This window comes from Crassostrea angulata, chromosome 2, assembly GCF_025612915.1.
Source record: "Crassostrea angulata isolate pt1a10 chromosome 2, ASM2561291v2, whole genome shotgun sequence".
Taxonomy (NCBI): Eukaryota; Metazoa; Mollusca; class Bivalvia; order Ostreida; family Ostreidae; genus Magallana; species Magallana angulata.
The window spans coordinates 39,188,712-39,248,326 of record NC_069112.1 but is presented as its reverse complement, the minus strand read 5'-3'; the positions used below and the strand labels follow the sequence as shown (position 1 = coordinate 39,248,326).

Sequence of the window (59,615 nt, the reverse complement as noted above, 5' to 3'; positions counted from 1 at the left end):
CAAATTCATCATAGTCAGATCGACCCTTTTTCGTTTAATGTCATGGCTGCTTTAAACAAAGAACCTCGTTTTAGAAGTATGGAATACGAGTCTTGGTAAAATGGGTATGCAAACCCGGGCCGTGGCAAAATAAATGCCGGAGCAGATCGGCAATCGTCAATTCCAAATACGCATTATTTTGCAGCAATATCTACAGCGAATACAAATATACTAGTCCATCAAATATCCTGAAATTTTAATGAGATTGGCGGATTAATAACTGCCAATCTTTTGTTTTGCCCAGGCCAAGTCTTGCCTACCCATTTTACCGGATGCCGAGCCCGATTGAAACACGCCTTTCCTTTATTATTATTTTCGTAATAACTTCGATTTGAAACAAAATTATCCCTTAATTTTTGCAATTTATATTTTCCTTCCCATAAGGATAATTTATGCTAAACTACGTTGAATTTGCCTCGGTAGTTCTTGAGAAGAAGATTTTTAAAAATGCACACCCTTTTTTTACAGTTTCAAGGTTTTCTCCGCTTTGAATACAGATCGGACTTTAATTTTTGCAATTTATATTTGCCTTCCCATAAGGATGCTTTGTGCCAAATTTGGTTGAAATTGGATAAGCAGTTTTAGAGAAGAAGTTCAAAATGTAAAAAGTTTACAGACGGACAGACGGACAGACGGACGGACGGACGGACGGACAGACGGACGGACGGACAAAATGTGATCAGAATAGCTCACTTGAGCTTTCAGCTCAGGTGAGCTAAAAATTGCTGCAAAATATAGTTTTCACTTATTTACTTAATATTTTTGCACTCACGAAACAAAAACTGCTTGAAACCAAGCTGTTTAATACTAAAGATGGCGGGATAAGGTTGTCTTTACGATGTCATATTTCTAATTTGTGGGCAGTTGAATCAAAATGAACATGACTTAAAAAAATCACATATATATATCTGTACAAAGAAAACAAAGAAGTACAGTAAAATGATGATCTGTATCTTAGGGGGGGGGGGGGGGACATTTTAAGCCCATTTCATATATAGTCCATTTAAGAAGAGAATGGAATATCACTAAGTATTTTAGTTTTTTTTATATATATAGTTGTTCATGAAAAATGATTGAATATAGTTCATACTTATTATAAACAAGATAACTTTAGTTTTCTTGCGATTATTTTCATTTCAAAGTATAAGAAAGTTAAACAACGACACACATGTCTAATTATATACATAATTTTAAATGTAATCTAAAGTCTTATTAAATTTGAAAACTTATATATAAATTTAACAATTTTATTTTTTTTAAAGAGTAGCAATTTTGTTATGATGCTGATGAAAATCTTGCGTGAGTGTTCTTACGGTTAGGGAAAATACATGTAGTTACAAAAGGGGGAAGGGGTCCTTTACTTAAGCATGAATTTGTATCCCAAAATTAAATATATCGGTCTCACATGTATGTATCTTGAAATAAAAAAAAAATCTCTATTGAAGCAAGTACAAATGTCAAACATATTTTGAACAGCAAGAAAGTGTAGAAAGCGGCAAGATACAAACCCATTATAAATATTTCGAACACAGAATCAAAAAGCCAAAATCGTGTTCTGAGGTTCTCAAATACTTTAACAGCTAAGCTATGATGATATTTAATGAATTTAATTGATACAACCAATATTAACGAATTATTTTTATTGCCATATCGTCACCTGGTATCTAAACAATATAAGCCTTGATTTAGGGAGCTCCCTTAATAATTTATCTATCTACATTAAAGTAATACAGCTAGAAATAAAACACATCGTAACATACATACAAAAATTTAGTCATTCAGAAATGACCAAACATAAAACATAAAACTAGCAACCACTTTTCCTTATTTGAGTAATATTTTACGATGAAGTCATATACTATAACGAACGTATAATGGGTTTTGATTATCCTAGTTATTACTCCAAATCCGCTGACTACGAATTATGTGAGATGGAAGTTTATGGTGAGTTTAGAATGATCACGAGGATTAGTAACAATATGTTATTTTAACTACTGAAATAAATGTAGAACGAGTTCAAAGTTGGAAATAATGTTGTTATTCCCTTAAAAATGATATTTTTCTTCAAATTATTGGTAAATTTTATGTTTACCCGTAGGTTGTAGCAGGGAAGGTGTCTATGGTGTACATTGTGACCAACAGTGTCCCATCAACTGTCAGGATAAGCGTTGTGACATCAACACAGGTCACTGTCTTGGGTGTCTCCCAGGATACAAGGGATCAACTTGTGATCAAGGTGAACTATTATAACACAATTTACAAAGATTAAAAACTCTGTAGTCTTGTCTTAAATCGGAATTTTGTATAACAGTTGCTTAATTATCTAATAAGATCCTTGGTTAAGACGCTATGCAACACTATTCTTATCCGGCATTTGTTGATCGTAGTTGAATAATCACATTTGTTTGTAATGATTATTTTTCAAAACTCAGCTATAGTATAATTGGAGTGAAACAAACAGGAGGCCAATATGCCTTAACGGTCACCTAGGTAGCATATAACCCATACACAAACTTGTCGAGGAGTCTCATATATTCATTTAATTGGGTTTCATTCTAGAGTAGAAAGATTCTAAATTTGTAATGACCACCTCCCTGCCTATAATCTTTCAAAAAGAAATATAAAATCTATGATTTTGGCGAAAACTTAAAGTTCTCGTCAACAAAATCATGAACTCAGTTTTCCTTTAAGGTGTGTGGGAGTAATGAAGATAATTTTTAAATTATATGCATTAACACCTATACATCCATTCTGAACCTGCCATCGAGTCAAAACCCATACTCCAGGGGATATGGAATTTAAAATCTTAGGAGAGGATTTCCTGGTAAACATAATTATGAAGTCAGTTTTTCATGCAGATATGTGAGAATAGGGAAGACGATTTTAAAACATTATATTGACATATTGCCCCCCCCCCTCTTCCCCCATGTCCTGAACCCCTGACCCAGGGGCCATAAATTTCACAATTTAGGTAGAGGAGTTAGTTGACATCATAACCATATATTCATGTGTTTTCCCCTGTGTGAGAGTAAAGAAGAATATTTTTTTTTAAAATTTAATACATTTTTACTATATGGCTTTATTTGCCCCACCCTAAAGCCAGATTCCCTAACCCAGGGGCGATGCATTTCACAATTTTGGTAGAATTCTTCAGGGACATCATAATCATGCATTTAGTTTTTAACAGATTTACATGAGGGTAGAAAAGAAGATGTTCTAAGATTTAATACATGTTTACTAAATGGCCATATTGGCCTAACCCTAAAGCCTAAACCCCTGACGTATGCATGGCATTTAGAGATGCACTTGATTTAGCGGAATCCGCATTCCGCCAAATCGCCAAATAGAATACACAGCCAAACATTGTACGTTTACAGTATTTGAATTGTAAATGCATTGTTCTCGATTTACACTTTTTATACAGGCACATTTATAATGTTGATTTATTGATAAAAAAAATATCAAACGATCAAAACATGTTTAGAGCAACCTTTTTTAAAACAATTAGATGTTGAAAAAATTGAGTTAAAATAAGACGCTATGTGCCTAAACTAGGACTTGCGCTGATTAATGAGACCAATTTGATGTGCAGACTGGTGTTGCACCGAAATTTTGGTGCTCAAAAAGGCAAAAGTGTGCGGAGTAGATCAAATAAACCCGTATAAGAATAATTAGATATTTAAAGATATAGCTGAAAATAGTCCGCCTGGTGCCTTAAGTAAGACTTAAACTGATAACGTTAGACCATTTTTTCTGTGATCGGGTGTTTCACTCAACAAAAGTAAATAATGACACCGATTTCTGTCCAAAATGCGCAAATTATATCCCCCAAAACAATTCATTAGGGAAGAAGTCTTTTCTGGTTTTCGACTTGTCAAACATATATTTGATTAATCAAAATTTCTTAAAAATTTAAGAACATTGGAGGAAATGCGGGCTAAGCAATATCAATTTTAGTATAAATACTTATTCCAATTTAGTAGTATAAGTTTAAGATCTTCAAATCTTAAACAAATGTCTACAGAACTACAAAGAGCTACACTTATTTTTATCATACTTTACGTTGATGAAAAAGGTAATGGCCTTGACCTGACCTTTATGCGAAAACAAAAAGGTCAAATTTGATTCAACTGATATAATCATTTGGTAATATAATCCGTTTGACTGTGTCAAAATTTCGTGAATTTCTTATTATGAGAAGTATGCTTGATAAGATTCCTTCCTTAAGGACAGATACAGTTATTACATGTAATAAGCACTTTTGACAAAAACTATGCTATTTTAGCGCCAGATGTTCATAAGGAACTCTGGTTTGCACAGATGAACGGTCTTATCTAATCATTTAAAGTTTTAGTTTAGGCCAAATCGCCATATTAATACTCTTATATTTACATACTAAATTAATATTGTTCTGTATTGTTCTGTAATAAGGGTGTATTATTAGAATTTATGAATTTGACCTATTTTATCGTGTTAGTAAATAGTTACAGTACAGCTCACGAGTATCCCGACAAAAACACCGACCACCGTGTTTGAAAGTCCACGCTGAGCGTGGAAGTGTCGGTACCTTTGATCTATTGTTCTCTGTTACGGCCACAGAACGAGAAAAAGCACGGTGCTACACGGTGCAACGCGATGCAACACGGACAGTAACACGGTGTAACACGCGGTATTTACCTGTGAAAAAAGGAGGATTTAGGAATAAAACTTATAAAGAATAAAATATTTATTGATGTACGTTAGAGAAGAAAAGAAAAAGACAAAGAAATAGAAATAAATAAAATTTTTAGGCACGCAATTTTCAGACGTATGTGATTGTTACGGTGGATTTTTGTTGATATCAAAAATCGATATCGCCCACATAAAAGTTTGATCAATTAAAACACTAACACTTTCTTTTCCTTATTAACATTCAAATAAACGGTTCCATAAGTTTTTGTTTCAGTCCGTTTTTAAACGTAGTAGTAATCGTAGTTACTGTAATTTGGCAGTTTCAGTAGTGCATAGAACCATAACTGTGATCTTTTCTCACTTATACTCTATTCAACGATAACAAATCTAACGGGTTGTCGAAAACAAATGTACTTTCTCTAAGTAATATAATTATACAGCTTTATATCTAATATATTTTCAAATTTTCTTACTTTTATACATATGTGTGATGTACTTGTCCATGTAGACTAAGTACCGCACAGTATTCATAGCGCTAAGAATCCGTGGATCGGTACTTGATATTTTTTTATTTCATCTTTATAGCAACTTGAGTTTAGAAATTATTTGTGTTCCAAGAAACTACAGTTTACTCAGTATTGCAATAATTACTGTTTGATTGTTTAATGATCGTCATATAAGAGAGAGAGAGAGAGAGAGAGAGAGAGAGAGAGAGAGAGAGAGAGAGAGAGAGCCAGTATGAGTTTGATTTAAGTACATTTTACTTGTAATTCAGTGTAATAAGTTAGATTTATAGGTTCCATTATATTTAACCCTTTTCCTAAAATTGCGATAGAATATATGCAGTTAGGATCCACGTGCTATCCCTGTCAATCAAATCAGCCCGCGAGATAGACCACGTGCTCCTTCCATGATAGGAAAAATGCCGTTCTATTGTGTTTTTTAAGTCCGCAAAATAGAAAAATGAAGTATTCAGTGTTTGAAATGTTTAGTTTCTTTATTCTTATACTGCATGTATGAGGGTTGGAATATTACGTTGTAAAATCTCTCTCTCTCTCTCTCTCTCTCTCTCTCTCTCTCTCTCTCTCTCTCTCTCTCTCTCTGTACTTTTGTGCAATCATTTTAGAATAATCAGAGTTCTATTTGTATGAATTTAATTCATTTATTTTAGATCCATGGTTTTAATAACGATTTCAACACAATGACTAAAAGTTTGTAAAGTTCACGATGTAATAAGATTTTTCGTTAAAATTTCGACGCTATTTCACATCAATAAAGTTGTGTGTTCTAAATGCTTGCAAAAAGTGACCGGTATTATCTCATTCATCTTTTTAATCAATCAGGTGTTTTTCGTACATACATGTATGTGTACCCGGTAAATAATTTTTTATCGTTAGTTAATACTTTGAAATTCCCGCATTTATAGAGTTGCTGTATTGTTCCCCGAAACCACGCGCCGATAGTCTTACGTGTAGTTGTTTGTGTACATATCTACAGACAATTTTTTTTGTTTGTTAGAGATTAGGAAAAATCATTGAACTAACACAGTAGAAGTAAGATGTATTCAGACCATACACACGACGGGTTGTGATGAGTTACCAAACAGGTGTTCGCGGAAAGGTGTGAATAACGGCATCTCGAGTACACCTGTTCAGACGTCCAAATATACACAAAGTTAGTTGTAAATTCCAATGACACCTAACAAGACAGACAAAAAACACCTGTTGTGTATAGAACCCAAGATGAAAGACAATGCTGTGTATCTGATCAGCTTCCGTATATCGCACGAGTGATTTTTTTCATGTGGAATAACGAGGCCATTACCAGCTATATGGAAATAAAGTTGAAAAATATTTTATGAAATGCGGGTATATTCTTAATACATGTACAATGCTTGAATATAATTTAACAAGAGTTTGTTCATGTATTTATCTATAATCTATAATATAAAAGTGATTTTTTGTTTATTTATTGCTACATAAATAGCTGAAGTCCAAATTATTCGAGTCACCGGTAATATGGGGTTGTTATTTACAACAGCACATGTTTTTAGAAAAACATGATCTGAAATGTTTTCATTTCTCATTTTTAATTGGTTTAAAGTAAGACTGTAAATTAATTGATAAATCAGAAAGTGTTTACAGATAATAGAAATAAGACGTTTAAGCTCCCGACATTTTAATAGGATCGTCAGTTACATCACGTGTGTTTAGGAAAAAAAAACAAGATGAATTAAATTGATTTGAATTTTGATTATATATAAATTGATTATTAAATATTTTTGGTGAATTTATTTCAATTTATTTAAGTACAAATGAATTAAAAGGTACCCATTCACGTCGAGTTTTCAGATCACAAAAAATTAACTTCACGTTGACAGCCTCGACAATTTTCTGGGTCCGTGCAACTTAAGTCAACATTCTCTTTTTTTTTAAATGTGAAAAGGATATATATGTTTCAACCCTTGTTTAGCCATAATTTCTTTATTTCTAAACATACGCTATTTCTATCAGCGTCTCAGGTAACGATATCCACGGAGTAACACAGTGGCCACGGAGTTACACAGGCGGCCACGGTGCGACACGGTGCCTTTTCTTGAATTTTCCAATACACATACACGGTGTCACACCGTGTGCACGGTGCGACACAGACCGTTTTCCACCGTGTTTTTTACACGGTGGGTGTCGGGATACTCGTGAGCTGTACTGTACTTAATGCTATTTATTTTGATATTCTTTGCGGTAAAAATCATAGCAAGAAAGAATATTCGTTAATCGGATGTCAATGCTAAAAACAATTGTTGCAGTGTGTCAGCTGGGTTATTATGGTAACGGTTGCACAGGCATTTGCAGCGAAAACTGTTTCCCGTCCAGAAATTGTGACAGGTTTACAGGCGATTGTAGCGTAGGATGTACACAAGGATGGATGGGAAGGAAATGTGATCAACGTAAAACTATGTTTTTTTTTAAAGTTCTTTATATTCCTTATATTGTGAAAGTCATACAATAAATATAGCAATGAACTTCTCATCAAAACCATTTAAGAGAGATAATTTTTTTCAAAAGAATATAATTGTTCAAATCTGAAAACATGCATAATCTATTTGTGTTGATGTTGTCACAAAAACATTAACATTTTTTTATCGTTATGATGTGTATTTATGTTTCAATGAACATTGCAGAGTGTGAGCTCGGATTCTATTGGAAAGATTGTACGTACGTATGCAGCCGTAACTGTCTACATGATGACATATATGACAGGTTTACAGGACAATGTGAATCTGGGTGTAAACCTGGATGGACAGGAGGCAGATGTAATCAACGTAAGACTTAAGTTTTATATTTCTTTACTCAAGAGTTTAATAAGGATATCTAAGATATCCCTACAAATCAATGCAAACATGCATAATTTGAACAGGTCCCAATTTTCAGTACATTTCCTCCAAACGTTTTTTTAAACCTTTTAGAAAAATATTGATTGACTGTACATGTATTGTAATGCTATTTTAAAATGTCAGCCGGGCTATAATGGGATACATTGTAATAACTTTTTTATGGTGTCCAGGTAGCGTAGTGGATAATGCACTCGCTTTTCACCGCTGCGACCCGAGTTCGATCCCCGTGATCGACAGAGGTCGTATGTGATAGGGTATGGCGGTCGCCCGCTTGGACACGTGGGTTCTCTCCGGGTACTCCGGCTTCTTCCCACACCAATGACCCCCTCGCGCTAACATCCGTGCCAACGAGAGATATTAATATAAGTTGTAGAACTTGTTTATCAATCGTTGTAAAATAAATAAAGTTCAGTTCAGTAATAACCAGTGTAGCGTAAACTGCTACTATAGCAGACAATGTAACCCGTCAACGGGACATTGTTACAGCGGGTGTACACTGGGATGGACAGGAAGCAAATGTCATCAACGTAACTTTTCTCACATATTTTTTTTTTGAAATCTAGAAGTAGTGTTTCAATTAAGCGAAGAAAGTGCGACAAGAACAGCCCATTTTAATGATTTTGATTTTTGAGTACCATTATATTATTTTTTATTAGTTTTTAGGTATTTTGTCAATTAAATTTAGAACAGACAAACTCTTTAAAAAATTGAAAAAATGGTTTATGAATGTCAGTGGAACCAAAAGATTCAAAACATTAGGTTTTAAGTACATTGTAACAATTAAAAAAACCACTCAATCCTAATTTCCTCTATATCTTTTCGAATTCCTACCCATTTTTTTTATTCAATTTCACAAAACAATGACTAATAACAATACAGAAACACTTATAGCAATTAACTGCTTGTATTAACCTTATTCTGCTGGCAAAAATTATAAGAGGTTGATGATCGAGTTGTTGGGATATTGTATTTTCATCGTTTTAGGCATTTTATATTTTTACATTGCGTGTCATTAAATTATCTTAATGAGTGTATAAATCTAACAGAAAATATGCAAATTATTATCGATTAACATATAAATGCTTGACTTTTAATATTACAGTACTGCCAAAATATTTTAGCGGAAAACAAAATATGCAAAATGTTGTCAGAATTTCCTCTGTTTTGCGTCAAATCAATTTATTGCTTGAGCCTAATTCCGTAATTTAATAAAAAAAAAAAATCGTAAGTTTGTCAAAACCAAAAATCATTTTATAAATTCTTTTTGTGATTAGAACAAATACAAAATGTGATATTGAAGAATATAACAATCCAAATTTGACAACTCAAACCAAATTCAAATTTTAATCTATCAAGTGAAATTCATCATGTAGTGTTCTGCTTTTTTTTTTTGTTTAAAGAAATAAAACTTGATTTCGTGTAATTAAGTTTTAGAGGATTATTTTAGAATGTCACAGCGGCTTCTACGGTAGAAACTGCACAGAGATATGCAGCATTAACTGTCTCTTTGCCAGTGTATGCGACAGGTTTACAGGTAAATGCACCAGAGGATGTATACCAGGATGGACAGGAAGCGAATGTAACCAACGTTAGAATTTGAATGATTTATAAGTCATTTCAATATAACATTATACATGTAATAGAAGTATCATCTGCAAAAACTAGTTTCTATTTGTATAAAACATTTTGTACGGATTGTAGTAAGTGTGTTTAAATGAATTAGGTTGAATTAGTCTTGAAGAGTTGTCGCCAATCTCTTGTTTTCAGATGTGATTCTGATTCAAATGGTCAAACAAACTCTAAACATATCATTATTTCGTACCATCCATGTAATAAACTAGTATCGTTTGTTTATATATCATTTTCCTTTGTATATATTACGCTCAAAATATCTACTTTTTTGATGATGAATTTAAAACAAATTACAGAATGTCATCAAGGTCATTACGGTAGAGATTGTAGTCAGAAATGCAGCATGAACTGTTATTTAGAGGATCAGTGTAACAGGACTAATGGGCGATGTGACAATGGGTGTAAACCAGGCTGGACAGGAAACACATGTGATCAAAGTAAAACGTTTATTTCACATCAGAAGTTATTGTATATATTGCGATGAAGTAATTTAAATCGTAGAAGAAGTTGTATCAAATCATAAGGCCAATTATGGTGGTATGGAACACTTCCACGTTGTGACGTATTGTTTATAGAAAAAAAAAACAATACAATGAAGTGTGATTAATTAAGTAGTTTCTTTCCCAATAATGTCACTTAACAGCGTAGCGCAATGGATTAGAGTGTTTACAAGGAATCCTTAATTCATAAGTTGAAATCCCGCTCGGCGGGGTTTTACAATTTTTACCTCTCCAAATATTATTGTTGATTGACAGATTGAACATAAAAAACAACATTGACAGATTTCATGCTATTAATCTATTTATGTTACATGTTTTTGGAACGACCGTATTCTACCTCACTGTGGACCACGCATATTTATATTATTAATGAATTACAAAAAACAACTTGTAGAATGTCAGCAAGGTCATTACGGTAGAGACTGTAGTCAGACATGCAGCATGAACTGTTACATAGAGGATCAGTGTGACAGGACTTATGGACAGTGTGACGAAGGGTGTAAACCAGGCTGGACAGGAATCACATGTGATCAAAGTAAAACGTCTGTTTCACATCAGAAGTTATTGTATATATTGCAATGAAGTAATTTACAATAACTAACTGTAGTTAACGTTTTATCAAATCATAAGGCAAATTAAGGTAAACTTTCACGCCAAGAAATTTTTAATATTTTTCTTATAAATTGCAGAATTTCAATTTCGATATTAGAACAGTTATTGGCGATTTGTTTATCTAAAAAGAAAATAAGATGATTATTGCGTGTACACTGTCAATACACATAAACAAAACAACATTGACACATTTTATGCTATTAATTTTTTTATGTTACATATTTTTTTGAACGACCGTATTCTACCTCACTGTGGACCACGCATATTTATATTATTGATGAATTAAACATAAAAAAATATTATTGCAGATTGTGATCCCGGACGCTTTGGTAAAAACTGTATGCAAAGATGTAATGTAAACTGCAAAGTCACCAGTATATGTGACAGGTATACTGGGAGATGCGATGGAGGCTGTAAATTAGGATGGAATGGAGACACGTGTGATCAAAGTAAACGTTACAGATTTTTAAGCATTTAAATTCTGCTATAATTAGATGACTGAACATGCGTTATTACAATAAATATCAGCTGTGTAAGACGTAAAAGAAAAAAAAAACATATTTTAATCATTTTTGAAATATTCATCTCAGGTCGTATCTTGAATAAAAAGAAATGTTGATTTAAATAAGATGAATATCATATATTAAATTAATTGATGCACGTGTCATCAATTATTCTTACTAAGAAATGATAAGCATATATACATTGAAAGTAATATTTCATTGTTGTATTTTCTTTTTAATCTGTAATGCTACTCTGCCAATAAAAACCCCATGTAAACGTAGAACGTAGTTTTAATGTAGTGGCTTCAAACCATAACTAATTTGCACGTGCATGTTGTTAAAATGTGGCAAGTAATCAATGATATTCATATACATACCAGGCAAAAATCAAAGGGTGGGTCTTTGATTTTAATTGCTTTCAAATTATTACTACAACGATGAAAAAGAAACATTTTTATTGTTTTCAATGAAAATTAAAAAAAAAATATATTAAAAGTTTAAATACTGTGACCCTCGATCTGTTGGATCAAAACAAAAAAAATTTAAACGAAAAACAACTTGTAGAATATCAGCAAGGTCATTACGGTAGAGACTGTAGTCAGACATGCAGCACCAACTGTCACATAGAGAATCAGTGTAACAGATTTGGTCCGTCGTCCGTCTGACCGTCTGTGTGTTAAGCTTACTACTTCAGAACTACTGAGTCAAATTAAACGTTATTTAGCATAAGTAGTCCTTTGGAAAGCAAATAATAAATTGCAAAAAATATGGGCTAATTCTGATTCAAATCTGAGTTATTACGAAAATAATGATAAAGAAAAGGAAAGGCGTGTTCAATCAGTTTAAAACTTCGGGTTCGGTATTTCATACTTCTAAAACGAGGTTCTTTGTTCATATTAGCCATATTGGACGTATGTTAAACGGGTCGATCTGAATCTGAATTTGTTTGTTGTGCAACAGTTCGCAAGCGAAGGGAATCTTTGAAACATGCAAGATACATTGTTGCGGATTATGTGAAGTAAACTGAGGTCAAATATTTCAATACGTTGACAGCTTTTACATATGACGATGGTGTTAGCTTGTTTTGATTTGTGTTTCATTTTTCATTATTTATGATTGTAATATTGGGAACTATCGCCTGTATTTTGTGAATTTTAAGTATCAAATCGAACAGAGACTTCGGTAAATTAGACAGTAGACTGTTTACCACGAAAAATAAGCAAAATCTGATGTATGAACTAATTTCTAAAAAATACAATTAATTCTATCGGTAATTAGGCATTATCTTATGCGTACTGGATGATTATGCAATACGGCTTGTTGAGACCCTCAGCATTTTTTCGAATTTATTCAATTTGAAAAGAGATTGATATCGCTGACGGAAAAATGTAGGTATATATACATGTATGATTCATTTTGAAACATGAATTGTACTCTTGATATGTTTCGGCGCATGTTTCTTCTGTTTACAAACCCTATTTGAATCTTAAGCTTCGAATTATAAGCAAGATAAAAAACCTTGCTCACGATTTTGTGTTTCTCCACAGATATGAGGCCATTCTGTACAATAGGAAATACCAAGTTAAAATTTTAAGATGAACGTAAGAAACTCATTAGAACAAAATATGACTGAAACTTAGCAAAATTGTGAGCGCCGTATCTTGATTTAAATTCTACCATTGACGCTGAAATTTTGGTTGATTATTAGAAATGTCTGGCTAAACGTAAAATACATGTACTTGTAGAAAAAAAATAAAGGATGATATACGGTAATTAATTTCTGAGGCCCCTTTTTAATATGAATTATATGAATTTTTCATCAATTTTGATAGTTTTTCAGACAAAAGCAAATAATAAAGGTCCGTGTAAATCAGTTTCAATACTTCTGACACATTTTGTTACGGGGAAAAAGGCATTTTTGCTTTTCCTAAGAAAATATTAAACAGTGGAAAATCATTCTTTTGTAGCAATTTGTTGTTTTTGAATAAAGAAAAAAACAACATAAAGGGTCCACTTTAGTAAAATAAAGTGATTTGCTTTTCAATACATTGATTATAATGACTCTTTAACACGTCACTTTTCACTCGAGTGTATTCACTATTCTACTACAGTTATCGCCGAGATCAAAGAGATGCCGCAGACATTATTCTCCAATATACCACGAACGTCATCAGTAAATTATCAGATCAGAAATACCTATTTGTCTCGCACTGATCATGGAAGTACAACTTCAAACCGTAAAAAGTTTTAAAACCATGTCAATTTCACGTGTTAGTTCCAGTCAAAACAATGTGTATTGCCTCAAATCTTTATTTTTTAGAGATCAATGCGGCTGTTCCTAGAACCTCCCTAGCACATTTTCACTGCATGTTTTTACATAAAATATATAACGTGTAGTAGTAATAATCGTATTAAATTGCCCTTAGAATATTAGGAATGTGATTCAAAGATATTTTATAAATAAGTGAAGAGTATTACCGTTTAATCCTAAGAAAAAGTCAGTCGTCTGCATATGATTCCTTTGATCGATACACATGTTAACATTACTAACAAAACCGTTGGGGTTACACGGAACGGCCGTCAAAATGACCTAGATCGTCTCTCTATAGGAGAAACGATCTGTAGAAATACTTGGCTGTTAGTACAATAGAAATAAAGTTCTTGTTTTTGTGAATGTTGCAGGATAACCTCCTCGGTCTCGAAATGTTGTTTGAAATATAAAAGCCTCGGCTCACGCCTCGGCTTTTATATTTCAAAACAACATTTCTCGACCTCGGAGGTTATTCTGCAACATTCACGAAAACTCGTACTTTATTTCTTAAATCAAGTGAGTACGGTTATAAAAGTCGCAGAAGTTTACGCCAGGTAAACAACAGTCTTTTATAATTGGGAAGGCGAATTAAATTGTTGAATGTCTTTAACTTGAGGAATAAAGCGCATTGCGGTACATTTTTTTTTGTTTTACATTTTTAGGATTTTTTTCAATAAAATACAATAACTATTGAAATATATATTTTTTGTTTGAAATAAACTAGCTAGTGAGTAGTTAAAAAATGTATCTTGATGCTAGAAGTAAACAGTGTACCCCTACCAGATGTTTAGTTTTATATATTGCATAGGATTTTCTTATTTTAATTAAAATGGTATCCAATAAAGGCACAATGTCAAACTTTAAGTGTATGCAAAAATAAATGTAAAATTTGAATACTTTACAATAATTATTCTTTGTTATTCTATCGAGAGGCGTATGGCACCATATCATCTGAGTGCCCATTTAAAGTCATTGTTGGTAAGCGATGTGGCCCATCGGGCCTCTTGTTTAAATAATTTACGGAGAGACTGCTTGTAAAAAGATTGTGTGTAGTGTAAACCAAAGTCAGATGTGAATGCCAAAGCAGAACTTTTCAAATTCTATGTATAAACCTCAATTTCTTTTCTTTTGGCTAAATTGTGATCTGTTACCTGTGTAATATTCTTGTCTAATTTAAGTTTTACCTAAGTTTATTTACGATCTGCACATTAGGTTTCAATTAAGATCATTAAATCATAATAAATCAGAAATAAATGTTATTTATTATGTAACTTTCCTATGTAGATACTTTCGACGTCCTTGAGAAAAGCACGTGTTTCACTTAAATATTCATATTTTTTTTACTGATGGTTTTCAATTGTGCGATAACGGATACTTTGGAGCTGAATGCAACAGAAAATGTGGGCACTGTTTACAAACCGATCACTGCAATCACGTCAACGGAAGTTGCTTGAACGGATGTTTACACGGATATAAAGGGGACTATTGTAACGAAAGTTTGTACTTTTCATAGCTCTGCTGATTATAAATACATAAACCATATTAATTAGACAATTTGTAACCTGAAATTCGTTGACTTCACTTATTTCAATTCTTAACTCATATAAGCATAAATATGAAATAGAAATCCCGAAAATAAAAGTTTTAACCCCTATGTCATGATCTCCACAGCATGTCCGCCTGGGTTCTTTGGATTAGACTGCATCAACCGGTGAGACAGCTACTGTTCTGGAAACGAGTCTTGTGATCCAGTTCTGGGAATATGCACCGAAGGCTGTAAACGGGGATTGAGTGGCCTAATTTGTGGTTTAGGTATATTGACAAAAACCTGCTTTTAATAATCTAAAAGCAATATGAGCTGCAATTTTCATGTTGAATTTTTTTTCACGTTTTTTATGTTATTTTCTAGTTTAAAGACAAAAAATATCATGGCTTTTAATTTTCTGTTATCCACTTTTTTGTGGGAAAAGGCGTTAAGAAGCCTCAATTGGAACAAATTTGAATTATTGTCCTCCTGTACAAAAATTGGTTTGCTATGTATTCCTTAGAAGAGAATTATTTCTTTTTACAAAAATTCATCATTTGTTCTAATCTTATTTATCATGAAAGTTCAAGTTACATGCAGACTTATTATACAAGCATGTTCTTGCACCGAAAAGAAAAATATAGAAAATGCAGCTAATATTGCCTTAATCAATTAATGCAATAATTAATTCACACGTTAACTTTTTTAAGTTAAGTACCGATATTCATAAATTCATGTTCACCAGTGTATATTAAATAAATATAATAACGAACGTTGTCAGTTAATATGTACTCTTTGATTCAGACAGGTTAAATTGTCAGTCGTATGGTGACACCATCCCTATTGTTGTTGGTGTTGCTGTTTCAGTTGTAATTATTCTCGGTGGAAGTATAATACATGTTATATTGTGGAGAAGGAAAACAGGTACAACTCTTCAAGTTCCTTCAGGTAAAGTTCCATTAGTAAATGCTTCCAACCCGTATTTCCCTCATCCTTCTGAAAAGATGAGTTATGTTAAATGGGACGATATATATTAACTCTTTTTCTTGACGGACTGTTTACATAATTATACAAAATGTGTTTTGATAGACTGATACGTTTGTCATACATGTACATGTACCAACCATTTGTAAACTATATCTGTCATTTGAAGTTGCTTCCAAATATATATTAATGAAAAATACATTCAAAGATATGTAGATCATAAAAATAAGAAAAAAATGAGATATCTTTAATAGACGGATAAGAAAAGGCATTGGTTTTACCTAGTTCCGAAAAATAAAGCAGAAAGTTCATATACTTGAGTTGTTTCCAAGTTTTTTTGTTTATTTTGAATTATATGAACCACCATTTATTTTGAATAAATATTTTTCATTAGGAATAATGTGATATAAATTGTTAAAGAAATATATTTTCCTAATGTAATCAATTTTGTCTCGATAAATTGCTATACAATTTTTGTCTTATGAACGCAGAAAAAAACCAACACAAACAAAATTAAAATAATACTGCAATAAACAGGGAAAAAAAAAAAGAAAAAAAAGCACTGAATCTTTTTAACTCGATCTAAATGAAAATTCGAAAACCTTTAAAATGCATATTATAATCATTTTAACAGAACTTAAATTATAATGTGTGTAATTATTTTCAAGTAGAATTTATATTTAGCCAAATTAATGAGATAACAAACATATGAATAACTACATGTAATAACAAATGGTTTATAATTATGACATAATACTTGTTATTATTTTACATAAAAAGCATTATAGATGGTGACTGAATTAAAATAATTTTGAAAATATCAAAAAATATTGTTTTGATTACAGGTGGACCTATTGAAACATCGCAACAATACACAGAACTTGCTATTATCAACAACCCCAGCAACTACGATGAAATTCACAGCTAATCAAATCATTCAAATCTGTGAACATATGTATCATCTGTTCTTTCATATTTGGGTGTATGTGCGGTAGATGAAACACAATGTATTTGAATGGTATCAAGATCAAAAATATAATAATACATACATATGCTTGAATGATTATTACCCGTTATCAATTTGTTCTAACAATATACCAGTAATGCATATAATGCAATTAATAGTTACAAATAGATTAAAGTGATGTATTTTCACAAGTGCATTTTTGGCTTTGTGTTTTTAAACAAAGCTATTTTCTTTTTTTAACTTCTTTTTTTATTTGTTCAAAATGCATTTTTTTGTCTTGCTAATATTGATAATTCTGTCATTATTGATTTTTATTCATAATCAAATCCATACATAAACTTTTATTGTGAACAATGTAAAGCTGAAAACATTATTTGCATTGATAAGAGTGTTAACAATAGTTATTTAGATGGCCCTGCAAATGGCAGAGTTATAAAAGGATTTGTCTCAGGTCATCAATATTTAATGATTTTTTTTCTTCTGTTTGTTTTATATCTATTCTAATGCCATGCCTCAATATTTCATACTGTACGCGTAGCTCTTAGAAGTATGTACGGGTAGGTCTGGTTTGCAGACGAACATCTGAATTCATAACTTCAAACATTACAATGAGCTATAATATTTTTGTTGACTGAAATTACGTTTTGTAAGACTCGTTTTTTTAAATGCTAATAAAAACAATTAAGAAAAAAAAATCGGACAAAAATGTATTTAAAAAAAACCCAAAGCCCATTAATTTGTAAAATGTAATTCCCTGCGCTTGCGCGGGATGTCATCCACTTATCTGTACTACTATATTAAAATAATAGATTCGAGTGATAAGGCTTTAATTCCGAGAAATCGGAAGAGAACTGTCTTTTGTTTTATATATTTTAAATATCATTTGTACTTGAAGATTACCAATTTGTTTTTTATCTTCCCAATCAAGCTTCGCTAATTAATAATAAACGAAAACTCGTTTTAAGGTAGTACAAAACAGGTAAGCTAAATTTTTCCTATAATTCAATTTTTCTGAAATTTTTATATCTTTTTCTTTGGAATGAAATCTTTTAATACGTAAAATTTGACCTCTCAATTTTTGCCCGCATCGCCCCAAACCTAACATTGGAATATCCACTCAGTGGAGTGTAAAATGAAATAGTCATTGTTATAATTTTCTATGCCATTAAGTTATTTTTCAAGATATTACAAATATTTGTGCTGCTATTTAAACAAGAGACATTCTTGTTACTTAAAACTACTAAAATAAATTATAACTGGTAACTTAAGATAATTTCTCATGCAATATAATGTAAAACTAGTGCTTGTGAATACTCTTTTAAGACGAAAATATGCAGCACTTAACGGTATCTAAAAAGAAAATGTATGATTCAAATTTGAATAGAATTTAACAGTATGATTGGCATGACCCTGTAATTAAAATATATCAAAATAAAGAAAATTTAACCATTGGTTTTAGATTAATTAAGGTTTAAGTATGTTTGACGGAGGTATAAATTGATTAAAATCTTAGATGACGTCATCATATTTGACCTTTGACCTGAAGATATGACCTTGAAATTTGTTTGACATAAAGCTAACATACTGGTGGTGGCTGTGTCTAAATTTCAGGTCTTTACTATGACAAGAACACAAATTACGCATTTTTAAATGATATAAGGCTAAATTGCATAAGAATCATATGAACACCATCCAAATGTATGTTTCAAAATTATCGAAATACGTTGTATCCTAACTTAATTTGGCCTTGAGTAATTGATGGGTATGATTTATATTTTTTTCGTAAGATAATGGACTAAAATTAATTTTTACATCATATTAAGTCATTATTTTGTGTATTTCTGAAAATATTTCAAATAAATAATTTCAGGGGTGTTTCGTACTACCTTAAAACCCGAAAACCATCTGGATTTTTTGGATTTTACAATCATGCGCATTACATTCACGCTAAATCATGGGAAGCTCTTTACTTTATGTTTCCACAATATCACATTTACATGGAAAAACTCAAACGATATTACAAATACGTGTACATTTTCATTGAAAATTTGTCATATATTCTGTTCATCAAAGGAAAGACGGGAGATAACTCTCAGTGCATTTAATATGGAAAATCCCGAGAGTTCCGAATGTCAACATGGTGTTTAGATTCGAAGCAAGTAAAAAAGTTGGTGAAAAAGTGTTGAATTTCTCATTAATATAAGTAAAGTTTTAGATGAACGGTATTTGCAGCCTCAAAATGGTTTGTTATGAATAATTTGACTGTTATTTTCAATGCAGCTTCATTAATTTTCTCAAAAATCGTTTTGGAGCGATTCTGCAATTTTTTACTACATTACAGGTATATAGGAGGCGTTTTAACTGTGGTAAAGGCCTGTACCGAGACACATTTAGATCATTCTTACTAAGCAGAGTGTAGTGAAATTAATAGTATTATTGTAGGCTTAAGTGGCATGGTCACGATTTTGGTTAAATTCTATTTTTTTATTTTAATTATTTACAATGCATAAGAAATGCATTTCTAATGATTAAATGAAATTTTAGAATCGTTCATTAAGTTATAAGCAAGATACAGAGCTCACAATTCTTTGTTATGTAAAGAAGGCTCATGCCCTGTTTTTGTTTTCATAGGTTCAATATACCAATAAACAAACTTTTTTTTAAAAATGATTTGTCTATCTTCTTAATCATTTAAAGCATAAATAAACAGTTCCTAATGTTTAATGCATTCATTTAAAGTCTAAACATGGCTTTTCACGTCAATATTCAAAACGTAAACAAAAGCTTTGTTTATATAGTAAATAATTGTAATCTCTATAATTTGATTATAACTCAAAGAATGACACTTAAATTTAGGTTGCATATAAAAATGCCTTACTAAAGAATTGAAAACATTAAAATCGGAAAAAAAATAATTATTGACCAAAATCGTGACCATACCTCTTTTAAGCTTAGTTATGTAAATGCCAACAATACGTTAATGTCTTATATCATATGCAATGTCAACATGGTCCCGTTCATGCACGGGTCAAAGTCTAGTTTTTATATTAAAAGTTTTGATATCAATTGCGTATACTGTAAGTATATTATAGATAAAGTTTCTAGTTTCACTTGTCAATATAAATAATTGAATCCAAATACTTGTACTAGAACTCTGCTTTTAAATCTCATTAATCCAAAACGTATAGAGTTGTTTTCAAAATAACACTCGTGTGCATATGGCAGCTATGTAAAAGGATGTGCAATGTCGATTAAAAAACTATTAATTACAAAAAACTGCAGCAAAAAAATAGTTGTTTTCATCATTGAAATTTTTTGAAGTGATGAGTTCATTCATACAATGGTCATTCTATTGAGTTAACTTACCATTACAAACCAATGCTTAATTATAGAACTACGCGTACAGTAAAATTCTAAAGATATGCTTAAAATTGCGTTACGCGTACAGTATGAAATGACAACTCATGATATTCAGAGGATTTTTTCTACTTTCATTTGCATTGATATTAAATTATCAGATTATTTTTTAAAAATATATATCTACCTCCACGTGTCCCCTATTCAGTCGTAATTGATATTAATGATTGTATTTCGTAGAAAATAATCATTTCAATTTTGGAATGTGACATTGGATATTGATTGTCAAAAAGTTCATAGAAAATTATGTTGCCAAAGGAATACAACTGTTTATACTTGTGCCAGTTTATTACCATAACGTATTGAATTGTTAAGGAAGTTTTTTTTTTTTTTTTTTTTTTTTTTACATCCATTCATCAATTCGTTTGATTAAAATCTTCGACTGTACGCAGAGCTACCTCTTCTATTTGTTTATTAGCTTCGACAAACAGCGCTGACCATAACTGTACACTTCCGTTCCTACACTGTGCATGTTGTATATTCGTTTTTATAGAAGGAATCGAAGAATCACTGGATCGGTATATAAAGTTCCTTCCGTGATTTTGTCTTAAAATTTTTGCCTTAATCTTTATAAGACACTTTAAACGTTTAGATAAAGTTCCTTCCACAATCTTGTCTTAAGGTTTTTCACTTCATCTTTATCAGACATTTTAAACACTTAGATAGAGTTCCTTCCGTGATCTTGTCTTAAAATTTTCGACTTCATCTTTATCAGACAATTTCAACATTTAAATAAACTTTCTTCCGTGATCTTGTCTTAAAATTTTGACACTTCGTCTCTATCGGACACTTTAAATATTTCGTTCAGACATCATTTATTTGAAGAAACTGAGAGAGAGAGAGAGAGAGAGAGAGAGAGAGAGAGAGAGAGAGAGAGAGAGATAGAGAGAGAGAGAGATTTCATTTGTTATTCAATAATATGTTATCGTTTAAAGTAGTGCACATTGTAATAGAATCCAATAAAGCAGTTTCAGTCCACGTACTACACCTGCCAATCAAATCAGCCGGCGAGCTGCACTACGTGCTCTTTCCGTGATGAAGTTTTTCACGTCCGAAGAAAATAGAAATTGATATGTTTGAAAATAAAGTATTTTATAGTGTTTTTAATGTATAATATTATTCATACACACTCTATGTGTGAATGTTGATTTTTAACATACTATGTTGTTCAAGCAAAAAAACTACACGTGTAAAGCGCATCTCTCTCTCTCTCTCTCTCTCTCTGTCTCTCTCTCTCTCTCTCTCTGAGTGTAGATTTGGGTGCGAACCATATTGTGAAACATGAACCGATCCAATTTGTTTTTAACATCTTTCAAGTCCAGTCCAATCATTCCCATTTCCATTTCTTTTTCATCCAATGATATTTTTTAATTGAGATTGCTTATCAAATTTTCAGAGAGTCGAAGACCCCCCCTCCCCCTTTCCCCTACCTTCTTCGAGTTCATTGTTCATGTATTTAAAATTAAGACCTGTTATCAGAAAGATTATGAAAGCTTTTACTTCCTGTACTTTAGTGAATAACAAATGGAAGCCGTAAGGTACTTGTATTTACATGTGACTGACTCACTACACCTACGAATAGTGTCTCAAATCAACAGAAATTTTCTTGATTAGAAAAAATGCAATGAGGCATAATGCATCAGAAGTATATACATGTAAGTCATATAGGCGAAAATATATACAATTTTGTATTTAAATACCTATGATTTCAAAAGTTCAATGAAATTAAAATGAAATGCATGCAAATTTAAACTTATTATCTCCAGTTCACAAGCCCGAAACTCATGCACATATACCGGTATGCTTTACTACACAGGTAGACTTTAAATTTCGACGTCTTGCTAAAAATGGAACAATTTTCAGCATACATTTCATGATATATATGTTTAAGTCACAAATATAAGTTATATACCATTGAATTTGATAAATTCAAGGCTTTTTAAAATGTTTGATGCTGTGCATATTTGAAACACGGGAAATTTCGGCCAATAACGTCCCTTGTTCTTTGCCTTTTGTCATACCTGTGTGCTATATATAATGTGGTTCACAAATTTAGTTTGAATAAATCACATTTGGTGCCCGTAGTAGAACTTTCAGTTTTGCTTTTGCAGTGAACCTATTCACTTGTGTTACGATCTTGTTCTGAATTATTCAAAAATGATTCTGTATTTTATCACTTTGTGTTGTTTACAAATTCGAAAATTTGTTTTGACAAATTACTTGGTTAACTTAGGACTCACGAAAAGCAAAATATTGGCTAGATGTTTCAATGTTTGTACACATTAAGCGCATAGAAACTTGATATTTTTAAGGAAGAAAAGCACTTAGTGACAAAAGTATTTCGAGTTAAAAAATCTAAGATATGAAATCATTATATTTAGACACATCTATATAGTATCACTAAAGAAATTCATTGATTAAAGTACATAAAACAAAGCTTTATAAAGAGCTGTGTGCAAAGTTTAACAAATATATTAAGATAGTTTTGCTCAACATAAAAAATGATAAATCTAAACATATTAAAACGGGAAAAAGTTGGTTATTGTACCGCATAACGATGTCTTTCAGAAACAATGCCTTTAGGTTGGTAATGTGAATGAGATCAAAATATTGTTTTAGACAATTTAAATGAATGCGAATTAATCGTTACAGGGCGAACAAACCATCTTTGAGCAAGTCCGTAAAGGTGGCGTAAAGCTGAGTTTAAGGATGTACGATCTTTAAGCCACCTTAAAATAACCTTCAAGCCAGAGCTTATAGGTCCTTTATGTCCAAACTTCTTTAAGTCACCTTTAAACCATCTGTAAGCCACAGTTGAGCATCTTTAAGTGGCATTTACGCCATTTTAAGTTGTCTTAACACCATATTTAAGTTCCATTTAAGTCAATTTTGATGAAGCTGAACAGATTCATCTTAAATACAAAAATGCATTAATTGTCCCACTCCCGAGGGTACGATGGAGCTACATTGGGGGGGGGGGGTGAATTATTACATAGACTAAATCTTTAAAAATCTTCTTCTCAGGAACCATTTGGCCAGGAAAACTGAAACTTTTGTGTACAAATAAGTGAAATATATGGAATTGTGTTAATCTTATTTTATTCAAATGTAACATTTTTTGTATGAAGCAAAGACTGCTTTACCTGTAAAAAAAAAATCATGTATAAACGGCAAAACCTTACAAAACAGAAGAGTCTCTTACAAATCTTGATTTTTCGCGAGTTTTGCAAATTAATTTAACAAATATAAATGATTGTAGCAATTACAGTAAAGATATGGATTTTTTAAAATACTACTACCTCATGACTCGAATTAAACTTTAAAAAATCATTTAACAAGGAAACCAGAGAGATGCATTACATGTATTACATCAACTAGGAAATTAATTTTTTAAGACTTCCTAAATAAGGAAATCCCAGTCATTAGATTATATCGACAAAGAAGTCAAATGAAGAACAATGATGATACATTGAAGAATTTGTAAGAGCAAGCAGACTATAACACGGCAAGAATATATGTTATCTAGTCTAACTAAACTAAGGTTTTAGTTTAGAAAACTAACTGTCAAATCAAAGTACTGAAAAACTGACGGGAGTTGATTTGCTCGATTATCATTTATTTTAAAATCAACTTATCTTGCATGGCAATTAGTTTCTAGTCTGTATTTGAATTACGCACTTTTTTATAATATGAATTTTTAGAATTTTCCGGCAAGAATTTCAAGAAACTGCATATGACTCATGTTGTGTAATATTTAAAGATAGATTTCAAACTATGTATTAGTAATTGAAAGAATTCTAAAAATTGTATAGATCCAAACACTATTGATTTCGAACTTTAGTTTCGTTCAAACAGACGCTCGGCTGTCTCCGTTAATCTCCGACAAGAAAGAGAGCCTCTCTGCTTGTCGGAGATTTACGGAGACAGTCGAGCGTTTGGTTAAACGAAACTTTATTAAATTCTGGCGTAGGAATACATGAGACAATAAAAATATCTAAAGTGTTCGTATTATATAAAATCTGACTATTTTCAAAGTGTTTCTAGATAAGTTTCCTTGAAAAACAATGCTTCAGCATACTTAACATCGAGTTTTTCTATCATTTTGAAGAACTAAGTATTGTCAGCGGTAATGATTTGTTCTTAGGTCCACACAATGTTTCACTTTCGGTTTGCCAGAGTAACTGCATAGGAGAGTTGATTAAAATCAACCCCAAAAATGTATATCAACATATAAAAAAGTCACGCCTGACTGATTGTTAATATATCTGACCAGTGATTTGCTAGCAATTGAGTGATTTTTTGTTCTATATCAGATAAAAAAAATACAAATAGTAAAATTATTATAAAAACGCTGAATTTTCCGACCGGGTTAAAAGGGCCTGGCACATTAAGAATATTGCATAACGTTTTAGACACGTAATGTTTGCATTCCGCATAACTTTATCGAAAGTGGAAATAAAGAACTGATGTCCCTTCTACCCATAAAAATGGAAACATTAGTTCTTTGTATATACTAAGTCACAACGTATTCAGCTACGATAAATATAATAAAATCGAAATTGATATAAACATTGTTTCTCTTATCAATAAAAATGGAAACATAGGCGCCACCGAGACCCAGATTTCAGACTTTTTTATTTGGAATCAGATTTTGTTTCTGCTATTTTGTCACAATTTACCTTCCGGGCTTGGGCAGTCTGTTTTCTTTTTTTTAACATTGTAAATTTTGCTTCCTTTAAATGGACAACAAAATCTATGATACTTTACTTACTACAATGTGACGATGCTTTTCAGTTGAGTTTCACACCTCTCTCACATTCTAGACCATGAAAGCTCGATTAAACACTCTGACTTCCCGAATCACTTCCAAATATTTCAGCCATTATTGACAGAGGGACAAAGTAAGTGCGTTATGGGATACTAACTACTGTTTTAACTTAGTAACCAGTGCTTAGATACCTATCCGCTTTGACCACTGGTTATTAAACTGACACTGGTTTTCAACCATTGTATACTGACTTTGACCAAAAGTTAAATTAAACAGTGATTAAGGCTAACAAGAGTTTTGAGCAACCAAGTCCTGAATGCTAACTTAAAGGTTTTAAGAGGGGACTGTAATGCAAGGCTCTGTCACATGTCCACCTTCTAGTACATGTAACCCTTCAGTCAAATCCCAGTTGACTGATTGGAGAATATTTGTCTAGTGTTTGTTGTTATGAGGCTGTAGATTCCGGGCGACTTTCAGAGGTAAATCAATTTTTTGGAAAGCTCACACCAATGAGATACCGATTTTTTGGGGTACCCTTTAGATCAAATAGAATATAGTCTCCAAAAAAGCAACAACCCCCCCCCCCCAAAAAAAAAAAAAACAAAAAAAAACAACAAAAAAAACAAAGAAAACAACATACCGAGTACATGTAATATCAGTAAATTTAAATAGGATGTTCAATATATCAACATGTTTGTTTTTCTCTAATGAGAGCAAACTAAATAATAGAAAGTTAAATCTTTTATTCTAGTGAATTAAACATATTTCAAATCTTGTCCAGATTTATTTACTACCTGAACAAATTATCTTAAAAAGAAAGTCTTACAATTTGAAAGCATGATTTTGACGTCAATTAATTCCGTTCACAAAATCAGAAGAAAAGGGGCAATAATCGATGAATATACCCATAATATTGTATTCATACCTTAAAAGTTCATAATAATTATACCTATAAACAATATATCAATAAATTTAAAAGAAAACCTCAAAAGTGTCTAATTTGATTAGTTTTGACAAGATTCCTTAATCAAAAACAAAGGAAGGAAAAACAAAAATTTCTAGAAAACAAAAGCTAAATAACAGTCCTTATCAATTTTTATTTAGTCTGCCGTTGAATATTGTACAATCAATAGTGAAATTCAAAATGGCTATTTATAATAAGTTCTTCACAAAATCCAATTGAATGTAAAGGTTTGTCTCTGTTTAGACACAAGATTGACGTATAAACTACAAATTATTTCGAGTTCCTGATCCGTCGATCTGTTTTTACCACAAAAAAATTGTGTAACTGTCAATTACACAATTGAGTTACACAACTTAGTTTTACATTTTTCACTATCTAGCCTCCATGAGTAGCTTGTATAAACACCCTGACTTCCAGAAGCACTTTTAAAACTTACCGACTTACACTGCGCACCTGTCAAGTGCAACCACTTTTTAAAACAACCCTTTATTTAAAAGGAAAAAAATGTGTTTCATAAACTTGGAAAGTGTTTTATAGAATTGTGGTATATATATTCGAAATAAAAGTAGTTTAAACGAAGTGTCTCAGGAAGACCTTCTTAGATTAAGTGAAAATCGGACGTATAGGAAGAAACCAATAAGGAACGTATTTCAACTGATCGAAAGTGCATCGATGTAAAATTGACTTGTCTATATATAGTTTTTAGGCACATTTATTTCACACTAGAACACAATCAATTTAGCTCCATTTTTCTATTATTATAGAATGGGTATTTTTTGGACTGAATAACAATATAAACCATAATTCGTTGATCACAAACAGTTGTATTTCAAATTACAGCACTAATATATTGCTATTTAATATGAAAGGGAAAAAAGTGTATTAACACCCAGTATAAACATATAATCTATCATTTTTAATAACACGACTTATTTAAGTTATCCAGACCCCTTACGTATCCGAACGATTTGACTTGGGGCCGAAAGAGTTCTGGTGACAAATGATCGACTTTACATGTAAATGCACGGAGTTTGTGAAACCTAAGTAATAAAAAGAAAGTAATATATTTTTTAAAAAAATGATAAAATTTCAAAACGAACATCATGGTGATGCATCACATCAATAAGGAAGTTATTTTTTAAGAATTCTTAAGTTAGAAAACCCAACCCATTGGATAACATGGAGACGGAAGTTATATTAAAATGAGCGTCAGCTGTCTCGTTAAGTTAATTTTTGATGCACTAAACATTTTATACATACATGCAGACGTTAACAAGGTAAGGATATACATATATGTTTTATACATCTTTTATGTAGTAATGGGCCTTTAAAAAGATCTATAAAAAATAACAATTGTTGACGTTTGGGCGGTTTCATACTACATACATTGTATTTTAGAATTTACAAATTATAGGTGGGAGGAAAAGTAAAGTAAAACACTGCCATAACTCATATATAGGTTAAAACGGCCTGACATATTAGAGTATTATCATAAGGAATTTACATGTAACCTTTTTTAAGGATTTCTTTTAAATTCATTTTAAAAAGAATAAACCTATGTCGCCTATATCATTAAACATGAACATGTCGGCGGTATTCGTGTTCTTAAGGTATAATGTATTCAGCTACGGCGGATATAAAGTACATTTGAATTCAACAAGTAACAGTTAATGACTAATGCCTGTTAATAATAGTTTAATGCCAATGTAGCAAATCTAATAATTTAAATCCAATTGATAGTTACAACTCTTAGTATGCCTACAGATGTGTAATGCATAAAAAGTGAACAACGAGGAAGCAGCAAGTCTGATTAAAAAATACAGATTACGTAGATTTGAAGAAAAAAAATTCATAATGACCTTTATTTTTTATTCTATTTATTTATTTATTTATTTGTGTGTTTGTTTTTTTGTTTGTTCCATCTATTTGAATATGATGAAAAAAAAACCAGATTGATATACCTTGGTACAACTTTCAAAATTATCTCCAAATGTGTATAATCTTAATGAAATATACAAACTATATCGAACAATCAAAACAAACACAGTTACTATCTGATTCTCATTATATTTGACGAGATTCAAATAAAAAAAAAAAAATAAAGGAAACAAAAGCTATGATTATACTTTCATGTTAAATTCTGAAAGCTGATTGGTTTAGACGCAGTTGGTAATCCTTTCTATTACCCTCAGCGTAAGCAACACACTTGGCAACGGGGACCATAACGAATTGTTACATGCGCGTAAATTATGCGCGTACGGTTCGCCGTAGAATTCACTTCCTTTCTATATTAAAGCAGTAACATTTTCTTTAAAATCAGGACATTCAGTGTTGTAAAATAGTTAGTGCCTGTTTGGGAGGGTAACTGTTGAAATTGAAACCCCTTGAAAACCATTGTCAACCTCCGTTTCGCATCGGTTGACAATGGCTTTCTCGAGGTGTCAAATTCAAAGCCATTGTCAACCGATGCGAAACGGAGGTTGACAATGGTTTTCGAGGGGTTTGAATTTCAACAGTTACCCTCCCAAACAGGCATTATTTATATATTGATAATAGTTTTTATTAATGTTAATTGAACTTGTTGGTATAACATTGGAAGATATGCAGTCAATAGTGAAGTATAAAGTATGTATGCGTAGTTTATATTTTATTTCTTATTATTGTAATATAAAGGAACATACCTGTCAATGCACAGCCATGGGTCAGCAACAGAAAATATTCAAATTTTAACAAGCCCAATGATTTTTCACCTGTTTCATGTATTTTATGTTTTCGTTGCGTGTTTTATCATTCCATCTCTTTGTTGATTTTTACATACATTTTGACAGTTCAAAAAAATCAATGTTTACATTCAGAGCTATATCTAAACTCTCTCTATCCAATTATTATTTGATCTGTGTCATTAGTGATAAATCATACATTTTGAAGGATTACTATGCACTTCAAATGAATCAATTTTTTTAATATAACACTTTCCTTGAATTAGTTAAGAGTTACAGAGCCTTGAAAACGTTATGGTAGAAAATATTCCTTGTAGACGACCAACTTCTAAATAAGCGTTTGAAATTTGGAAAACTACACTATCTTGTTACTAACCATTAATGTTAGTTTGCCTGTAAGGCGTCGTGGTTTTTTTCTTTGAGATATCATTTCAAAAATATATAAAGTCATACAAATTTACCCCCATATCATAAGGTGATACAATCAGAAAAAAGCATGTTGATTTTTTTTTAAATAATGGAAGGTATAAAATATCACAAAAGGTATATGTATTAAAATAAGTTCATTGAAATTGATATGTAGTACAATATAAATGAAAGGTAACTATAATTGTAAGTACGCATTTTGTATTTGTTTCAGATATATCGATATGCTGGTCATGCTGTATTTACCCATCTTACTCTACCTGAAAAGTGATGTCTTTGCTTTTGGTAGGTTGTCATTGCAAGCACAACTCGCTTGATTTCTTTTATTTAGTAAAGCTGTATGTATAAGCATAAAAGTATAATGTTATTTTAAGTCCCAAATATAACACTACATGTATAACTAACCAAAGGATTTTGCAAATATTTTAGCTACACTGTTAAAGTGTGTTTTGATTTTTTTTATATTTACATATTGTATATAACTTTTTTAAGTAAGATGAATTAGGTTCTCATTTTTTGAAAAACGCCTATCAATATCTTTTGGGATACGGTGAATTGTAACTTTAAATAACATTGCTTACATGTAAATTTGGCCTCCATGATTCGCCATTCTTTCAAGTGTTTCGGGTACAACATAATGTAATGTTATTTTTTAGAAGATTTCATGTAAAATATATTTTTACCTATTTATTTGAAATATTTGAACTCACTGGAAGTATATGACGTCAAAAGTGACGATATTTCTATAATTCAATCAATATTTTAATGAATGGGAAAATATAAAGCACATGCTTGAACTAGGAAAAAAAATTATCACTTACTAGTCTTGGCTACATACATCTCTGATTAATATATTTTGTTTGTTCAAGTCTGCGCTCTATGTTTTCTAAAACAAAAAATGCTCGAAAACAAACCGTTTTATGCTAAAAATGGAGGGAAAAGGTTGTCTTTACGATGTCATAATTTTAAATTGTAGGCAGTTGAATCCAAATAAACAATATTTAAAAACATCACACATATATCTGTACAAAGAAAACAAATAATCATCGTAGACTGATGATGTTCATTTTCGGGGTCGTAATAGGCTCATATACATGTATATAGTCCATTCAAGAGGATAATATAATATCAATAAGTATTTTAGGTGTTTTTTATAGTTGTTAATGACAACTGATTGAAAATAGTTTATACATTCTTTAAGACAAGAGAACTTCAGTTAAGCTGCAATTATATTGGTTTTAAAATATAACAAAGTGAAAATAACGATACACATGTCAATCACATACATAATTGTAAATTAGATTTTCTTCAGTGTTAGTAAATAACGTAGATTTATCAACAATTGTATTTCTAATAGCTCTACAGACAATTACTCAACAGGAATTATCAATCATTCAACTAGCAACAACTTAACATTTTTTTTTTCATTTATATTTTATTTTTTGAGTAATATTTTTTGATTTATTCACAATCCCATCTTTATATAAAATATTCTACATGTATTCTACATGTATAATACTTTTAAGCACCAGGTTTTTTTTTTTGAATTGTAATGAGGCAAAGGTTAAGATTTAAAAAAAAAACCGAAATATTAATTTTTGTTGTTGCGGGTACCTGTTAATGAGCTTTCTTATCAGATATATTACTTTTAAAGAAAACATGGCACTTCATAAGAATGTGTTTGAATCTAATCCTTGGAGAGGCAGAGAGAACTGGAGAGGTGAGAATGCAGTGGACGGACGGTACACCGACCGCAGTGCAGCTGGTGGCCAATGTGTAATATCAGAAAACAACAAGGAAACAGCTGAGTGGAGAGTCGACCTGGGGAGTGTGGTCAGCATCAGTCATATAGATATCTACTACAGGACGGATAATCTACCAAGTATTAGACATTTTATGACATATCGTTTTAGTGATCATTTTTTGAATCACATGTTCAAAAAAATAGTATTAATACATAATATAGTTGTGAAATATATATGAAACGTGTCGTACACATGTAATATAGTGAATGTATTTCATTAATCATATATAATAGAAAACAAAACAACCTTTTTTAATCGTTTTGTACATGTATAAAAAATATACTCTTGAAAAAAAAAAACCCAGGAACAAAAAACCTCTTCATTCTCATAAAAAATGTGTTTTATTTATTGCGATATCTATTTTGTCCACTCTTAAAAATTATGCTAGAATTAACGATTCTAAGATCAATTGAATGTAATGATCGTTATCCGCTTTGTCACTAATGTTCTTCATATTTCATAATCAATATACTTTGTTAAAAAATGCAAGAGGAAAAAAATCAATTGGTCATTTTAAGCTATTAAGAAGACTAATTGTTATTGATTGCGGCAGTTTCAGATTTGCAAACAAATCGTATAAGGAAAAATTATTTCCGTAAATTAATAGTAAAACTATTTTGTTATAGTAACTGAACAGTGCATGTACTTCTGAAAATATTTTTTTTCAGAAAATAATTTGTTTATTGAAAAAAAGTATATATTGATAAAAATGTATTTACAATATATATCAAATTTGAAACTTGTTCCTACATTTAAAAAGCTAAAGATAGCGAAAATCTGTATATTTTGAGATATTTCTGAAACTTAATTATTCATATATGTCAATTAATTGATTGGAATGACTAAAAAACGTCCCCAACTTTCATATGGAAGCTGCATACTGAATGGCCGTTGTGATGACGTTTGAAAAAAATATGAATTTCTGAATTATTCTTTTCAAAATATACATATTTCCTTAATAACGACAGTTATATGTTTCTAAATAAAAGCAAAGGATGCCAACTCTTCCAAGGCACCTGTTCCTAAGTCTATTTTTAGAGGTCCGTGTTGCTCTGCTTTGGATTTTTATTATGTTTAGTGATTTTTGAGATGGTTGACAGTGTGTTATTGTTTTGACAAACAAATCCGTCAGAAATCTGTCTGTTGAAAAAAACGCTTAAGAGTGTTCATTGGTGTCCTCGGTAACAATTTTAGGGTTTGATTTGTCCATCAATGCGTTTCTTCAACATCGCTACTTTTTTAAAGTAATCTATGCAATTAAAAACAACTTTGAATACTATGCCTGTCGGAGCCCTTTATGCAATTTTGATTGTTACATAGAAATTGGTCCTAATATTTGAGCTACGTGTATTCGGAAATGGTTTATATTCAAAAATATTATACAAACTTGGTCAGTGAATGACAAAAATAAAATGATTGTTGTAGCGTGCGATTCAGTGACAAAAATATGATAAGCACGTTTTATGGGGAAGAATACAGATTTATTTTTACTGCATCGATTATGGATTCTTTTGCAGAACCAACGGAGTATACAGCCCGTATGGCAGGATTCTCTCTGTACGTGTCTAATACAACTATAAAAGAACAAGGATATATCTGTTTCCATAATATACAGAGAGTAAACGGACCACCATTAGTGGACCAACAAATCAACTGCCCTGTTCACGGACGTTATGTCATATACTATAACGAACGTAGAATGGGTTTTGATTATCCTAGTTATTACTCCAAATTCGCTTACTACGAATTATGTGAGTTGGAAGTTTATGGTAAGTGTACAATGATCAAGATTAGTAACAATAAGTTTTTTTAACTACTGAAATAAATGTAGAACGAGTTCAGAGTTGGAAATTATGTTGTTATTCCCCCTAAAATGATTTTTTTTTTCAAATTGTTGGTAAATTTTATGTTTACCCGTAGGTTGTAGCAGGGAAGGTGTCTATGGTGTACAATGTGACCAACAGTGTCCCATCAACTGTCAGGATAGGCGTTGTGACATCAACACAGGTCACTGTCTTGGGTGTCTCCCAGGATACAAGGGATCAATCTGTGATCAAGGTGAACTATTATAACACAATTAACAAAGATTAAAAACTCTGTAGTCTGGTTTTAAATGGAAATGTTGTAGTCTTATTTATAAAAAATATTTATATTTGTATTTATGTACAATTGCTCACATGTCTAATAAAGATTTTCTTATCAGGCATTTGTTGATCGTAATTGAGTTATCACATTTGTTTGTAATGATTAGTTTTCAAAAATAAACCCAAAACTATAGTATAATTAGAGTGGTGCCAAAAAATTAAAAAAAATATAATAAAAATATGAAATATCAATTTTTTTTATATTCTGTCATAGCATTTTTTAACATATCAGCTTTTGGTTAACATAAGTAGATGTACTCGTTTTTTCTACTTTTTTACAATTCATTTCTCTGAAAATTACATGACAAAAATGACTCTGATTGACTTATTTTTGATACGCAGATATTGCTTTGTTTCATCAATTAAAAGTCGGTTTTATTCAATAATAACCATGTCACTGTACTTTAGTATTCATTACACAAATGTTATCCTTAATTTTTTCAATGCGTATCTGTATGATTTACATCGCCTTCCAATTATGGTTGTGTTTTCTTTTATAAATCGTAAACTGAACAATCATGAAATATCATGCAAAACATGTTTTTTTTTCTTAAATCACCCACTACAATTAATGGGTCATTGTAGTATGTCAGCAAGGCTTCTATGGTATTGGTTGTGCAGACATTTGCAATATAAACTGTAACTTGGCAAGCTGTAACAGAGTAACAGGTCATTGTGACAGAGGGTGTAACTCAGGATGGACAGGACACACGTGTAATCAACATGGTAATTCTTTTTGATTCTATTTTTGTTAAAATACATAAAGATATAAAATATAAATAATTGTAAATGCATTGTTCTCAACATGCGCCTTTTTTTCCAAATACGAGTGATGTACATGTGCAGGGAAATCAATTATAAAATTCACACAATTCAACACTATTTAAACAATTCAGAGCTGAAAATGTGAGTAATAATGTTGGGCCTTTGAGACTAATTTTAGACTTGTCGGGATACTGTCCATAAAATTATATTAAAATGAATTCAGATCAGTTCAATACTGACAGGAAAGTTCATACATATAATAATAAATGCCATTTTGACATATATCTGTGCAGCAATGATCCTTTTAGGACCTTGTGATCGTGAGTAACGCCGATTTTGCCGAAGGAAATGTTCTAACAACATCAAGACAAATTAAAGGAAAATGTTTTAACAAAATCATGACAAATCCTAGTCTGATGATTATTTGTTGATAGTTACTAAATGTTTATTATCTTGATATTTCCTATCATTTGATAAACATTGCAAAAAAATGAAAGTGAAAAATATACGTTAATTTGATTTTAATATTTCAGTATGTCAAGAGGGTTTATACGGTAGATTTTGTAGAGGGGTATGCAGCAAAAACTGTTTCTACAGCAGTAAATGTGACGGGTTCACAGGTCATTGTTACGAAGGATGTAAACAAGGATGGACAGGAAGCAAATGTGATCAACGTAAAAGTATGATTTTTATATTTCTTTGCTCAAATATCTGTGAAACTCTTATAGAATAATGCAATGAAACTTGCATGATTTGAACTGATTCCTGTTATTAGAAGCTTTTCATGAAACGTGTATAAAATGCTTGTGTATATTATGATGCTATTTTAGAATGTCCACCGGGCTTTTATGGGATATATTGTAGTAGCCAATGTAGTGTAAACTGTTATGTTACCAGACAATGTGACCCTACAACGGGACATTGTAACAACGGGTGTACACAGGGATGGACAGGGAACACATGTGAACAAAGTATTTTTTATATTTCTTTTATCAAAATTTGTACTATTATATAAAAAGGTGAAGAAAGGTGAAAAAAAACATTATTTCATAGCTTGCTTTTTTTCAAATATTTAAGAATTTACTTTTGTTTTTGACTATATTATGGTGTTCTTTAAGAATGCCAGCCAGGGTTTTATGGGATAGGTTGTAGTCACCAATGTAGTGTAAACTGTTACGTTGCCAGACAGTGTGACCCGTCAACGGGACATTGTAACAACGGGTGTACATCGGGATGGACAGGGAACACATGTGAACAAAGTATTTTTTTATATTTCTTTTATCAAAATTTGTACTATTATATAAAAAAGGTGAAGAAACGTGATAAGAACATTATTTCATAGCTTGCTTTTTATTTCAAATATTTAAGATTTAACTCTTTTTGTCTATATTATGGTGTTGTTTAAGAATGCCAGCCAGGGTTTTATGGGATAGGTTGTAGTCACCAATGTAGCGTAAACTGTTATGTTACCAGACAATGTGACCCTTCAACGGGACATTGTAACAACGGGTGTACACAGGGATGGACAGGGAACACATGTGAACAAAGTATTTTTTATATTTCTTTTATCAAAATTTGTACTATTATATAAAAAAGGTGAAGAAAGGTGAAAAAAACATCATTTCATAGCTTGCTTTTTTTCAAATATTTAAGAATTTACTTTTGTTTTTGACTATATTATGGTGTTCTTTAAGAATGCCAGCCAGGGTTTTATGGGATAAGTTGTAGTCACCAATGTAGTGTAAACTGTTACGTTGCCAGACAGTGTGACCCTTCAACGGGACATTGTAACAACGGGTGTACATCGGGATGGACAGGGAACACATGTGAACAAAGTAATTTTTTTCTCTTCTTAAATAAATTATATTTAGTATTTTAGTTGATTGATGAAAAGTCCAAAGACAGCATTTTTATTGGTCTTCGTTATATCAATATCTTATTGTTTTAGTTTATATTTTGCATATGTTTCAAATGTGAAGATTTACTTTATAAAAAAGTATTGTGATATATCAAAACGGTTATGAAATCAAGTAAACTTTCAATTTCTGTTTTATCATTAATAGATGTATAACTTTCAGTTTAGAATTTGATTTAAAAAAATAATGAAATCCAGTAAGATGTTTGAGGGGGGGGGGGGGGGAGGGGGGTCTTTGATTTTAATTGCTTTCAAATTATTACTACAACCATGAAGAAGAAACATTTTTATTGTTTTCAATGCAGATAAAAAAAAAAAAGCAAAATTAAAAGTTTAATAGTGTGACCCTTGATCTGTTGGATCAAACGTTAGTTACCATGATAGTCTATGCATTAGTTTATGCATTACTATTAAAAAAATGCACAGTGTAAGTTTAGATACTATGGAGAAATTACACAGGGATATGCAGCGTTAACTGTCTCTATACCAGTTTATGCGACAGGTTAACAGGTCATTGTAACAAAGGATGTAAACTAGAAACACATGTGATCAACGTAATTTTTTTTCTTAGTGTGTTTTTACTCGATGCGTTTTAAGGTAACGTTATCGTTATAGTATTTTATATCAAATGCTTTGCTGGTACAAATGTATCATGCAAATAATCCGCATAAAATCAAACTTTTCCACAAACTATCTAACAACCTTCGTATTACTATGCTCGAAATATATATCTTTTGGAAATGATGGATATCGAAAAAACAACAACCAAAAACAGAAATATTTTAAACAAAACACAACTTGTAGAATGTCAGCGAGGTCATTACGGTAGAGATTGTAGTCAGACATGCAGCACCAACTGTCAAATAGAGAATCAGTGTAACATACTTAATGGACAGTGTGACGAAGGGTGTAAACCAGGCTGGACAGGAATCACATGTGATCAAAGTAAAACGTTTATTTCACATCAGAAGTTATTGTATATATTGCAATATAGTAATTTACAATAACTTATCATAGTTAATGTTTTATCAAATCATAAGGCAAATTAAGGTTAACTTTCACGCCAAGAAATTGTTAATATTTTTCTTATAAATTGCAGTATTTCGATTTTGCTATTAGAACAGTTATTGGCGATTTGCTTGTCTAGTAAGAAAATAAAATGAGTATTGCATGTACACTGTTAATGAACATAAAAAAACAACATTGACACATTTCATGCTATTAATCTATTTATGTTACATAATTTTGGAACGACCGTATTTTACCTCACTGTGGACTACGCATATTTATATTATTAATGAATTATACATAAATGGATGTTATTGCAGATTGTGATCCCGGACGCTTTGGTAAAAACTGTATGCAAATATGTAGTGTAAACTGCAAAGTGACCAGTAATTGTGACAGGTTTACTGGGAGATGCGATGGAGGCTGTAAATTAGGATGGAAAGGAGACACGTGTGATCAAAGTAAACGTTACAGATATTTAAGCATTTAAATTCTGCTATAATTAGATGACTGAATATGCGTAATTACAATAAATATTAGCTGTGTAAGAAGTAAAGGAACAAAGGAAACTAATTTAATCATTTTGAAATATTCATCTAAAGTCTTACCTTGAATTAAAAAAAAATGTTGATTTAAATAATATGATGAATACCATTTATCAATTCAATTTAATTGATACATGCATCATCAATTATTCTTACTAAGGAATGATAAGCATATATACATTGAAGGTAACATTTCATTGTTGTATTTTCTTTTTTATCCGTAATGCTACTCTGCCGATAAAAAAACCATGTAAACGTAGAACGTAGTTTTAATGTAGTTGCATCAAACCATAACTGATTAGCATGTGCATGTTGTTAAAATGTGGCAAGTCATCAATGATATTCATATACTTACCAAGCAAAAATAGATACCTATGAAATAATGAGTTTCAAAAACGACTTAAATAAAATATACATACAAAAGTTTACATATCATTAAAACTCTGCAAAATAATCAATGGAGTTGGTGAGAAAACTGCCTGTCCCGGGAAACGGTAGTTATTTCAATTTTTAGTATTTTTGCAGGTTTGTTTTATATTTCCGTTTTAAAATATTTTAAAAAATGAAAATACTTATTCTGATATAGTCGTTAATTGCAGTTTAACAGATCTCAAATTTCGTGAAGTATGAAATGTTTTCCAGTTTGTTCCACCCTCCTTTTTTTGTTCTTTGAAACAATGTAAACAGTATCTCAATCTATATTTTAAGTAAAGGTTAAAGCAAAATGACGATTGCGATTGACAAATCAATGAAAATGCAATAAAACAGAAACATTGTTTAAAATATTATGGATGCTAATGCTAGTACACCATGCAAATACACAGACAATGCATAATTGCATTCATAAACAAAACTTTGCGATTTTCAGAAAGTTCGTTTAGTTAAAACCTTATCAAAATACCGGATTTGGCTGATTTTGTATTACTGATACAAATTTCTATATTGTTTTGGCGGTTTGTCTTTACGTATATACATGTAGCATAGAAAAGCAAATGAACAGCTAAAAGACCATTATGTAAACATAACGGAGACAACAATCTTTAAAATGTTCTCCGTAAGTCAATGACCTTCATCAAAATAATCAAAGCCTATCGTCAATAAAACATACATCTTGTTTAATAAAAAAAAATATTTGCTTAACTCAATTTCGAAATCCATTCATGCATGAAATGTTCAATAACGACACCGCACTCTTTAAAACCGTTTTAAGTATTTTTTTATACTGACATGTGCTGAAAGCATGACACAGCAAAATGACGTCAACTTATCTTGCGATTTTTTACGTCATAAAAGCGATGTCAATAAGTCCCTTTTTTCAGAGAGAGGTCCAATTATATATATATATATATATATATATATATATATATATATATATATATATATATATATATATATATATATATATATATATATATATATATATATATATATATATATTAAATACTATGTGAATAAAACATTTAGATTAAAATTACCTTTATTCCATGCATTAACCTTAGTAAAGGTTGATTATTACAGGTAATGTTTTATAAAAGACGAAAGAAAAGTGAACAAACACACAAACCAAAAAAATCATTGTAGAATGCAGTCTAGGATTCTTTGGAACAAAATGTGTGAACCAATGCAGTGATAACTGTAACCAGACCCGTGTATGTGACAGGTTAACAGGGCAGTGCGATGGAGGATGTATACCGGGATGGAAAGGAGCCACATGTAATGAAAGTAAGAATTTAAACTGACGAAAGTAAACCATATAAAGCTAAACATCAAACTAACTGTAAAACATTTCTAAGTGTTTAAACATGAATTAAATTTATTACTAAAGTTGGCAATCGCGAACAAATTACATACATCAATTTTATTGTTCTTTTCAAGCTTGCGATGAAACATTCTATGGCATCAACTGCACACAGAGCTGTGGAACAAATTGTGTCAACTATTCATGTAACCACCTGACGGGGATTTGTAACGTTTACTTTCAGGTTTGTTAATACGACTTGACAATAATCATACATCAACATGCAATTCGTATTCAATTTGATTGTGATTCTCTTAATGTTGCAAATATTTCACAATGTTTCACAACTTAACAATTCCATGGAATTATAATCATAAGAACAGTGCAAGAATTTAGAAGAAAACTACATTTAAAAAGGACTGATATTTTGCAATTACAATGTTGCTTTTTTTCATTGATGGATTTGAGTCTTTTATTTCAATTATTTTTTAAGTTAATGGTCCATACCCCACCAGAAAAATAAATTGCGTACAGATTTATTTTCATATTTTTCAAAAATGTATCTGAGGATAGGTTCTTAACAAATTTTACCCTGTTGGCTGGTCCATCGGTATTACATGTATAAAAGCTAGGACCGTTGCTAAAAATAGAACCATTTGCGGAAAATGGCGCTCTTTTCATACTTATTGAATATGAGCCTAAGCCTGACATTTGACTTTCACAAAATCATTTTTGACTTATATCCTATGTAAAATGAAGGAATTATTTTTTCAAAACAAATAATTTTAAGTTACATTTGCTTGTTTATTGAAAAATAAATAAATCTGCTTACACATGAGATAAAATGAAATAAATTTTTGAAGTGAATTTAAGCTCTTGTAATTTTATTTACCTACAGAATTATCTGAAATATTGCTATTATTTACCCCTTAACGCCCATAATCAATTGGAAATAAAATTATCCAAAGGACCGGCATTTTGGAATCACAATGGGCGTATTTTTGGTAAAAATCATTAAACTATGTATTATGAAAAAAAGTTCCGTAAAAAAAAGTTGTGCATAGGTTTATTATTTCATCACTCTAAAAATATGTTTTGATTATTGTCAAAAAGAAAACTTGATTTAAACAAACTTTTGATTAATCTATATTATTTAAATCGCAAAAGATGGTGTCTGTGGATATCGGTAAGTATTATGGATCGAGATCAGTATTTAGAAAATGCAGTCACAAGCGTTGATAATGCTAACAACCTGATAATTATGCTTTTAAGACAAAACCTCTATTCATTTTTTTACTGGTTTTAAAAACTGTTCTTAAAACGAAATAACTTTTCTTCAAATATATGATTTTAATTCTAATCACTTTTTTTTAAAAATTATATCCATGCTTGGTGCTAAACGAATAGAATAAAGATTATATAATATGTCAAATTATTTCCCCTTGTGTATTTATCTCCCTTATGCACTGGAATAGATCTCGGTCATGATTTCATTTTGGATGTTTATTGTTTTTCAGGGATTAATGTTCAAAGATTTAGATTAAATTCAACCATATAATGCATTGATGTTTGTGCACGACAAAAGTAAGCGGTCTATATTTTCAAAACGAGTACAATCGACACAATCCAGTTTGCATTTCGCTTATTAATAGACCTACTTGATTGCAGTAGTCAGTATTTTTCATAGATTTATTTTGAATCAATTTCAAGGTCAGCTTAATTTCTTTTGAAATACACGTTTTAACATTAGGTCTTAATTAGATCAAGACTCAATTAGAACAAGACTTAATAACGCGTGAATTACGTCAGACGTTGTTTTGTGACGTATGGATAATTACTTTAACTTACTCTTTTACTATCATTGTTTTCGCAAGCTTCTATGATAAGTAAAAATGCATTTTTTAGGTATATTTAACTTTTTATTTAAAATAATCTTATAAATGATTTTGTTTTGTTCTGAAATTACTAGAAACTAGACTTCGACCCGTGCATACATGGGTTGACATTGTACATCGGACACTTACGAAATAGGTACATCGACACACCGTATTATTGACATTTACATAACAAAGCTATAAGCCTACAATAATGCAATTAATTTCACTACACATTCCTTATTTTGTATAATCTAACTGTGTCTCGTGAAAGGCCCTCACCACAGTTAGAATGCCTCCCATATACCCGTAATGTAGCAGAAAATTGAAAAAATCGCTCCGGAACGATTTTGGAGAAAATCAATGAAGTTGCCTTGAAAAATAACACAGTCAAATTCATCATATTAAACCTTTTTGAGACTGTAAATACCTTTCATCTAAAAGATTTATCCATATAACGGAAGAATTCAACACTTTTTCACCAACGTACACGTATTTTCTTTGCTACAGACAATACACGGAACGCATTCTATCGTAAAACTGGGTCCGTAGGACATAATTCATTTTTACGATAAAACATATTCTATCTGCACTCTCCTAAGAAATATAATGTGAATTTTTTTGGATGTAATCAAATATTTTTTGTCATCACGATAACAAAAGTAAGTACATGTACTTAGTTGAAATAAATATTTGTTATTTTATACTTTCTCTCATAAGAAATCTTTAATATATATGAACAGAATATATAGAACATTTTCCATTAAAATTTACCCGTATTTGTTTTATCATCTCTGAGCTTATTCGTGCAAATATGATATTGTGGAAACATAAACTAAAGATCCCGTTAGCGTGAATGTATTGCGCAAGAGCAAGATTTGAGAATTAAAAAAATCCAGATAATTTCCGAAATTTTTTACCAAATTTTCGTTGATTATTAATTAGCGAAGCTAAACTTAAAAACAATTAAAAAAAAATTGGTAATCTTTTAGTACCAATGATGTTTAAAATATATAAAACAAAAGACAGTATTCTTCCGATTTATCGGTATTAAAGACCAAAAATTATAGTCTATTATTTTAATATAGTAGTATAGATTGTTGATTTCCAGATGCATTTGATGTTTTGTATTTCTAAGACACTTTATTTTCTTTTTCAAATTTTTAAGCCTCTCAGGGATACTGATCCAAACAATTTGCCAGGAGTCATCGGCGGGACTACTGCAGCCATCATCATAATTATCCTTATTGTTGTATTTTTAGTTCTTTATAAACGGTAAGAAATTTTGACGTATTGCAACATGCGTATAATCTGCTAATTGATGAATGAGGTAAGATTGACATTTTAGTGAGATTTAATAATACTAGATGTATACAATATTTAAAAAAAAGGAATTGCTCAATTTAACTGTTTGATGTTGAATAAATGTACTTTCTGATTTACTGAGTAGTCCGTATTCATAAATGTTAGCGTACATTTTTTGTAGTATACGAAGTTCTTCAGTTAAAAAACGGAATGAACAATACACAAACGGTCAGTTTATATACGCATTTTTTGTCTTGTGTTAAAAAGGGTGATTAAAGTTGATTAACAAAACATTTTTTGGATAAGAAATTGAAGAGACATTTCCTATTGAATTAAAATATTACTTTCAATTCAACAGCTGCCCAAAACACAATGGCCTTTTCAAACTTGTATCAGACAATTCATACCCACGTAGAGGAAAACGAAGGTGTTATAAATACTGAGATGGAACAGACGTTAGGAGAAACAAAAAAACCGAAAAAAGTAAGAAAAAGTAGACATCCAAAAGATGGAGATCTTGATGTTGATGAAATGATACATGAGGAAAATCCCTATGGAGACTTTTATGTGAACGAAGAGCCCATCCATGAGGTTGCCATATCATACTTAGGAAAAACTATTGAAGAAAAATCAAAGAATAAAGATGACGGTTTTAAGAAGGAATATGCAGTGGGTAGTTTTGTTTTATCTTTTTATTTATTTTTTAACATTTGATCGTGTTCAATATAAAATTTTCAAAATTCAGCGAACGTCATGTGCTTCATTATACATTTGTTAAGTAAAGTTCGTAAACTTGAAGAAGAAAAATATGGAGAAATAGCCTTTATTACATTTATGGGCAATTTGCCGTGGCATATTATCCGAAAACAGAATGACTCTCTCCCGTTCAGATATTGAGTTATGACTGAAATGTAACTGACAAGAAACATGTCATACATGCACCTCTGCCATTCGGGAACCTTTCCAGCCTTTTCCATTAACATTCAGTTGAGAGAATGGCACATATTAATATTCTGCGTGCTATCTTTCCTTGGTAGAAATGTAAAGATTTAAAAAAAAAATATATAGATTTACGGAGTCTAGTAAATCGCATCGTTCAATATCGTTTAATAGCAGAATTTAACTAAGGATACTCAAAGTTTATTAAGGTAGTCCATTCATAACTATTATATTTCATATCTATTAGATTGCAAGTTTGATCACTAAAATATTAGTGTGATCTTAAGGAGTTTATTAAATAATAAAGTTTCACCTTTGAAATGTTTACGAAAAAATTAATTTTAATAAATTTATCATATGTTGAAGTTAACTTTGAAGTCTATGGGGAAAATGCATTTTTAAATATATTTCTTTTGTACAAGTAATTTTCTCACATTTCTCTTGGTAAAAAGTTGCAAAAGCATTCTCTGTCTTCGAATATGCAAAAATAATTCGAAGTTTACCATACATATTTACACAAAATGATTTTTTTAAAAGTTTCCTAAAGGGCAGTATAGATCACTCAATATTGTTTAATTCACCTTAGTTATGGATGTCCTACCTTAACAGTTTCATAAGAAATTCGGTTTTGCCGAGTTATGTAGGGAATAGTATATAAAAAAACCCAGTGATTTTCTATTGACAAGAGCAAGTAAACTCACTGTTGAATTATTCTAGGAACCACCTCTTGAACAAGTTTCTTTCTGGAAGAACAACACTGTTTTGTCTTCATAGCCATGAAATTGGTACTTCATTAAATATGTTGATATTGATCAACATAACATTTCAGACATTGTTATACGGAGAGAAATATCCATGTGATGTGGCAAAACTTCCTGTAAACATCCCAAAGAACAGATTCAAAACAACATTTCCATGTGTGTATACAATTTTATTTCAAATATCACAAATAATGCATTCAAAGATATGATGATTTGTTTCTTATATAATACATTATATACTTTTTAACTATAATTTTTCCTTTTTTTATTTATTCCAAACAAATGTTTTCAGCAAATAAGTAATTCGCATTTAATCAAAGCAATATAGAAAAGCCCAACTGTATTCAGACAGTAATTGACATGATCAAATCACGATCAATTAAATAAGATCGTGTATCAAAATACGCCTAAATCGTGGTATACTAAGAGATATGATCCGAACAATTTCCTTTGAAATCCGTGCCACATTCATACTCGTAAATACATTCATGCCAGAAGGAAGACTTTTTCACTCCACTTAAAACCTTATTTGTATGTTATAATGACTAATTATTTCTGAAATCATCTACAGATGATCATTCAAGAGTTGTACTGGCCGACAAGCGTGCAGACTACATCAACGCCAATTATATCGATGTAAGTAGATGAAATCATGCTATGAAAATGTTCAGCCAAGTTAAGCAATGAGTTAATACATTTATACATTTATCTATTTGATTTTTCAGGGTATTACCGAAGAAAAGATGTACATTGCAGCACAGGGTACATAACTGTTTTTAGTTTGTACTTACATTAATGCCGTTTTAAAAGGGAAATGTCACATTGGTATTAATTCTTAAATGCTATTTTCATTTCATTATGCATATTTGTATTTTTGAAAACTTTTACAGGACCAAAACAAAACACAGTGGCGGACTTTTGGTTGATGATATGGCAAGAGAAAGTGGAGCAGGTTGTAATGTTAACAAATCTCATGGAAGGTAACAAGGTGAGTATACATTTCTTTTTTTTATTAAGAAATCCGTTTTGATATGATTTGAGTTATTTTATAAAACAATTGTTAAATTATATATGTATGTTTTACAGTGGAAATGCGTCCAATATTGGCCAAATTTACAAACAAATATGGATTGTGGTAGTTTTTCTATTCACTCAATGGAAGAAAAGCAATATGCATTTTACATTGTCCGGAAGTTTACAGTCACCAATAAAAAGGTTTTATTTTGAGAAAAAAACCCACTTTTTTTTTCAATTTTAAACATGACTTCATCTAGTTTTGCTCCTTTCCTTAAGTTTTTATAAAATATATCAGTGAATCTGTCGTAGATTAACTGTAAAGGACGTTGAGATATGTTAAACAATCGAGTTGAACACATTTTATTGTATTAATATATACAAATGATTTAGAACAACGTATGATTTCCTTGTCATTAAAATCAATCATTGTGAACGTCCCTAAATACATAATGTTTAAAATTCGTATTAAAAATCATTTTAGTGTAAAGATGACAGAAGAACAATCACTCAGTATCATTACACTGCTTGGCCAGACCATGGGATACCGGAACCAATATGTCTCTTACTTTTTCATGACCACGTGACAAGGACACAAAACGGCGGCCATACGGGTCCTGTTTTGGTTCACTGCAGGTAATTAAGTGTATATGGGCATGATGCTGTGTAAAGTCCTCTATCCCCAAACATACATGTAAATGAGCAAAATGATTTAAGTTCATGATTAATGTAAAATACTGGTATATACTGAAAGGTACATAAATATAGTTACATGTATGTCGTAAAAATAGTGTAACCATGCGTATTTGAAATGTACATATACTATTAATCTTAGCAAAATATTTTTCATTCAGATGAATGTAACGTAACGCTACAATAGCTATGGGAGCATTGATTTCTGTTTTCAGTGCTGGAATAGGGAGAACAGGGACCTATATTGCAATAGATGCTTTGTCTGAAGCGAGAAAAACACAGAACAAAATCAACATTGCGGAGTATATTAAGAAAATGAGAAGAAACCGGATGAATATGGTTCAAACATATGTAAATATGAAATATATTCGAGAAATTTAAAACATAAGTATCGTTCAATTTCCTTTAATATTAAATCAGCATAACCATTATCAAAACAAGATATCTGTGAGCCAATGCTCACTAGTGATACCCCCGCTCTGATGTGAATATGCAAAATAAGCAAAGTCGACATTTAACAGAAAGCTGGCATCCGATTGGTACAGAAATATATCGCACAATATGGCATGCCTAAACAAATAGTGTGTTAAAATTTCAAGCATCTGCAATAAATAGCTGCTGAGAAATCTTTAAGGAAAATTTGTTTGAAAATGTTGGCTAAAATAAACAAAGTACTCATTTAACAGGAATATGACGTACGATTGGTACAAAAATATATCCCACGATATGGCATGCCTTCACAAACACTGTGTTAAAATTTCAAGCATCTGCGATAAATAGTTGCTGAGATAAATGCGACAGAAATTTTTGTTACGGACGGACAGACAGACGGACGGACAGACAGACAGACAAACAGGGGTAAAACAGTATACCCCCTCTCCTTCGGAGCGGGGGTATAATCAGTAACCGTTATCAAGTTCAGTATTGGAGTGTTTAGTTTTGCGAATGGCAAAGAGGTTTTTGTATTATATCTCAAGTCGAAAAGAAGAAGTTATTAATTAATAAGCGCAAACTAAAAGGAAAGAGAGGAACATTTATTAATTACGTATTTCAGTTTATATATTAATAATTTTCAGTCCAATTTGTATTTAACAAAAAGTAAAAAAAAAAAAAGAATTGTTATTTAAAACGTTTAGTAAAAACATGTTTGGAAAGATGATGAACTGTTTATCAATGACCAAAAATATATTTGGTAATAGGAACAATACAAGACGATATTCCTTACCCTCCTTGAGTTGTTTAGAGCACCACCAGCTGTTCTGAGTGCGACAGAATTTCTTCAGGAAAGTCAAACTGAAATGAGTAGCAAACCAGCAAATTCTTCAGCATTTAAAAAGGAACATCAGGTTTGATATGTTCTGTACATAAGTTAAAGTTAAAGTGGGTGATAAGAAGCAAGACATTTAAAAACTGTTGCTTTAATTTGGATAGTAAATTGTACATTTTTAGTCTATGTTGGTGCAAGATATGACCAATTATTAGTTGACAGCTTGAGAAATATCCAAAATGACACAATTCTTTTTAAACAATAGTTTGTATTCGATATGAAGCCTCAACAGACATACCACATAAACGTTTGTTTATAATACATGTATCACATATAACGTATCATTTAGAGACTACTAGTAGTTCGACCACGATACACAAAGAAAGACTACAGAGTGACTTCACAGTTTAATGACCCCTCAGCGTCCATTCATCCTCGTAAGTGACTTTATATCTCATTTAACTTTCTTTTTTTATTTTGACTTTTTCATAGTGTAAATAGAACAATTGTATTACATGTAAACCATACCTCAGTTTGTAATAGCCTGCTTTTCTTAAACTTGAAAATGGATCTTTCAAAATATAATATTCTTCTTAAATATAAGCAAAACAAAGTTAATACATTTAACTGTATACAACACATGTTTATATTTGTGTGTGTTAGTGGTGAAGTGTGGTGGTTGCTGTTAACATTTGCAGCAACTTTAACATTTAACATTTTTAAACGTTTGTTGTTTTTTTTCCAGAATGTCTTTGTTTTGCAAAACATTATCTTGTATTATATATACATCATTGGAATCAAGCTAATGAGTATTTTTAAAATTCGTTTAGTTGACAAGTACGTCCTGTTTCTGACGTCAAATGTTCCAAATCGAGGGAGTTACATCAATGCCATAAATGTTCCCGTAAGTTTCGAGAACTTTCGTATTTGTCAATTTATGAATTATCTATTTTTTGAATCGAAGAGAATAATGGTTGTACATATAGTATCATCGTATATGTAATTTTTTAGTCTTTCGCCAATCAAAATGCGTTTATCATTACCAAATACCCGACACAAGATGACGCTGTTGACTTCCTAAGACTGATTACGGATTACGACTCTGAAGTTGTTGTCTGTATGGAACCTCACTACAATGTAGAATCTGTACGGATTATAAGTCAAAATACAATGTTAAATTTGTAATATAGAACATATAAAACCCATATTATGTTCTGAAGTATATAGTGTGCGATGATTTTGAAAATACCAGTTTAAATTTTCTTTTTATAGGCGAGTAAATGGCTACCAACAATAGTCAGAACAAAACAAGTCACCCCTTTCACAGTAAAATTACAACACGAACAAACCACAGAAATCAAGAGCAGCAAAATTGAAATAACAAAAAAAGGTGTAAGTATATACTATTTGAAAAATCGACTTTTGAATCATATGAATAAAACCGAACTTCCCCAGAGGGTTTAAAGAAGATTTTAATTTTTTTTTTCAAGTTTAACGACAAAGCTTGGTCTGTTGAAATAACTGAGCCATTGGACGGCCTCGAAGAAAACAATTCAAAGACAGTGACTCACATTCTTGGTTTGGTATCGTTTGCACGGAACACTGAAACAGACGGACCAATAGTCGTCATGAGCCGGTACATTTAAATAACACTGTTTCTTATCTGTGTTCTCGTTTTATTTCTTATTTATTTATTTGGTTAATTATTTCCGGGGGGGGGGGGGGTATTTTTTTCTTTACTTCAAGGCATGTATGTATATTACGTTGCTTTTTGTTCATCTTATACTCTCTTTTTGGCTAGACACAGGAAGACTTATTACATTTATAAAAATATCAGTCGCTCTATTTTCGAAGTAAAGACTACAGCTGTCAGAATATAATACGGGAATACTTACGGGCAATTAAAAATATCCGCCTTATAACAAAAACTACAATCATTTCTGACGTTTTACTTTAATAAGGAATAAATTTACTGAATTCTATCTAAATAAAAAACTGTTGATAATAAAATTTAAATAAATAAGAATAACTTAAATTGTTCCTTTCTTAAATTGTTTGTAATTCATTTTGACCTTAATTATATTTGTGTTGTTATTCTTCAAAGGTTCTCTAACAACACGAACATTCCGACCAATATACATGATGTTTATTAAATTCAAAAAATGAAAACACCAAAGCTAAGCAGTATACATCCTCGAAATTTCTTTCTACAAAAAATATGTATAAGCCGAATTACCCTACGTTTAGTGAAACCAGGGGGGAGGGGGTGTCAAGGAACAGATTAGATACAAGTTACACGTAATTCAGCGAAATAAACATCGTAGTTTTAAGTACCTATGAAATATGTTAGAAATCCGACCTAGGCCAAAATAAATATTAGATTGTATTACAAAATTAAGACATTGATAGAGTCAAAACTGAATGTTGACTGTCCTGTCAGTTGATCGTAAAGCATGGTCAACAGATTCACAATTTAGGAAATCAAAGAAATCTAATAAAGTATGTATGTGTGATTTATAAAAATTGAACAAGAGAATGTTACAACTTACCAAATATTCGCTAAAAGGTATTACACTTGTTTTATTCCTCGGCCAGGCTTTTATAAACTGCGCAGATGTTTCTTTTACAAAAACGTGACTTGAGCAGCTTCTTAATTTCCAAAAAAATGCTTGGTCCGATCAAGTCAGAAATAAGTAATCATTATCTCATGTATTACGTACTCTTACTTTTTTAGGGTGCTATGTTCCATAAAATGTATAACAGCAATCAAAATTTAAAACAAAAATCACTACTTAGCTTTATATGGAATTTATTTTCATTTAAAGTGACGGAGCTGCTCTGTGTGGCGTGTTTTGTGCTGTATACAACCTGATACAACAACTGACGATGGACGAGGAGATAGACGTGTTCTCTGCTGTCAGACTCCTACAAACTAGACGTCCCGAGTTGTGCTCAACCATGGTAAACCTGACATGTCTGAGAACACAAACATATGTTTTGAAGAGATTCATTTGTCTCTTTAAGATCTTAAGATAAATTTTATCAAGCAGTTTCCATAGCATTTCATTTTATCATTAATAATTCAGTAGGGGTCACAAGATTTGCTTGAGTTATATTTAGCTATGGTAGACACATTGAATAAAATTATTATGTTAATTCAGTGCAAATAATAGCACCGCAAAAATTGTAAATCTATCATTTTATTTCGTTACAGAGAGAGTACCAACTACTTAATGAAACCTTGGAGAGTTTTATAACGTCACACATGGGAGAAAATATTTACTATAACCAATAATAGTAAAATAGTTACATTAATTGACCGATGTATATTTTGTAGGCTTAATGTTTTTTTGGTTTTTTTTTTCACTGAACAATATGCTTTTATATTAAGATACATTATTTTTGAATTTTATATCTTGTATCATTGTGCATGCATGGAACAATGCTTTTTTCTTTTCTTTTTTTTATGATATTAGTGTACCTTTTTTTCAACAACAACAGCAATTGTGTTTTACATATAATGATATGATATAAAAAAAGAAACGTTGAATATCTAACTGTATGATATTGAGTGTTGGTTATTCATTCACTTAGGTATTTTAGATATTGATGAATGAGTATTAAACAAAATATACTATTTTATTAGATGTTAGTATCAGTTGAATCTCAACAACAGACAGCTGCATGTTTGTATTTAAATAAAGTTCAGTATGGACAATATAACAATAAAAAAATGAATTACAAAAAAAAAAAATATCGTCTTATAATGAGCTAATGGTGAGTTCATGTCATTTTTAAAACTTGTATAACTCTTTGTATATATAAGATACACTGTATAAAGCAATATACTACGGATATGTGGGTTTTTTAATTCTTGAATTTGAAAGTGTATAATCGAGCTAAAAAGTATTTGTTGTTCTTAGAAATACAACAACACACTTTTATATCATTTTTAGCTCACCTGAACTGAGATCTCAAGTGTGCTTTTCTGATCATATTTCTTGTCGTCCGTCTGTCTGTCCGTCTGTCTGTCTGTAAACTTTTAACATTTACAACATCTTCTCTTAGAACCACTAGGCCAAACAGAATTGGCACAAAGCATTCTTAGGCGAAGGGGATGAAAGGTTATGAAAAACAAGGACGACGCTGTTTTGCAAAGGAAGGTAATAAGGAATTATTAAATATTTTCGATAAATGTTCAAAAATCTTCTTCTTACCTACCATAGGCAATGAAAGCTGAAACGTTCGTGGAAGCATTCTCAGGTAGTGTACATTCAACGTTGTGAAAATCATGACCTTCAGGGGTAGGGTTTAGCCACATTGGGGGTCGACTTTTTACATAGGAATATATAGAGTAAATCTTTAAAAATCTTCTTCTTAAAACCATTGGGCCAGGAAAGCTGAAACTTGTGTAGAATCATCCTCAGGTAGTGTTGATTCAAAGTTGTGAAGATTATGACACTTGGGGGTAGGGTGGGGTCACAATGGGGAGGGGGACACATTTTTACATAGGAATATATTGAGTAAATCTTGACCATCTTCTCAAGAACCATTTGACAAGGAAAACTGAAAATTATATGAAAACATCTTCTGGTAGTGCAAATTCAAGGCTGTGAAAATCATTACTCCCGAAAGAAAGGTGGAGCCACAATGGGGGGTTGAATTTTTACAAAAGAATATATAGAGTAAATCTTTAAATATCCTCTTCTCAAAACCATTAGGCCAGAAAAGCCGAAACTTGTTTATTAAAACCATAGTTCTCGGTGGGTAGGATACGGTCACAGTGTGTGTGTGTGGGGGGGGGGGGGGAGGGGGGGTGGAGGCACAATTTTACATAGGAGTTTATAGGAACATAAAGAAAAATATCTTTTCTAAAAAAACATTTGCCTATAAAAACTGTTACTTAAGTGAAAGCAACTTTAGATAGTGTAAATTGAAATTTGTTAAAATCACAATATTTAGGAATTGTGTGAGGCAACATTGGGGATTCAGTTGTACAAAGGTAAACATTCTTTTTATTCACAAAAACTAAAATGTTAATACATACATGTATCCTTTTCCTTATACATGTATGCAAGCATTTTTATATTTATTGCTGATTCTTTAAGCTTGTTTAAACCTTGTACCCGGGACACGTATTGGGCCTCACAAGGGGTCAGAGTTTGATGTAGGTTTATATCCTGTTTGTAAACATTTGTTAAGGGTCTTTTTTAAAACTTCACTGCTGAATGTTATATGACTATAAAAAAAAAACTTGATTATAAATATTATATGACTATAAAAAAAAACTTGATTATAAATTTAAGAATATCCAGGGGGAAACATTTCTTTTTGTATAGGATACACATGTATTATACCACATTGTCCAGATATTATGTATTGTGACTAAATGGAGCTGATTTTTTCATGCCAAGTGTTCCTCAGGTGAGCGATGTGGCCAGTGGGTCTCTTGTTATAATGTACTAAAGTGTTGACGGGTTTTAATAAGTCGCTTTTACGGTAATATATAAGATCGGTGTACGATCTGACTTAGCTTCATTTTGAATATTTTTTTTTTTAATTTTTGAATTTTATTTCTAAAATACAGAAGGGAAGAAAATCTAGGTTTTTTAAAAAACTTTTTGTAAAATATTCAAAAGAGAATAAGTCATCGCCTATTACAATTAGCATGCTATAAAATACATTAGCTGTAAAGATAACTGCATGAGCTCTATAGAAAAACATGCCAAATTGATTTTTGTTAAACAGACATGCAGTCAATAAAATGTAAGACAATACAACCACAACAATGCACTATAAATGTTCACCCATCGTGTTTAGCTACAGTCTAGCTATTTCTCTCTAACATGGGAGAGGATCATATTCACATATAATGTGGTATTCTATAACACAATATATTATATCCTTTTTGGGAGTTGATTTTAATCAACTCTCCTATGCACTTACTCGGGCAAAGCGAAAGTGAAACAGTGTTTGGACCTAAGCACAAATCAATACCACTGACAACACTTGAAAATAATTGATAAATTCGATGATATGTATTCTGAAACAATGTTTTTCAAGAAAACTTATTTATTAATACCATTAAAATAATAAGATTTTAAATTAAACAAACAGTTTAGATATTCTTTAAAGTCGTATGTATTCCTACGCTAGAGTTCAATGTACATGTAGTCTCGTTCAACCAGACGTTTGGCTGTCTCCGTTAATATCCGACAAAACAGAGTCTCTCTTGTTTGTCGGAGATAAACGGAGACAGCCGAGTGTTTGGTTGAACAAGACAAGAGTTCAATCTTGCCTGGATCCATACAAATTCTCAGAAATATTTCGATTACTGATACTACTTGCCATGCAAAATCACATATCGTTGATTTTGAATAAATGATAATCGATAAAATCAACTTCTGTCAGTACTTCAGTACTTTCATTAGTTTTTTTCCACTTATATCGCCGTTATATTCTTATTATAACTCGTTCACCTTTTTCTCTTCTTTCTTCACCATTAAACTCTCATAGCCAACCAAGCTTCACTGTTTCCTCTATTATACGCCACTTGGTCACCTACATATGTATATACATGTAAGTAAGAATAAATCATTTTTTCCCAACATTCAATATAAATTAAGTTTTTATATTTAAATATCTGAATATGTCTATTTGCAAAGAACATATATAAAAACAATAATTATTATATATCGTGTATATCTTGAAATGTATATGTATTTTGTTGATGTCGTTATGTCTGTTTTCGAGATATTGAAATTTTATTGAGTTTCTAAGGGTCCACTTGTCCATATACTTATACACATTTTCTATATATTTAGTATTATTCTGTTCTGTAAGTTGGGGTATAATGATACAGAATAAGGGTCACCGTCACATCATTGCTGCAATGGAATCAGTTTTTATTTCTTTTATTATTTTTTTTTTTCACAAGGCAAACAGTGGGAGTAGAAAATGCCATTGATATTTCTGTATGATTCAAACCAAACGTACTGGTGTTGGTCATTGAAAATTTGTTTAAAAAGTTGACAATAACTGTACGAAATACGTCATTTTATCCCGATAGTTTTAAAGGTGTTGAACCTATCCGCAGTTTAACTGAGTTCAGATTAAAAGCAAAGTCGTCTTAGTGTTTCTCTGGTCTGTTTTGGTTAGCTGATGATTGATTTTTGATTCACAAATTGAGTTCTTTCTTTGCCTCATTTAACAAATAATCATTTGTGACAGGGTTGGAAAAGTTTTAAATGAAAATGTCTTCTTTTAGAAAAGTACATATTTTCATAATGGTTTTTTTTAAGCTATATTCATCATTTTGCTTAAAACATACAAGAAAAATGTTTTTTTGTTCCTGTTCCTTCAATTTGTATTCTTTACATTGATTCAATTATGTATGACAAATACCGAACAAGAATATAAAAAAGCCATTTGGCAGCATAAAAACAGGACATAGACATATGAGTATGTTTTTGTTTGGATTAAATTTCGTTTGGTTTATCTAGAAAATGTCTTCTTTCTCGTAGATATTTTCTGCTTTATCTCTCTACATGGATTTAATATAAGCAGTTTCAGAAGTTTGCCACATTTCATTTCTTTTTATCTGTTCAACATTCAGCGTTTAAATAAAAAAAAACATGTCAATAGTATAATGCCGAAGTTTTTTAAAACCTGACAAATAAAGCTGCTAAGCTCGGTACATGTAAATCCTTGCTCTATTTTTAGCTTTTGAAGGTTTAGTAATAAACTGCCGAGTTCGGCAACAAGAGTAGGGATTTAAGTATTGCAGGAGAGCTAGCGTAATGCATAGGATTACACGTAACCATACGAACTCAGGAGATAAAGTAAGTTATTTAGATATTGACTGTTTAGGTCATGTTCAAAGTAACAGGAACACATTGTTTTATTGAATGTTTACAATTGTACTTTTACCTACCATGGGATAAATCCTGGCATTATTTTAATATTATCCCTACTACCTAATAAGCTACATTTTTTGTGAGTGGGTGAATTTCATAAACACAGTACGTCCTAATCTAATCAATGTTGTTACACTTCAGATTTGATCCAGCTATTTTTGTTTTAGTATTATTCAAGGAAAATGTTCAAATGTTAACACAACAGACGTTAACAAAAACAATAGAAAATGGAAATAAAAAATGAAACGCATCTTTCCGTAAAATAATGCAATGTCATTAATGTATTATATGTACTGTTTTCATGGCAACTGCTTTGCATATATAGCTTACATAATCAATAACTTTTGTTTAAATCTATTTTCTCCCAGTGCTCAAACATGTAATGATTTTTAGAGATATGGAAACTGGTGAGGAATGGTCATTGCATGCCACATCAGCAGACTTCAAAAGGTTGTTTGAGTCATTAGGAATAATTGTTCCCGAGGACAAGAGACAACCCTCATTCGCTAAATGTCTGCTTACTGGTATACAATGCAGTGCTATCGTAGATGAAATAAATCTACTTTCAAAGAGAGAAGTTGTTTTACCTATAAATTTATCCAGTCAAGGTCATAAAAAGTCAGAACCAATTCATGTACAAGTAATTTGTAGAGAAGGTACGCTCAAGGTAAATGGAAAGGTATGAAGAACAAAGGTGGCAATAACACACATGTTACATTACATGTTAAATATGCACAAATTCCAACTTTTGTTTTGTTATAGGATGCTGCAAACAAGGAGTCATTCTTTCATTCAACTTCTGGAAACGTGGTTAGAGTCATATGTATTTACGGCAAATCAGTTGATGTAGTTGCACAAAATTGACCGTTTTCATGAATTATGAATATTACCTAAAAGAACAAACAAGTCATATACATCATACACTCGAAAATGGTGAATGTTTTATAAACGTTTTGGGATATCAGCAAGTCAATTCCCTAAGTGGAGCTATCGAGTCAACCACAGAAAAAGTTTCGATTATAAGTATTGAAACGATTATACAAGATGCCACTGACAAAATTCTATCAAGGAAATCAATAAGACATATGTGCTACGATATTTTTCTATGGGATAAAAATATCGCTATAGGAACAACGGAAGATGCCAGCTACAGTTGTCGCTCAATATTTACCGTGCGACGACTAAAGGAACATTTAGAGGAGAGAACATTACATGGAATTGCCGAAACTTTAAGATCAGAGATTTGTAGGGGAATTTTGAAACATTTTGAATGCAGTTTTCCGACAAATTTAGAGCAAAATTTTTCGGATCTAAAGATAAAAATTTCTGATGATCTATTTGGAAAAAATATCTTCTGTTGTCGTATTTATTGTTGTTGTTGCTTTTAATAATCCACTTTTTGGTATAATTGTCGCCGCTACAACCTTAGTTGGTACTTTTATAAGGTCCATTAATGTCAACTCTACAGTTTGGCGAGCACAAATTGCTGATGGAATTTATGAAACTATAGTAAAAAGCAAAACCAATATTTTAAGCAACATTGAAGGTCAAGTTAAAAATATGTGTTGGTCAGCCCTGCAGGAGGTAAATGAAGTATCAGATAGAGTTAATGATTTCAAGCGTCGCTTAGGACAGACTGGCCAAAACCCATATTAGTACAACTGTTTAACGATATATTAATTAGATGTATTGTTTAATTACAAATCATATAAAACAAATACAAAGAAAAAAAGGATTGAAAAAGATAAATAATATTAATGATATTATTAAGTAATATTTAATTTTAAAACTATACTAAATAGTAATCTTTTTTTTAATAGTAGTTCATGAATGGCAACAGAGAGAAGTATTCAACAATAAATTTCAAAAGTATCCGTCCTTACTGCCATATCTCGATGACACAAGAAAATACGTCCATGTGGTTTAAGTCCGTTTAACCGGCAATGACAAAAAAGATAATGAACTTCTTTTTACGTAAACATAATCATGCAGCTTCTTTTCAGTTTATTGATGATGACACAGAATATAAGAAAATTTTGAAAATATGGAACAGATAAAAGAACTTGAACAAAGTGCCTCAGAAATTGAAAAAGAAACTTATAAGAAATTAATGAAGTTATCAAGAGACATGCATAATTTCTCTATCCGATTTACTCTGGGGTCATTGGAATTTAGATAAGCATTGTGAGCTCGGAAAACAAAAACAAATGCTAAATGAATTGTGTATTGTTTTCCTTTGTTTAGACAAGTTTATTTTGCCATACATGTATGAGGGTCTCCTCAACCTAAAAACTTAGAAGGTTACTGATGTGACATTCAAAAAGAGTTTGTAATGTTTGGACAGTTTGCTGGTTGTCCAACTTTGAACATTGGTAGTCTCTGAAGAACTAGCTGTTGGTTTATTTGGACTTTTTGTTAGATTAAATGACTATAGTTAGGTTTTTCTAAAAGTGGTTTCCTCCCAGTTGCACACATAGGAATTGAATATTATGATGAGCTGTATGAACAGTTATCCACTTTCTGGGTATCCTTTTGCAAACATGTTTCATCAAATAGTCTATCCACCATTTCCAAATCTTAATGCGATTTGGTGAAACAAATTATCCACAATTATGACGTGTAACAATGTTTGTACTACATGATTTATGTGTATACAAGAAAAAAGTACGGTTTGAAGTTTATCTTTAAAATAAAAGGTGTTATATTTCTTCAATGATATTGCACAATTCGCATATTTTTTAAATTCTATTTTTAAGGGAATTCATCGATCAGATATCAAAAGTCTTGTTTTTAATGATAGGATGTTGGTTAGGAAAAGAGGGAGGAAAACTGGAGACACTACCGGAAACATTAGTGGATGATTGCTAGTTTGTGGTATATTATACACAGGTACATGAAAAATATTTTGAATTTAAAAACTGGTTTGCTGTCAAACAAAACGACATGAAACAGAATTTTTGATTAAAAAAAAATCCATATTTGATTGATTATTTAAAAAAAAACCGGCTATCGTTATTTGTAAGCAACTAATGCATTGTTGATACATATTAAATTTATATTTTTTCTAAAATAAAAACAATACCATCATTTCACGAACTCTTATTTGTGTTTGTCCGAATAGGACAATGAATTGCATGTATCGATTTTATCATCGTTTTCTAACCTAAACAACTACAACTGCCGATACATGTATGCTGGAATGTATATTCTTATATAAAATGAAAGTAACAATACTGCACTTGAGTCATTTTTTTCACTATTTCATGTGTCTTATTCCTTTATTATTCACTGGATATTTTGTTCGAAAGTAATAGTGCTAAGATGTGTATGTACATATTTCAACACATATTTTTATTTTCACAACGTTTTCAAACTGGGAATTCTAAAACAGTACAATGCCTAATGCTTTTTTCGAATGTGTTAATGCCTTTTCTGCAGCTTGTTCTTGTTGCATGAATTCCAGAAAAAAACATTGATGACCCAAAGAGTGTTTGTAAAAATTATTGACCAAATAAATGACAAAATTATATCTAAAGCACATTAAATATAGAATTACAATTATCATATTAGCTAATGTTATGACTGGGATAAGGTCGCTTTGCACCTCCTGGTAAAAACTAGTAAGATCGGCAAGGGTTATAGCTTCTGAAAATTCGATCCCGATAGAATTAAGAAGGAACGATAAATCAGAACTCAAACGATATAAAAATTTAAATAGCAAATACAACGAGGAAAGTTTCTATATAAAACAATTTATGGAACATAAAATTTATTTGGTGGATGGGGTATGGGTGGCCAAACACTTATTTGTATTTCAGTTTTTCGATCAAATCTTTCCAAAGCATATAGTTGTATTCGATGTATTTTGCTGATATGAAAGTATCTAGCATAGTAAAATCACAGTATGTTGTCCCTGCAGTTATTTTTGCTTTCATCGCCAGTATGAAAAAAACCCACATCATTCGGTTTAATATATTTGCAGTTGCAATCATTAAATCAGAAAGTCATTAAACAAGTTAGCTTACGTTAATCAGAAATAAAAGCTGACTCTCTATGCACGTGAAAGTTATCAGTGTAGATAAGGTGACTTTGTTACATTTAGGCCTAGTCCGTTTGTGCAAGATCTTGGAATTTGTGCTCCTCGGAAGCTTTTAATTAAGATCATGATATTATCTATTCAAAGTCGACACAGTGAGAACAAATCAAGACACGGTCAAACATTGTAAAAAGAATATTTATTTTAACTACTTCAAGAAAGTTAATATCATGCATTTGAGAAAAGTTTTAAAAACATAGAGCAATGATTGGATTCGTATTGGTAAGATATTTTGTTAATTTCTACTAGTTTACCTTTTTACAATCAAATTGGAAATGATATAAAGGGGGAAAAACCTGTATATTTTAAAAATAGGAAACACTGATATTGACTATTGGAATGCCGTCTGGTGTTTAAATGACGTCGATGGTACTTTAACGGCAAAATGTAAGTGATC

The 59,615-nt window shown here is 31.2% G+C and overlaps 1 protein-coding gene and 2 pseudogenes across 1 annotated transcript; all 3 read left to right on the top strand.

The window, feature by feature from the left end:
- The first annotated feature begins 1,406 nt into the window (after window positions 1–1,406).
- On the top strand, window positions 1,407–17,120 carry LOC128174314 (multiple epidermal growth factor-like domains protein 10; annotated as a pseudogene).
- Window positions 17,121–27,547: 10,427 nt separating this feature from the next.
- LOC128170797 (uncharacterized) lies at window positions 27,548–51,179 on the top strand. The gene is made up of 33 exons (XM_052836562.1): window positions 27,548–27,564; window positions 29,648–29,718; window positions 31,088–31,315; window positions 32,756–33,007; window positions 33,159–33,296; window positions 33,968–34,108; window positions 34,681–34,827; window positions 34,978–35,118; window positions 35,266–35,406; window positions 35,554–35,694; window positions 35,842–35,982; window positions 36,867–37,007; window positions 37,391–37,531; window positions 39,197–39,337; window positions 39,491–39,597; window positions 42,396–42,502; window positions 42,714–42,760; window positions 42,891–43,201; window positions 44,301–44,388; window positions 44,804–44,868; window positions 44,958–44,994; window positions 45,123–45,220; window positions 45,319–45,447; window positions 45,731–45,882; window positions 46,155–46,290; window positions 47,139–47,285; window positions 47,556–47,643; window positions 48,037–48,110; window positions 48,218–48,352; window positions 48,479–48,598; window positions 48,697–48,842; window positions 50,032–50,167; window positions 50,421–51,179. Exons 1-33 carry the CDS (start codon window positions 27,548–27,550, stop codon window positions 50,499–50,501), a joined length of 4,185 nt encoding a protein of 1,394 aa, XP_052692522.1. The 3' UTR covers window positions 50,502–51,179.
- Window positions 51,180–55,005: 3,826 nt separating this feature from the next.
- Window positions 55,006–57,102, top strand: LOC128170804 (uncharacterized; annotated as a pseudogene).
- Window positions 57,103–59,615: the final 2,513 nt, after the last annotated feature.

Bases quoted from the DNA above. Each gene is read 5' to 3' on its own strand.
- LOC128170797 (XM_052836562.1), top strand. The intron at 39,598-42,395 runs GTTTGTTAATAC...CAAATTTTTAAG, and splicing joins TTTGTAACGTTTACTTTCAG to CCTCTCAGGGATACTGATCC. The intron at 46,291-47,138 runs GTAAATATGAAA...ATTTGGTAATAG, and splicing joins TGAATATGGTTCAAACATAT to GAACAATACAAGACGATATT.